General features: G+C 35.9%; 5 protein-coding genes across 5 annotated transcripts; 1 reads left to right on the top strand and 4 right to left on the bottom strand.

Moving 5' to 3' along the window:
* Positions 1 to 3,662: 3,662 nt before the first annotated feature.
* Positions 3,663 to 4,737, top strand: LOC125656863 (uncharacterized). The gene is made up of 2 exons (XM_056145113.1): positions 3,663 to 4,080; positions 4,223 to 4,737. The coding sequence occupies exons 1-2, from the start codon at positions 3,663 to 3,665 to the stop codon at positions 4,735 to 4,737; spliced, it is 933 nt and encodes a 310-aa protein (XP_056001088.1).
* A 14,276-nt stretch (positions 4,738 to 19,013) lies between these two features.
* LOC125658377 (uncharacterized) lies at positions 19,014 to 20,746 on the bottom strand. The gene is made up of 2 exons (XM_056145101.1): positions 20,497 to 20,746; positions 19,014 to 19,616 (listed from the first exon to the last, which is right to left on the bottom strand). Exons 1-2 carry the CDS (start codon positions 20,744 to 20,746, stop codon positions 19,168 to 19,170), a joined length of 699 nt encoding a protein of 232 aa, XP_056001076.1. The 3' UTR covers positions 19,014 to 19,167.
* Positions 20,747 to 28,095: 7,349 nt separating this feature from the next.
* On the bottom strand, positions 28,096 to 32,904 carry LOC125657648 (uncharacterized). The gene is made up of 3 exons (XM_056167024.1): positions 32,647 to 32,904; positions 31,337 to 31,421; positions 28,096 to 30,069 (listed from the first exon to the last, which is right to left on the bottom strand). Exons 1-3 carry the CDS (start codon positions 32,786 to 32,788, stop codon positions 28,923 to 28,925), a joined length of 1,374 nt encoding a protein of 457 aa, XP_056022999.1. The 5' UTR covers positions 32,789 to 32,904; the 3' UTR covers positions 28,096 to 28,922.
* Positions 32,905 to 38,190: 5,286 nt separating this feature from the next.
* Positions 38,191 to 40,391, bottom strand: LOC125673039 (uncharacterized). Its single transcript, XM_056167018.1, has one exon. The coding sequence runs from the start codon at positions 39,570 to 39,572 to the stop codon at positions 38,508 to 38,510; it is 1,065 nt and encodes a 354-aa protein (XP_056022993.1). The 5' UTR covers positions 39,573 to 40,391; the 3' UTR covers positions 38,191 to 38,507.
* An 18,417-nt stretch (positions 40,392 to 58,808) lies between these two features.
* LOC130048425 (uncharacterized) lies at positions 58,809 to 60,494 on the bottom strand. The gene has a single exon (XM_056145094.1). It carries the CDS (start codon positions 60,492 to 60,494, stop codon positions 59,760 to 59,762), a length of 735 nt encoding a protein of 244 aa, XP_056001069.1. The 3' UTR covers positions 58,809 to 59,759.
* Between the last annotated feature and the right edge of the window lie 8,063 nt (positions 60,495 to 68,557).

Here is a 68,557-nt window from a genome sequence, read left to right as displayed (position 1 = left end):
CCCAAAATCTTAGGTCTATAAAACAATCAGTCACTGTAGTTGTTCCAAAAAGTCGAACCGAAACGTACGGGGATCGGTGTTTCAGAACAATAGCTCCAAAACTGTTGAATGCCCTTCCAGAACATGTAAGGGACTCTAGAACACTGTGTGCGTTCAAGAAGTTACTGAAAACACATTTTCTAGGACTAGTTTCTATCATTTCAGTCATTCGTGTAGGTTAGATTCTGTGAAAAACTGTGAAAACTAAAGACTGTGTCTTAATTTTCGAGTACCATTTTGTGATGTTTTATTTTTAAAAAATCAATGTTTTAATGTATTATACCTGAGACATTATATGCTGTGTGTGCGTGTGTATTTAATTATTATTATTATTTTAATACGCCCTGAAACTGATGTTTATTCTTATCTAGCATATTTATAGTATCTTGTGTTTTCATGTTTTATATGTACAATCAGGATAGATACAACTTTTAATGTTTTATTTATTTTCTATGTATTATGTGTATAACATTCTGTTGTAAGGTATATATGCATTGTAAAGCACCTTTGAGCGTACACAGTGTATGAAAAGGGTGCTATATAAATATGGTATTATTATAAATATGGGAAGTTGACGATGGAGAAGCTGAAATCATCCCGTTTGTCATACAGTTGAGTTATCAGTTTGCCGTTAATGTCTACTTTAAATAAAATATCTATGTATGAAGCAGAAGTGGACGACTCTGTGGTGTCCTTTATTTCGATCTCGCAGGTATATATCGAATCGACATATGAATGAAAGTTATTATTGTTAATAGACAAAACGTCATCGAAATGTGGAATTGAAGGCCACAGCGAGAGATGTTTTCTTCTCACGTAAAAGTTATTGAATAAATTCTGCTTCATATGAATATAGAAACAGGTCAGCTAACAAAGGAGCACAATTCATGCCCATGGGTATTCCAACAGACTGTTTAAAGACCTGATCACCAAAGATCACAAAGATATTGTCAATGAGGAACTCTAGCATATTTTTTATTTCAACTTCATAGTACTTGTGTGTGGAATCAGAGTGGTGTTTAACAAAGTAAGTTTTTGAATGATTGATCACTAGATATGAATATTTCCGTTTATATATATATTCTGTTAATCTCGATTTTAAGACTATTTGCTGGTACATATTACTATTTTCAAAGTGTGCAAAGAATAATTGTAAAATTTGAAATTACCAAAATGGGGGTTTACGTATTTAAGAGACCATTTTGCAAAATATCTCTGGTCAACTAATGTAAAATATGTTGGGTTTTTTGGTTAACCTTGGATATAATTCTAAATATGTTTAAAGAAATACTGGCATGTAAACAATTTAGATTTTGAGAATTTTTCAAAATTGCGATATTTTGTAATTTTTTTCTGAAGGATGTGAGCAGATTAAACAGCAATTGTGTATGTTTTCAATGGTCTACATTTTTGCGGTTGTTTTCCTTGCGGCGGAAGTAGATGGCGTTGCGAATATTGCGGTCCATCTGCTATGTTTATGATCATTGAGATTCTCAATTCGATACTTTATGCCTTCATCTTGTTACTGTGTACCCGAATGCCAGAGGTGGACACAAATTCCCAAGAAACGAAAGTGTAAGGAAAAAGTGGCTGATAGCGATTAAACGGGATAAAAAAAAGGGGGGGGGTTATGGGAACCCGGGGCCACTAGTCTCGTGTGCACGAAGCATTTCCTCGAATCGGATTATATTCAAATCACCAGTCTTGGTACTATTCATAGCTTTTGTAACTGAGTTTTGTTGGCGATTTATTAGTACTAACTACGTTTTGATTTTCATTTTATTAAATCTTGCAAATGTATTGAAATACAGCATCTTCAAATGTTGCTCAATCAGCTGTCCATTACGATTACGTAACACATTGTCGTGTTAAAAAACGTAGCTTTATAGACCTAAACGTTGACACTTTGGTCAAAACGATAAATGATGCACTGTTTGGTGTTCAAGTCTTAGATGCTGCTTTTTATATATTTTTTCCCATTGAAAATTTATGAAATTTGTAGAACAGCTGAGAAGTTGCAGAAGAGAAGATCATGATCCATGTATACCAGCAACAGGTTCTCGTTATTGATTTCGACTTAACTGTCATTTAGGGGTATAAAATAAATACATTAAGGTGAATATTATCCAACAGATTTCATTGTATCACTTTTATTTTAAAAAACTTTGTAACAAGGAAGTTTTGAGGAAAGCAAAATTGTAATATTATTTCTATACGAATACTTCACATAATATTATACTATGTACCTGAACAGAAATGTTTCATTACATGCTGTACAGATTCCAAGTTTTGAGTTTCAATCATTAGACTCACAACACTATCAGTAATGTTTAATTTTAATGTTACTTGGAAAAGTGCTAGTAATATACATGCATCTAACTTGGTTCCACAATCAATCTGCAAGTTTTAACATTATTACGAAAGAACTCTGTATCTGGCGGGAATTAAAAATCATTCAAATTTTAGATCTGTAGTTCTACAATCTTCATTAATCGTTTGCATACCATTACCTTCAATACCTATGGACCTGAGAAGATGAAGTTAACTTGAAGGATAACGGGAAGTGTTAATTCAAAATTTTATTCAGCAATAGGTGTGTAAGTATCTTGATTTTGTACATGTGTTTCAAACACGCCAAAAGATTCTACTATTAACATTACATTAATATTTAAATACAGACATATTTACTATTTAAATGATTGTCAACATATTTACTGGTAGATACTTTGGTTTGTGGGTTCGATTTCCACCCAGGGCTTATGAAGACAAGAGTACATGATTTTTAACAAAAAGTTTTGTTGAATTTTTGTTTTGAAAATTAACAAGTTCATTCAATATGCTGCTGTTACTTTGTTTGTCTAAGTATATGTCAAATGAATATTTCTATATACTGAGTATCCAGACGACAAAATTAAAACAGTACATACAATGTCATATTACTTTAAGCATAATCATATTACTTTAAAATTGGCTATATTTAGATCTAAAACTTCATAGTTATTTCGGATTTCAAACATTTCGGTTGAGCATCACTGAAGAGACATTATTTGTCGAAATGCGCATCTGGTGCAACAAAATTGGTACCGTATAAGTTTTACATTATGACCCCTGGGTCGAGGCCTCTGCTGGTGGACTGTTAGTCCCCGAGGGTATCTACAGCCCAGTAGCTAAGTACTCCGTTACTAGCTTGAAAATACGGATGTATATTTAATTGCTGTAATAAAACTTAGAAATTCATTTCAAAATTAAGGATTATCTCCCTCATGCATAGCTCTTATCCTTGGACGAATTTGGCTCCACTTTTTTGGCACGCTGTTTTTGGCTATATTTAGATCTAAAACTTCATAGTTATTTCGGATTTCAAACATTTCGGTTGAGCATCACTGAAGAGACATTATTTGTCGAAATGCGCATCTGGTGCATCAAAATTGGTACCGTATAAGTTTTACATTCTTTCCATACTAAATAAATCATGCACTTTGTAATTTCTGGTTAAGGAGGAAAATGCCCCGTGCCTCCACCAAAGTATATGCTGTATATATTGGAATCTTAATATATTAATGACAATATAAATCTAACATTATTGTATCGTTCAGATTTACATGTAAATTCATAGAAATAGAATGTTCACATTTACACCCACAGGTACTAAACCTCTCAGAAAACAGTTGAAGGAAAATGCTATTCCCAGTGTGTTTTCTTGGAAGCAGAGTGCTGAGAGCTGTCAAGAATCTGGGACCTTAAGATCTGGGGGAGAATATGCCTACAATCAATCCATTGTGACCACTTCTGTTGAGATTTCTCCTGTTAATGAATCCTTCAATGAAATAGTAGTAGAACAGGAATCCCCCTCAATTTCTTTATTGTCAGAGCAAACAGTGGAACCACATCCATTCTTTTCAGTAACAAGATGCACTGCCACCCAGACTCCAACCAGGCCAATGTTTAGTATTGAGAAGTTCACCAATGATAATGCAGGCATCATGTTTTATACAGGTCCTTCTTCCTACCATGATTTCACTTTTGTGTTACAGACTTTAGGTGAAATTGCTTATCACCTTAATTATTTGTATTCTCAAGTGGAAAACATGAGCATTGAGGATCAGTTCTTTTTGACATTAATTAAACTTCGGCAATACCAAAAAAAAAAAATTGAGCTTAGCAGGTTGTTCAGCATTTCCAGTTGCTAACATCTGGATAACATGGGTGAATTTCATGTCCTGTCAGTGGAGGAATATAGATTTGTGGCCAGACAGGGATGTTGTTAGATTCTTCTGTCCCACAGATTTTCGCATCAAATTCCCTTCAACCAGGGTAATCATTGGTGGCACAGAGTGTCCAATCAAGAAGCCAAAACCACCGGTTGCCCAGCAGAGTACGTTTTCCACCTACAAGAACAGAAATACAATTAAAGTTTTGGCTGGTGCTACACCTGGTGGAGTAATGTCCTACCTTTCTCCAGTTTATGGAGGATCTACATCGGATCGTCAGATTGTTGAACGATCCAGGTTGACTACCTTGTGTGATAGAGGGGACAGCATCATGGCAGATAAGGGGTTTAACGTACAGGACATATTTGCACCATATGATGTGACAATTAATATTCCAACTTTTTTCAGAAACAAGAACAGAATATCTGGTAAAACAGTGCAAAGGGGCAGAAAAATATCAAGTAAGGGAGTCACATCGAGAGAATAATTGGATTGGCCAAGACATACAAGATTTTGACACAAACTCTTAACACCACTGAGACAAAACTTACATCAGAGATTATTTTCTGCTACTTTATGTTGTTTAACTTCAGACCATGCATTGTCCCTAATCATGCCTAATCACTTGAAACATGTGACCTATTGCTATTGGTTCTTGTCCGTCACCATCTATCAACAATTGAACAAAGGGGTTTTTTTTTTGGGGGGGGGGATTGTAAATTTCAGAACTCTTGCACCCCTAGGGCCTTAGCTAAAACTAACCAATTTTCAATCATCTTCTCTACAGTTGCACATCTTAAGAAAAACTTAACGCATCGTTAAGTAGATATGTATTAAAAAATTATATAATATTATGTAACGTCTTTCATCAGTATGTACACCTTCTGGGGCATTTGTGTTCTAAGAATACATCTCGTTTTATACTGCTGATGAATATTAAAAATTAGCGTAGACATGCAGAATAGGGAATTATAGATTTTGTAGATCTTGGGACTAGCGATACTTTTAACTTACATGTATCCTCAGGTGACCTATAATACCTATATGTCTTCTGTTAACAGGTACAATGTACCTTTAAAAATATTGAATACTGTGTATATTTTTATGCCATCGAAGATCGGGGGGCATATTGTTTTTGTCCTGTCTGTCATTCTGTAATTCTGTCTGAAACTTTAACCTTGCTAATAACTTTCGAACAGTAAGTGATAGAGCTTTGATATTTCACATGAGTATTTCTTGTGACCAGACCTTTCCGTGGATACCAAAATTTTTGACTCCGTGACCTTGACCTTGGAGTTTGACCTACTTTGTGAAAACTTTAACCTTGCTAATAACTTTTGAACAGTAAGTGATAGAGCTTTGATATTTCACATGAGTATTCCTTATGACAAGACCTTTCCGTTGGTATTGAACCTTTTGATCTTGACATTTGACCTACTTTTAATCTTTTTTTTTTTTACATTGGTCATAACTTCTAAATGGTAAATATTAGAGCTTTAATATTGTACATGAGCATTTCTTTTGACAAGATCTTTCTACTGGTACCAATATATTTGCCCTTGTGACCTTGGCCATCTTCGGAATTGACCATTATCGGGGGGGGGGGGCATTTGTGTTTCACAAACATATCTTCTTTCTATATTGATATAAATGATTTATTCACAGTATTCCTGGCAGTACCTGATATTCTAACAATTTACATACATGTAATAATAATTTACTTCAAGTATGGTTGGAATGACTTGCTGTATAGTGTATATATTTCAGTCAAAGCATCCCTAGCATGGCAGATGTCAAACTAGAAAATCATAGAAGTGAAGATGTGTTTTATTAAAGCTTTTTCACAAACATTTATGTAGAAAATTATCAAAGTTATATAATGGATAATTACAAATGAATACATGTATCATACCCACAGATAGTTGTATGCAAATTATAAATAAACATAAGTTGCTACAAACTTGAAATGATCCCAACCCCATATGTGTAAATACGGATGTATATTTAATTGCTGTTATAAAATTTAGAAATTCATTTCAAAATTAAGGATTATCTCCCTCATGCATAGCTCTTATCCTTGGACAAATTTGGCTCCACTTGTTTGGCACGCTGCTTTTGGCTATATTTAGATCTAAAACTTCATAGTTATTTCGGATTTCAAACATTTCGGTTGAGCATCACTGAAGAGACATTATTTGTCGAAATGTGCATCTGGTGCATCAAAATTGGTACCGTATAAGTTTTACATTATGACCTCTGGGTCGAGGCCTCTGCTGGTGGACTGTTAGTCCCCGAGGGTCTCTACAGCCCAGTAGCTAAGTACTCCGTTACTAGCTTGAAAATACGAATGTATATTTAATTGATGTTATAAAATTTAGAAATTCATTTCAAAATTAAGGATTATCTCCCTCATGCATAACTCTTATCTTTGGACGAATTTGGCTCCACTTGTTTGGCACGCTGTTTTTGGCTATATTTAGATCTAAAACTTCATAGTTATTTCGGATTTCAAACATTTCGGTTGAGCATCACTGAAGAGACATTATTTGTCGAAATGCGCATCTGGTGCATCAAAATTGGTACCGTATAAGTTTTACATTATGACCTCTGGGTCGAGGCCTCTGCTGGTGGACTGTTAGTCCCCGAGGGTCTCTACAGCCCAGTAGCTAAGTACTCCGTTACTAACTTGAAAATACGGATGTATATTTAATTGCTGTTATAAAATTTAGAAATTCATTTCAAAATTAAGGATTATCTCCCTCATGCATAACTCTTATCTTTGGACGAATTTGGCTCCACTTGTTTGGCACGCTGTTTTTGGCTATATTTAGATCTAAAACTTCATAGTTATTTCGGATTTCAAACATTTTGGTTGAGCATCACTGAAGAGACATTATTTGTCGAAATGCGCATCTGGTGCATCAAAATTGGTACCGTATAAGTTTTACATCATTAACAGTCTGGTCTATGATCAGTTAAACTCAAATGGGTGGAAATTTGATGATCACTCAGAATGAGTAATCATAATATTGATGGAAGTAGAACTTTTCTAAGACTGCAGTTTTGAAGTACAATTCATAGAAGAATTCAAGTTTCTTAATCATTTCAGAGATGAAGTTCTCATCTCTCTCAACACAAACAATTTTCATATCTTTAAATGTGTAAACAACAGTCACATACATTTTTCTTGCAGCAAAAGAGCTGACCTTGTACCTGGAAATAATAATCATGGACAGGATCTAATGTAAGCTTTTCATCTATGATCTTCAAATAGGGCAGTTTGTGGGGTTATCATTTGGTTTTTTGACGAAAAGGGACATTTTATTTCAACGCGTTGCTTTGTTTCTTTAATATAGGCATCAGGGGATGCTGCCAAGAATGAATGAGTTTCACTGACAAATGTTCCATAGTGTGTGGTGACTTTGCCAGTGATCTCTTCATACTCAGCCAGAGCTACCGATTCATACTTTTGCCCATGAAGTATTGGTGCAACATGAATCTGTTGTGACATGGTCAAAGATCGGGCCTATTTTTCATGATCAGTTCTAACTGTAGCTTTACATATGCGTCGGAATCTTGAGGAATGCAGCCGTTTACACATTTCAGTCAACTAAAGTTTGTTCTTAGATTGACCAATGGTCTCTCTCTCAAACTCATATATTTCCTCAGAAGAATTTTTTGTTGTTCTTTTAACCACATATCTGAACACTTAACAAAACTGTAGTCATGGTCAAGGTCTACTGCATAGGTGTTTGCTGGAGAGAATAGTTGAGATATGGGTAATTTGTTTATTGTTCAATGATTAATGCAAACATTCCTAAAATCATCATTGTAACCTTTTCTCTTTTTGAACTTGTTTGGACGAGGATCAAAGTTTATGCACGTCTCGTCAGTTAGGATTTCCTTTGCAAATGAAAACTTAAATATAGCAAGCAATACTGCACACACATGTTTACAATGGGCTGTTGGGCCCATGCCAGCTGCACATTCACATTGGGTTTCAATCACACATCCATCTTCATCAATAGACACATCAATTTTATATGACGCATTCCTTTTCATTTGTGCACGGCACTCAATCTTGAAAAAGTACTTATTCTGACAATATGCTAACCTAATGAACTTTATGAATCTATTCTCGTACAAATTTTCCGCCGTTTTGACAATGTCGTTATGCACTTGTTTGAGGTACAACTCAATAGCTGACAACTTTATTTCAATGCATACACTGTCTTCATTTAAATCTTTATATAAAGAATGGTCTGGCAAAGTCATAAGATATTCTTCTCGATCTATGCTTTCAGGTTGTTTTCCAAAGTTGTCATTTTTATTACATGTATATGCTTCTAGTGTTGCAGGGGTGGTGGTTTGTAATGTAGAAATAACCAACTCCTGGCTTAGGGTTCACAATGCAGTCATTTATTGTACGGTAAAACGAATAAGGATGATGACGATGATTACATAATGTTGATTACAAAAATAAATGGCCCTAAAAGACAAAATAGTAACAATGAATATCACAGCAATTTACAATCAATAGAGAGTACATTTCAACCTTAAGAGTTATCTCCCTTAATTCAAATATAGTAAAATATACTTTACTCAAATATTTACAGTTGCATTACAAATAATGTAACACTATGAAATTACATGTTTTAAATATAATAAAAGGTAATATCTTATAATTACCTATCTATGGGACAAGGCCCAATGCATGCAAACATCAAAATGCTGCCTGGATGCTTCTAATCTATTTATAACAAATATATCATTACAGTACTATATACACTATAATAACTATAGATATAATATAAGCATATACTGAGAGGAAATAACTTTAAATTGATATTTACTGTTCTTCATAATATTTAAACTTTCACTCTTCTCTCAAACAGTGACATTAGTTATATATACATATTATGAAGATAAATGTTAATAAAATTAGTACTTACTGTCAGGTCAGGATTTGAAGGTCTAATAATGTCTTTGTCAAAACCAAAATGCCAAATCAGCACTAAGATACCAAAACTGCTTAAAAGCAAGCCACGACCAACCTGACCAAAAACTCTCTAGATTCTAACTGAATAAAACTCAGTTCTATAGCCAATGAAATACCAAGACCTGTGAACCTTTTCACTCACCTATTACACTAAGTAAATAAAGGGGTGGATCTGGGAATTTGACTTAAATCATAAAATGCGCTTTTAATTCATATGCACTATTCATGTTTATTAAAATATGGTATCATATAATATATACAAGGTAAAACACACTGCTACATTCTTCCCCTCCTCTGAAAAATGACGTCCTCGTCATTCTCTGAGAAGAATATACAAGTTATTTACAAAAGCATGTGGACAATGAAATACAGTTCTCTGTCACACAATTCATGAAAATGGAGCATCAAGTCTTCTTCACAATTTCAAGAAGAGTCTTCAAAATCTGATTTCTTTCAAAACCTTGGCAGTGTTCGTCTTGCAGAATGTTTTGAAGAAATTTCGCTTTCTCGGACCAATGCGGGTCAATAGTTCCCTGCTGAAGCCTTACAAAGTTTCCACTTCGTAACCATGCTGGTTCCTTTCTGGGTCTGGTCGATCTGCGTGGAGCAGTAACAGGTGAACTTGTATCCATATCATCTGTATCTGGTTCAGTATCAGCTGCTGGTTCAGTTTCAGATTCTGGATCTTCTGCTTGTGGCGCAGGTTCCATAGCAGTCTCCTCTTCTGCCTGATCTTCAACCTGATGAGCGTCCTCATCTGTTGGGAAATCTGCATTCTCTAGTACGGGTTCTCTCCTTTCAGGTAACACGATATTAGGGGCATCAATGTGATGACGTTGTGTTCCTCTAGGAATCTCCCATAAGACTGCTTCCTCATCTGTATCAAATTGGGTTTCTGCAGTTGACTGAGTGTCACTGTCTTCCCTTTTCCGTTGTCTGGTTCTAGGTTTTGGTGTTGGCTTCCGCATTGGTGGAACTGAATACTCTGGTGTTGCATCCATCTTCGGTTGGAATTCAAAAAGATGTCCAATTGGTAGCAGTAAGTTTCTGTGCAGAATCCTTACTCTTCCAACACCATCCTCCCTCTGTACTTTGTAAACAGGGATATCTTGAATGGGCTGACTAATCACTATGTATGGGTCTTCTTCCCACTTGTCCGACAATTTGTGGCGTCCGTCAAATGCTACCACTTTGACTAGCACTCGGTCTCCTGCTTCTACCACAACTCCTCTAGACTTTAGATCATAATTGTCTTTTTGTCGTTCCTGTGATTTCCGTATAGCGTCTGATGCTAACTGGTAGGATTTCCTCAGTCGCTCTTTTAAGTTGTCTATATACTTGGTAAGAGATTTTGATCTTTCGTTCTGTCTATCTAATCCGAATTCTATGTCTATTGGTAAGTTAGGTTCCCGTCCGAACATAAGGTGATAGGGTGAAAATTTGGTAGTTTCTTGCTTCATGCAGTTGTATGCGTGTACAATGGGAGCTATGTAAGATTTCCAATCTGCTTTTCTTGATTGTTCTAAAGATCCTAACATGTTAATCAAAGTCCTGTTGAAACGTTCGCAAAGTCCATTTCCCATTGGATGATATGGTGTAGTTCTTGATTTTGAAATGCCGAAAAGTTCACATAATTCCTTAATAAGTCGGCTCTCAAAATTTGCACCTTGATCAGAATGAATACGTTTAGGAAGTCCATAGTGTACGATAAAATTGTTGAAAAATGCTTCTGCTGTTGTCTTAGCTGTTGTGTTTCTAGTTGGTACAGCAATGACAAAACGTGTAAAATGATCAGTTATGACGAGTACATTTTCATATCCTCCCTTACTTTTCTCTAGACATAGGAAATCCATGCAGACCAATTCAAGAGGTTGGGTGGTGATGATGTTGTTAAGTTCTGCTTTGTCTTGTGCTGGTGTTTTCCTAAGAATACATCTCCTACATTCTCTAATCCAATTTTCAACATCCTTGTACTGTCCAGGCCAGAAAAATCTATCCCGGAGTAAACCCAACGTTTTCTCTCTCCCAGGATGTCCCATGTTGTTGTGTAAAGATCTCAATACATGACCTACTAAACCTGAAGGTACAACAAGTTGATTGATTGTCTTCTCATCCACCTTCACTTCTCTGTACAGAATGTTGTTGATCAGCTTCAGTTTGTCGAAGTTCCTGAACAAAATGGTGTCTGAGAAAGATCCAGATAACTCGCTCTTCTTTGGCCTGTATCCATCATAAATGCTATGTATCCAGGGCAATAGTTCAGGATCATCATGCTGCGCTTTCTCGATGTCAATCTTCATGATTCCATGAGGATCTTGTAACTGAGCCAATGGTTGTTCTGAGAAGGAAATAGTTTCTATACAAGGTGTTGTTTGGGACTTGTTGATGGTGCTAATTGAGTCTGATGAAATAGTGACCATCTCTGCACTGTTTGGTTCCTCCAATCTGGATAGTGCATCTGCTGCTGCATTGTTCTTGCCTGGTCTGTATTTGATGTCAAAATCATAGGCAGATAACGCTGCAACCCATCTATGGCCTGTTGCGTCTAATTTGGCATTGGAAAGAATGTAGGTCAATGGGTTGTTGTCTGTAATGGCAGTAAACTTTGATCCATACAAATAATCTTTGAATTTCTCAGTGATGGACCATTTCAAAGCTAAAAACTCAAGCTTATGGGCAGGGTAATTTCTCTCTGCTGGTGTAAGTCCTCTGCTAGCATATCCAATGACTCGCTTCATCCCAGCCTGTTCTTGGTAAAGAATGGCTCCAAGTCCTTTGGAACTAGCATCAGTATGGAGTTCAAATGGAATTGTCATGTCTGGGTATCCAAGTATAGGTGGTGATATCAAGTGCTGTCGTAGAACGTCAAAAGCCTCTTGCTGTTCTCTACCCCATCTCCAATTAACTGACGATTGTTGTTTTCCTTTCTTCTTTGACGACTGTGGACTGGGTGTTAAATCTGTCAGTGGTCTGGCAAGTTTGGAGAAATTTCTGACGAATTTCCGGTAGTAACCAATGAATCCTAGGAATTTCCGGACCTCTTCGGGTGTTCTTGGTGTTGGCCAGGACTTCACTTTATCTACTTTCTCTGGATCTGGTTCTATTCCATCAGCGGAAATAATGTGTCCAACGTACTTAACCTTAGTCTGGAAAAATTGGCACTTGGATGGAGACAGTTTCAATCCCGAATTCTGTATTCTCTGTAAAACTCTTTCCAGTCTTTCCAGATGATCCTCAAATGTCCTTGAGAATACAATGATGTCGTCCAGGTAGATGATGCATATGCTAAGGTTAAGATCGGCGAATATGTCTTCCATCAGTCGTTGATAGGTGGCAGGGGCATTGGTTAACCCAAATGGCATTCGCTCATACTCGAAAAATCCGAGTGGTCCTACAGTGAAGGCAGTGCGCTCCTTGTGATTATCTTCTATCTCAATCTGATGATATCCACTCTTCATATCAAGAACCGTGAAATAACGATTGCCATGCGGAGAGTCCAAGATGTCATCAATTCTCGGAAGGGCATACGCATCCTTCACTGTCCTCTGATTCAACTGTCGATAGTCGATACACATCCTGAGCTGACCATTCTTCTTCCTCACTAACACCACGTTACTGGCCCATGGCGACTTTGAACGTCTGATCACACCACTAGTAAGTAGTTGCTGGATATGGTTCCTCACTTCGTCAATCATGCTGAGTGGAATCTTTCTGTGTCGCTGTTTAAATGGCACAGGATTGGTAAGTTCAATCTGATGTTTCACTCGAGCAGTGAGTCCAATATCCTCATCATTTTTCGAGAAGATGTCGTTAAAGGCTCTGATTAACTGGAGTCCTTTCTGGAATTCTGTTGCATTCAAGTTGCTATCATCTATCTTGATCTTCTCCATAATGTCAGTATCCAGAAGTTTCTGTTCCTTTGAACTCCTGTGACTTTCTACTGTGACAGGCTGAAGTTCACACAACAATGATATCTACATATATATACAAGGTAAAACACACTGCTACACTAGCTTAAATTGAAATATGAAATATTCATACGAAACAGTATTCTACTTTGATTAAAAGATTTATCGAAAAATTATTCAGCTTCATAATAACAGAGGGCTCTACATGTAAGTTACAGATTTAACTAAAATGAACAAGATCCACAAGCAACTGAAGTGTGGATAGCATGTATATATTATTATGTTATGACCCCCATATGAAACAAAAATAGACATGATAATTACTTCAAAATAGGTTATTTCCCCTTAAATCACCTTCATTAGCCATTCTGATTAGTCAGTTTTATACTTGTCATAAACTTATGAGTTGGCCACTCTAGGGTACATACATGTAAATACAATTAGCAGTATCATAGCATGATTATTTTGAAAACTTATAACAAGTACAAAAATGTCTGAATCAGAATGACTTATAAGTTATAAACAATAACCAGATTAAACATGTTACATGCTATCCTAAGAGTTTAAGAGGGAGCTGGTTTCTTCAACCACTACGTCCACTTCTACATGTATTTACTTTTACGTTTGTTATTTTGTGACAAGTCTAGGTCCAATTTCTCAACATCTGAAATTCCTGGCAGCAAACACCTCGTAATACGTTACGTTCACAAAGTTAAACTATCTAGTGATACGACTAGTATACTATTTCGAACGAAATCGATCAACTGTTAGCCTACAACTAGTCTTCATAAAACCGATTAATTTTGTCGGCTTTTTTAAGTGAGAGACTTTTACCATAGCAGCTGATCAGTAAATGTGTCAGACATGGTGCTTGAAACATCGAATTCTATAGAAGATATACATAAAAATTACCTTTCAATTAGTTCAGCCTTCATCCCCGAAACTCTTGCCCCCCTCTTACGCAAATTTTCCCTTAGCTGGTGCAGGCTCATTCCTTCATATTTCCCGGTCTTCCTCTATTGTTTATAGTTTGTAACGTTCGTAGCCATTTTTTCTAGGACCTCAATATGCGAAGCGCCCTCTGGAATTCGGGAGAGAGAACTCTAACGGTAGAGTGACAAATGTAGGCCATTGAATATTATATTTAAAAATTCTCTCAATCAATGAATATACATGTATATTGGTTTTTATTAATTATAGCTTAATATGATGTGCTTTGGTGCATATAAATTAATAAAACATGAGATCATGCATCCTTGTGTTAAAATTTGGCTTTTGCATTTGGGGGTATATGCGCTCTGTAGCCTGCAAAGGTATGTCTAATATGGGTTTTTTAGTTAGTTTATGAGTTGTTAAAGTTATTTAAATGAAAAAAAAAATGATTGACAGAAATTTCTAATAGTATTTACCTATTTTCAATAAAATATCTAAGTATGAAGCAGAAGTGGACGATTCTGTGGTGTCTTTTATTTCAAGTTCCCGGGATATATCGAATCGACATAATAATGAAAATCATTGTTAAAAGATTTAACACACTTCTACGTGAAAGGAAAAAAATCTCTTACTGTGGCCTTCCATGCAACATTTAGAATATTGCGCCATACTTGTGAAATTACTTTGAATATTATAATCATTACGTTGTACAGGAACCCGATGACGTCATGGGATTATGCTACATATTGTCGGTTCAGTTTGACATATTTCATTGCATGAGAAGAATACTTCCGGTTTCCCCTCTGTTCGTTTACGCCACAATTACGCACTTTGTATTGGTTTGTCTTCTTTTCTTCCGCGCGAAACCCATGGTTCATGTTCATCTATTTCTATAAACTGGTACCCTGCTGACCTCGCTTCTCTCGTATTAGACTTTGACGTCATAATTACTAGACTAAAACGACTCTACCATTTGGAATCTCTCTAGTGAGACATAAAGATCAACTGACCAATGAAATCGGTTCATTTGGGCTAACCAAAGTACCTCTTACCCGTTGTTTGTGTGTAGCGCCAATTAGCGTGGAACCAGTTTACTATCTCTATAGCGGGTGTTGCTAAAACGCGAAACGGAACAGAAAACGGAAAATAATGTATGTAATAATGTTATGAGGAGGTCAGCATTTTGCAAAAGAAAAGGTTTATCATGAATAGGGGAAGCAGAAATTACAGAGAGAGCGGGAAGTCATCCACAGAATCCACCATTTTATATATACTTCATACTAATGCATATGTATTTTAAAGTTATTAACTTACCATGTAAAATATTAATAAAGGAAAAAAAATAATAAAATCATACTAAAAAATACTTAAATTTTCAAATTTTATATCCAATGAATACCCCCCCCCCCCCCCCCCCCCGAAAATCACATTGTAAAAGATAAAATAATTTTTTCAACAATTTTCGCCAAACAAATTTTAAAGCGAACGATTCCGGTGTGTATGAAAAGTTTGCCTCACTTGGGACGAATTTATGTGAAAGTTCGTATATTTACCGACATCCTGTGGATTAGTGTTGAACTCGAAGAGACACAGCGGGAAAGACAGATTGAAACAGATCCAATCAAAACTAGTTTACGATCCATAGTATAAGGAATTAACAGATATGGAATAGCTAAAAGGCTAACAGACAATTTATACTTGAATGGAATTCAAATTTTACCTCATTATATTACGATACAATTATTTAGTTTAAAAATAAACTGCTAGAAGTATTCCCCATTTAAGATTGGAGTGCTGCGATCACAAAGTCTATGTTAGTCAAAAAATAATATATTAAACACGAGACGTTTAACTTGCTGACCTAATAAGATCATGAATTGTTGTTATATACATACCACACTCCCTGTTGTAAGTTTACACATACACGGTATTATGTGTAAATTTACATGCAAATGTGCGTTAAGGAAGAATTGCCACGGGGGTGGGTGGGTGTCATTTAAAGTACGTGTGTTCTTTCCATTCTTTACCTATAGGTGTCGCTGCTCGCTAACACATTTGTTAATGCCGACATTTCAACATTCTTGTAAACTTTGTAAACTTCGCTTAACAAATTTATGGTGCAGAAGTTTAAGATAAAATTGTTTTACCGCTGGTAAACAAATTCCAAAAATTTTGATTTTAATCATAATAAAGTATTTCTTCCGATATTTTTTTTTGGTGTTATCTTAGCTACATTAATAATTCTAATTCTGTTCCATATTCCGTTCCGCGTTTTAGCAACACTCCAACAGATTCGGCACGCTAGAGCTTGTTCTGCGTATGGTCAGTTTTTAAATCGAGGCAAGTTACTGACAAACAAGTTGATGGTACAGGGGTTTCAAAAGTCTCGATTAAAGTCAGCATTTCGCAAATTCTATGGTCGTTATAACGATCTAGTTCGTCAGTACAACCTATCATTGTGTCGAATGCTGTTTGACATATTTCATACCGATTGTTAGACTGTTCTTGACACACAGATTTTGACTACGGATAACTCCGTTTACCTGATCAGGATATAGGGCTCACGGCGGGTGTGACCGGTCGACAGAGGATGCTTACTCCTCCTAGGCACCTGATCCCACCTCTGGTGTGTCCAGGGGTCCGTGTTTGCTGATTGATGTTTTCCGCCACACTCAACAATTATTAGTTATATGGTGGCGCCCAGTTTTTATTGGTGGAAGAGACAACCCAGACATATTGTAGCTGGGAAGAGACCACCGACCTTCCGAAAGTAAACTGGGAAACTTTCTCACTTAGCGGCGCGAGCGGGATTCGAACCCGTGCCAACAGAGGTGAGAGGCCGAGTGATTTTGAGTGCGATGCTCTAACCACTCGGCCACGGAGGCCCAATTTTCTATTTTGTATTGCTTATGGGAGTTATGAGATTGATCAGTGTTCGTTATCTTCACCTTTCACTGTAAGTGTAAGAAAGAAATAATTACTCAAATGAAATTTTGATAGTGCATTTTCTATAAAATTGGCATGTTAAATTGTTTACAAATCTGACACGTGCTCAGTGCCTCTCTTGCGCTTTTTTCCGAACTGGTGACCATCGAGGTCAATGCACATGGGAGATTACGAGCAGGAATTACTGACAGGGTGACAATGATTTATGAATTGACATTTTTTGCTGATTTGACGAGTTTATTGCTTCAGATTCACCCCGATTCTACTAATTTATATATATTCAATCACAAATATATTAAATATTTGTTCATTCAGTTACAGGATGTATTCCTTTAAATGAAATCTTCAAATAACCCATGTTAACTTTTAAAAGAAACACTATTTTAGCGAATACGATGTAAACCTAATTGTCTGTTGACGAAAGATAAAAGTTCTGAAGTTTTGGATTTTTACAAGACTACACTAACGTCTTTGTGTATTGGTAAAATTCCCATTCACATTATTTTCATGTGGATTTGTAAGATTTCCCATTTTCTATGCTGTTGCACCCAAATGGAAAATTAGTACCCACTGTCTTGTTGTATACGAAAAGGGGTACTTAAAAGTTGGTCAATATTTTGAAACTGCCAGACCACCATAGACTACTTTAAACCGGATCCCGCGAAACCATAGAACGTGCTTGCTTGAAGAAGGTTAGCAATGATGCAAATTTCTCAGTAACTTTGAATATAAAAACAAGTCGATAAAAATCAAACGATATAGCAAGAATTATTAATATATTTATATAAAAAAAAAAACCGCGGAAATATCCGTTTCTGAGATAAACCAGTTCAGGTAGATTTTTTCTCCCGACAAATTGTGTTAACTACCACGTCACCATATGGCCCCAGGCTATTAGTATATATGGTGGTATTTGTAGTCCCCTACCGGTTCCAGAGTGGCAAACTACAGGTCAATGTCGTAACGATTGGTTGACAGGTGTGAACTTAATTTTCATATTGTTACATTTTATATTCATCAGGATCGTGTTTCCAAGGAAAGGCTGTAAAAGTAGGACTATTGACTGAAGACAGTCGACGAAACTCGGTCGAGGGTTGTGTAAATAATCACTTCATAAATTTACCAATTCCACTAGATCAGTGTGTGCCTCCGTGGCGCTCACAATCACACGGCTTCTGGTCGGCGCGGGTTCGATTAATTGAAAATTGTTTAACGTCCCGCTCGATAATATCTCACTCATATGGAGACGTCACCACTGCCGGTGAAGGGCTTCAAAATTTAGGCCTTTGCTCGGCGCTTATGGCCATTGAGCAGGGAGGGTTCTTTATCGTACCACACCTGCTGCGACACGGGACCTCAGTTTTGGCGGTCTCATCCGAAGGACCGCCCTATTTAGTCGTCTCTTACGACAAGCAAGGGGGTACTGGGGACCTATTCTAGCCCGGATCCCCACGGGACGCGCGGGTTCGAATCCCGCTCGCGCCGGTAAGTGAGAAAGTTTTCCAGTTTACTTTCGGAAGGTCGGTGGTCTCTTCCCAAGTACATCGTATCTGGGCTCTCTCTTCCACCAATAAAAACTGGGCGCCACCAAATAACTGAAAAATTGTTGAGTGTGGCGGAAAGCAGCCAAATAATCAATATGCGCGATTAGCCCCCCCCCCCCCTTTTTTTTTTATTTGCAAGAACAGTGACCCAGATTTGATGCTTTACGAACTGCATCGAAACTAGGAAAACGGAACATTGGACGATGACGCGAGTTCCAATTTTCTTGGTTGTTTTTGTGATGATAGTAATTAAACCCAAATTCACTATGCGTCATTTAGGATACATTAAACGTATCGTGGCATTTCACCCGAAACCGGTGACATCTCTACATGTGAGACGTTCTGGAATTAAACATTCAGAATTTCCACATCATTTATAGAATGAAAATAAGATACGCGTTAACTGGTGTTCTAGACTAATTTTTATGGTGAAACGTGGTCCACAACATTTAGACAACTGTACGGGTGTTGTGTACAAACCATGATACAATGTAACTTAGTATTATCTACCTAATATGTACAATTTGCATCATCTACTCCCTAGATTCCATCTATTCACCCATATACTAAATGGTTTTACAGATAAATCAGTTATCATCACTTTTTGGTATCTCTCCTATTTTCCATCCCGTGAATGATGAATACATTTCCATTAAATAATCTCCTTCTTGTCCAAACTTGGCGACCCACACAATGTCGCTTTCCTTCACCTCTGCTATAACAATGGTGGAACAGGACAAATTGGATGACGCATTCTCTCCTTTGTTATTGCAGCTGTTTAGTCTTTTCTGATGACCGTTTATGTTCAGCTCGGTTTCGTACCATTTACCTGGAATGGTGACACTTGTCCAGTGGAAAACATACACACCAGACTCGGGAACTCTAAATATCCCTGTTGTAGGATCATATCCTTCTCCGATGTTGATATCAACGATTTCGTACATGACAACCTCGGACACAGTTTCGTTATCGTCCATGGGATGTCCTAATGCTGCTGAGAAGGCAATGGTTCTCTGAGCAGACAGTTCCCTAAGTTCTACAATGTAATTACTAGTTTTATTAGTAATGAATATAAACATCGATTATTGTAGCAGAGACTAAATGTCTGATAATTGTGCATTCAACAATTTTTCAGTTATATAGTGGCGCCCAGTTTTTGTTGGTGGAAGAGAGAACCCAGATACAATGTAACTGGGAAGAGACCACTGACCTTCCGAAAGTAAACTGGGAAACTTTCTCACTTACCGGCGCAAGCGGGATTCGAACCCGCACCGACCAGAGATGAGAGGCCGTGTGATTATGAGCGCGATGCTCTAACTACTCGGGCACGGAGGTCCCTATTATGTTCAAGGTAAACCATTATGTTCATTGATTGATTGATTGTATATTGTTTTACGTCCCTCTCGAGAATATTTCACTCATATGGAGACGTCACCACTGCCGGTGAAGGGCTGCAAAATTTAGGTCTATGCTCGGCGCTTATGGCCATTGAGCAGGGAGGGATCTTTATCGTGCCACACTTGTTGTGACACGGGACCTCGGTTTTTGCGGTCTCATCCGAAGGACCGCCCCATTTAGTCGCCTTTTACGACAAGCAAGGGGGTACTGAGGATCTATTCTAACCTCGATCCCCACGGGACCATTATGTTCAAGGTAAACCAATAGATTATTCACTGCAAAAGGTTACAAAACAAATTTACTTCTCTTCCGTAATACCGTATCAGCAGATCGCTTAAATTGAACATCACTAACAATTTATTCCATATCGGAGGTAATAGTTACCTTTCCTGGTATTATAAAATCGCTTAAAGTAAATTTCGCTAAATACATATACTAGTACTTATTTTTAGGGGGGGGAATCGCTAAATTTGTGCCTCGCTAAAAATTCTACTTATACGGTAAATTTCCTTACATACCATCTTCCATAAGGTCACCAGATTTGCTATAGCGGCGTTTCAATGCTGCTCCCACTTCTATATTTTCGTTATCGTCAACCAGTGGTGTATCCACGATTTCGTCGTCTTTTCCAGCTGTCTCTTGATGTAAATCATACTTCAATTCGATCTCCTTACATTTGTCTTCCACTCGCTGCATTCGATATTCAAACAACACGGTGGTCAGTATCACGGCACACACAGACAGGGTGATGACAATGTCTTGGTGCATTGTATACCGACGATATGAATACACGAATTCCTCTATGCTAAAAATTAGAAGACGAAAAAAAGGTTCAGCCAAATTTTAAAGAGAGAACTGTGCAAATTCTATAAATATGATCCATCGCAATTTTTAGTAGTTTGTGGAATGTTGGGATTGCGTTCAGAGCGGATCCGGAAGAGCCCAACTGACATTGATGTCAATCCATAGATTGAGATGTTATGCAAAAACGAACCATCACCATCTATATTGCCGCTACGGTAGCCTACACCCCGGTCACAATATAACCTACACCCCGGTCACAACATCGCCTACACCCCGGTCACAACATAGCCTACACCCTGGTCACAACATAGCCTACACCCCGGTCATAACATAGCCTACACTCTGGTCACAACATAGCCTACACCCCGGTCACAACATAGCCTACACTCTGGTCATAACATAGCCTACACCCCGGTCACAACATAGCCTACACCCCGGTCACAATATAGCCTACACCCCGGTCACAACATAGCCTACACCCCGGTCACAACATAGCCTACACTCTGGTCACAACATAGCATACACCCCGGTCACAATATAACCTACACCCCGGTCACAACATAGCCTACACCCCGGTCACAACATAGTCTACACCCCGGTCACAATATAGCCTACACTCTGGTCACAACATAGCCTACACCCCGGTCACAACATAGCCTACACCCCGGTCGCAACATAGTCTACACCCCGGTCGCAACATAGCCTACACCCCGGTCACAATATAGCATACACCCTGGTCACAATATAGCCTACACCCCGGTCACAACATAGCCTACACCCCGGTCACAACATAGCCTACACCCCGGTCACAACATAGCATACACCCTGGTCACAATATAGCCTACACCCCGGTCACAACATAGCCTACACCCTGGTCACAACATAGCATACACCCTGGTCACAACATAGCCTACACTCTGGTCACAACATAGCCTACACCCCGGTCACAACATAGCATACACCCCGGTCACAACATAGCCTACACTCTGGTCACAACATAGCCTACACCCCGGTCACAACATAGCCTACACCCCGGTCACAACATAGCCTACACCCCGGTCACAACATAGCCTACACTCCGCATGTTGGCGTATACTCAGTGTATAACGCGTAGTGATTGTAATTTTAAAACTCTTAAACATAATTGTACTACATCTAAGTGAAGAACTATTTAATCGAAAGCACAGAGAAATTCACTATACATTGCATGTATGTATGGAGAAATTCACTATATACATATATAAATACCCATTCCAGCCCCTACCCAGGGTTGACCTCATGATATGTGCAACCAAATTTCTTAGAAGTGTGTGACCAGCGCGCTAGATTGCTCGACCATCTCAAAAATCTGGCTTTCGGCGGAATTCACGCCACGCTGCCACAGGCTTCATACATGTACACGGTCATTAAGAATGGTAATGGAATAGTCGTGTGACATAGATATTGCAATAAACTCATGAGTAAACATAACCCTAAGTGAAGATCTATAGATAGGTAAGTGTTATTCACAATTATCTCTGTGTCTACAAATATAAATATGCTATACTTACAAAGGTTTTACGTGACCGTTCAAATTATTGCAATCCCAGTTAAACAATTACAACCTATGCAGATTTATTCATGCACTGAAAACATTGATTTGAAATTTAAACATGTCGGTACCGATCTGTACTATTATATGGTACATAAGCGGATTATCTCAATTCTTCCCTCCTCTCCCTGCCATTTAAAGAAAGTTGTACTACGGTAAAAAAAAATAAAAAATAAAGCTGTTACATTTTAAAGGTTTAGAGTCTTGTGATTAATCATTTATTTACAATCGTCGGCAATTTTTTTACGCTACTAAACCTTTGTATTCGTACATCTTGTTTTGAAAAATCGGAAGACTATTAATGAGTTTTACATCGCCATTTTTGAATTGGGTGGTGAAAGTTATTTGATATTCGCTTCAGATAAGATATCCCTCCAAATAAATTAGGTGACCTTTCCTCAAGACGAATTCAATGATACATTGTAAATACCTACATACCATTAGTTTAAACGTTTCGGATTGGATTGGGTAAACCTAGAAGATGCATAATAACATTTTTATACATCCTTCATTAGACGGGACGTATTATGTTATGGCGCTGTCCGTCCGTCCCGAGTCATGTTTTCCGGACTTTTTTTCCGTAACGGATGCATGTACAACTTTGAAATTTGGTCACAATATCTCCTTCAGGAATTGTAAGACCTTAAAGAGTGAGTTTGCATTTCAGCTGGATTGGTCCATCGTTGACCTACTTTAGGGCTATAAGTAGGTCAAACACTTTTCCGGACTTTTTTTCGTTACAGATACACATATTTCCCTGAAATTTACACATAAGCTTCCTTTCAGAGTAATATAAGTTCAGTTTGCATTCCAGCTGGATTGGTCCGTCCATCCGTTACCTACATTAGGATTAAAGTAGGTCAAATAGTTTTCCGGGATTTTTTTCATTATGGATACAGATATTGCCCTGAAATTTAGTAGGAGGGATACAAGTTCAGTTTGCATTTCAACTGGATTGGTCCATCCATTACCTACTTTTAAGCTAAAAATAGGTCAAACTGTTTTCCGGGCTTTTTTTCCCCAGTACGGATACAGATATAGCCCTGATATTTAGTCAAAGGCTTCATCTCAGAGGAATACAAGTTCAGTTTGCATTTCAGCAGGATTGTTCCATCCTTGACCTACTTTTTGGGGAAAATTAGGTCAAACAGTTTTCCGGGCTTTTTTTCATTACGGATACAGATATTGCCCTGATATTTAGTCAAAGGGATACAAGTTCAGTTTGCATTTCAGCAGGATTGGTCCATCCTTGACCTACTTTTGGACTAAAAATAAGTCAGACAGTTTTCCAGGCTTTTTTTCATTACGGATACAGATATTGCCCTGATATTTAGTCAAAGGCTCACTGTACGACGGGCGTATATTGTACCGTTTGCGGTACTCTTGTTAAATTTCGATTTGGGTTTATGGTGGTGTTTTGTATGAATGCTTGTCAAGGGAACTCCTTCTATAGCTAAGGTTTGGGATTCTAGTTTTCTAAGTTTGTAGAATCCGATACAGCAATTGCCATACAAATGAATGCAGATCCAATCGCGCGAGACTATATGTAGTGGCCATATGTGTATATGATATGTTATATGATAATTGAAATCTAATTGTATGCATTGTAAGGATGCATAACATTGGATTGGCTTCAGATGCTGTAGTTGTCTTACATTTTCTGGAGATAATTTTTAAATGACCCCACCCTTTTTTACTTTTCTTGATTATCTTCCCTTGGAAGGGGAGATGACCCTTCATTTGAACTGTTGAAAAAACCTTGAATCCCCTACACACAAGTATACTCTGTCAAGTTTGGTTGAAATAGTTGGTGGATCTAATTTACCAATACAACCCATGGACGTAGGAACCGGGGGGGGGGGGGGGGTGCCCCCCAATATCCCCCCCCCCAAATTTGTATTGTAAAATTCACATATAGTGTAATGTATAATTATTTTTAAGCAGAAAGTTCATTTAATTCAATGAGACTCAGAGTCAGTCAGTGTGACTGTCCTTTTAGCTTAAATAAAAAAAATATTATGAAAAGCACTTAATGCCTTAACATTTCTTAGGGCATCATCCAAAAGGTCGTAATCATGAGGTAATGGTTCGGTTCTCGTTCCAAGCTCCGCATCTGGCGTCAAACCTATGATATGTAGTGACTGTTCCTTTGCCAAGTGCCCGGCACTAGTGTCGTTTAAAGTTGTTGACGACTCATACGAGTGAAAAAATCTCGCAAGGGACGACTGATCAAAAGGTATCTAATATGTGTGACCTTGACTAACTTTCAAGGTCTAATAATTCATTAGATAGCTTGTTCATAGAAACTTCGTCTTGATACAAAAATGTATATGCCCACCTGCCCTAATACCAGTTCAACGTTTGTATATATTTAAAATCTTTTTGTAAAGCTAATATGATGAATTGTTGACTTTTTTATCATCACAGTTTTTATGGTAAAGGTAAACCCGACAATGTGTGAAGTACTATTTATCAGTGACGTAACACACCCAATGTGACGTAGGTTATGACGTGTAACAACTTTTTCAAAGCTTGTAAAGTCTCAGGCTGTCAAGACCTGTTTCATTCTTGGTCCAAGAGTAGACACTTTCGTATCAGTGTAAGATCAACCTTCCGCACAGTTTTAACCTTGATTATATTTCACAATGTATGCCCAGACGGACGAAAGAAAGGCATTTTTCGAAAAAGTGCACGAAGAAGCAAGGAATGCAGGAAAAAAAGGGATGGGGAGCACTAAGTTTTCTTGTTAGACTCAAAGGGCAAATTTTTAAGAAATATCCTCTTCCAACAAGCATACCTAATATCCCAACTTCGAATATTCGAAAAGATGCTGTTTCCTCAGAGCTTTATCCAAATGATGCTCCTTCTGAGCTTATCCCGATTCAGATATATGGTGATTGGAGTTGTTTATTCAGAACTTTCTCTTTTTTTGTATTTGGACACGAGGACAATTTTATGGAAATGAGGGTACGAATTGTGTTTGAACTTGTTTCAAACCTGAAGCGCTACACGAATGAAAACACTTTTGTGACCATGTCCACAAACAAAAGTTCACTTCAATATGTCTTTGAAAGTTCCCTGTCAGAAGAGTGTTTAATTACTGGTGATTTGATTGCTTCGTTACAAAAGGAAACAATAAAAACAACCCAGAACGGTTACTATTCAAGCCTTTTACATATGTTCGTAGCTTCTAACGTTTTGCAGAAACCAATCATGTCGATTTTCCCCGAGGTGCAAAACCCTGGTGTAAACAGACAAGATCATAATCAGCTTATTGTTCCACTTGACCGTGCTGATGCTAAAGAATATCAGGATGCTATCCACATCATGTGGACTCAAACAATTGCTACAAAAATAGATGGTTGGACACCTAATCATTTTGTTGCCTGTATTCACAAGCATGAGGAACCTCTTTCAAAGCGTTCGAGGTTATCCTTTGAGGATTCTGAACCTCATCGCTCATTTGAACCAAAAAAATCAAAAGATAGTCCTTCCCCACTCTTGGAGTCTAACACAAATGAGGAGTCTATTGAAACAGGTAAATTGGGGGAAACTGCAAACAAACAAACAGACAAACATGTTAAGGTTGCTTCCTTTATTGATTCTTCTTCTTCTTCTTCAGAAGATGATATCTCAGAAAAACCAGTTCAAAAGGCCCAGGTTGTACATGAAAAATGGCATACACCAGAGATCGGTCAAACGTTTGAAGAAGAATTCAATTTTGTCACGACCCTATACACGACTTTTTTCAGTTACTTCCCTTAGTAAAATTTCACCCCGAGAGGTGTCGTTTCTAACGTAGCCGCCATTACATCCGTGACGCTGGTTAATCGAACTCCGTAGTAACCATTCACCGGTAACATATACAACTGTAATAATAAGCTCACTTCCACAGTATACTATATGAAACTCATTAGATCTTTTGTTTACGTAAAATATGAATCAACATCAATGTAAAAATGACATGGATCGATTGATTTCGTCCCCAAAAGACGTCAAACACCAAGAATGAAAGGATGATATTCGCGAATGGCCGCAAGTAGAGTACGGCGATATTTACAATTATTTGATTTTGAGTAGAGCTTGTGACGGCGAAGAAATGAAAAATTACAAATCGTTGGACAGTTATAATTATTTTAAGAGCGGTTCCGTTGGGAAAATTCTTCATTTCGCCATCAAAGATAGGGCTGTTCTAAAATCAGAAGTGCGCCCGTCACAAAAAGTAAACTCAGATTTTCACAATGCATGGGTACTCTGTGACATGGTTGGCACGATTTTAACTGGTGGCTGTACATGCATGGCGGGGAACAGTAAAACGTGTAGCCACGTAGGTGCACTTCTCTGGAAAATTGAATATGCTGTGAAACTGGGTCTAACAGGAAAGTCCTGTACCGATGAGCATATGCAATGGAACAAGGGTTCAACGAGAAACCTGGAGCCGGGTGTACTGGAGGAGATGGACTTTAAAAGACCTAAATATGGCAGTGACATTAACAATAATGCTGAAAAACCACAGAACACAAAATCAGTATTTCCAATGTTTGTGTCTCACCAATCTCTAAAATATTTTGTGGAAAATTCTGAACTTAAAGAATTATTTTCTTTAAAAATTCACTTTTAAGTAGATCTGTGCATGCAAAATTAGACACAACTCTATTTGAGCCTTCCTCTGAACCCCATACTGAGCATGTTGGTGATCTATCATGTAAGAAGTGTAGTCAATTTTATAATAAGTACATAAAACTCACTGATGCTCAAATCAAGTCATTATCAATGGCAACTATTTCACAAAGTGAATCAGAATTGTGGCACAACAGTAGAAAACTTAGAATAACTGGCAGTAGTGCGAACAAGGTTCCCATCCCCGACACTACAAACAGTGATAACTTCATTAGAGAACACATATATCCTTCCTTCAAAGGAAACAAATTCACTAAGCATGGCCAGGAAGGTGAAATTCTTGCCAAACAACAATTGCGTTCATCAGGATTGCATATAGAAGATGTAGGTACTATAGTTTCATTTGAAGAGCCCTGGTTAAGTGTTTCCCCAGATGGAATAATAACTGGTGTTGATGGTTCACAGTGTCTTTTAGAAATAAAATGCCCAATACTTAAGGATGACCAGACACTTGACAGTTTATTTACAGTTGGTAGATATGATGTTGTGAAATCCTTGGAAAATGGTACAATGTATGTTAAACATAGTAGTTCAAGGGGGTATTACCTACAAATACAATTAACTTTGCATGTAACATATGCAGTTGTGCAAACTTGTTATATGGACAACTAATGAATACAAGGTCATTGAAGTACAACATGACCAACAGTTTTGTGAATCGGCAATTTCAAGACTACACTTATTTTACTTCAACAAACTTTTACCGAGAGTAGTTGATGACTTTGAATCTGGCAGATTGACGATTAGTAAAAAATATATTAAATTTTCAAATTGAATACATGCATATTGATAAGGATTGTGTTTTTGATAACATGATTGCTGAAATTATACAGTCAAATGTCTTTTCAATCTGTGTTAGTTATTCATTACTGAGCATGTATTAAGTCTTTTTAAACTTAAAATGTTCAATAATAAAAAGGCTACAAGGAGCAGCCTAATGATATTTGAAACAAGTGACCACACACAGTATTTACAGTATTAACTTTAATCATACACAAATATCTTGATAATAAATATGACATTCACTTTAAAGTTACGATAGCTCTCAATCTGAAAGTTTTATTTTGTTGTAAATATGTCCTATTATGATAGTTTTGTATGCAACTTTAACCATAGTCATTGATAAAATCAAAATTAAGTTCAAGATTTCATCAAAATAAGGATTTTGGTTCTATTGAATATAAAGCATTATATATAGAAATCAATATTTGTTCGGGAAGACAATAATGTAATTTTACTTCATTAAAAGCCTATGCAATTTTGCAACAAAAAAATTCTACACCAAAAACTTAGAGCTAGTATTAATATAATGTACAGTATATCATATAAATGATACTGAATTTCCAAACATGGTTGTAATTTACAAAGATTAATCAAATATATGTCCAAAATACATTGGCATTTAAGAGATTTCAAGGCTGTGAAAAAATAAAACATTATGAACTTGTATAGGATTAAACATTCTTTTTGAAGAATTTATCGATGTGTAAACTCCGGACATTTTACTCACAAACTGAATAAAAGTGCGAAGCACTTTTATTTAAATTTGTGAGTAAAATGTCCGGAGTTTACACATCGATAAATTCTTTTAAAAGAATGTTTGATTCTTATAATTCAAATTCATTCACTTTAGTAACAATTGAAAAAATTTGAATAGATTCCCCGCACTATGTTATTTGTTTTCAGGCGTGTATGAATACATCGCGTTTTCGGATTTATTGATGTGTAAACTATCGTTCAGCTTTATGTTTGTCCAATCAAAACAGTTTTAACTTATAACATTGGAATTATTACATAATATCATATTACAATATGTTAATGCATGCATCATTAACATTAGTGAAGCTGACTAGAGTTTTAAAATAACCATCAGTTATCATCTTTATCTTTGATAAGGTCAGATCTCAGATTAACCAATGCAGCACAAACAATCAAGTAGTCACTGAGTTTCTTAACAGAGGTAACAGAAACTACCTGACTAAGTATGCGGAACACTTTTAAACGTCTAATAGTCCGTTCCACATGAATCCGTACAGTGGCAATTCGTCTTGTCTCTGTTACATCCTCTTCTGAAAGTTGGTCTTTACCTTTCGTAAAAGCTGGAATATTAAGTTTCACTTTCAAGGGAAAGAGTAAGTCATCAATGGTAAAACCTCGATCCGCCATAATTTCATCCCCAGGAAGAAGGTAATTTAAAATGCCAGACTCTTCCACAATTGCTCTATCACTAGATCTTCCTCCAAAGCCTTTAGATATAAACATAATCTGTCCATGTGGTGCAATACCAACCAAATACTTTCCTGTGTTGATGGACTTGTAGTGGCTGTATGTTTCTCCTCTTCTCTTCAAGTTTTTTGCTCGTTGGATGAAAGTTTCAGCGCAATCAATTATGACTGTGGTTTTTGGATAGTTCTCACGAAAAGATTTTGGCATGGTGGCTCTAATTGTTTCACGTGGAAGCCAAACAATTAAGTTTTTCAGTTTTGAAGCCATAAAAGAGAGTCTTTGATTGAAAATGGTGCACGCATAAGACTCGGATATTCCAAATCTATTGGCAAGATCTGCAAACAGTAGATTAAGCCTTAATTTCATTAGCACCAACAAAACTTGTTCTGAAACGGGCATGGTAAACTTCAATGGGTCGTCCATATTTTGCATTACACTCACAAATGTTCTGAAAGTGTTTAAAGGCAGTCCTGTGTATAACAAAGCTAAGTAGTCAGATGATATGTCAGCAGTGGTGAGGCGTATATGCAGAGTGCTACAGTTTACTCCTTTGTCCTCGGTCTCACTGGGTCTCGTCTGTGTTCCTGTATCCCTGGCTCCTGAAATGCACGGCCTAGCATATTCATGCTCATGTAGTGTGGGATCTATCCACTGTGTACCTGCAGATCTGCTTTCTGTTATGCTCGTCTGCGTTGAAAAAGATGTCATCGTTGGTTCAGTTTGAATAATGTTGAGAGTTTCAACATCATCTGCAGCAGCAACCACCTTTTGTTGCTTTTCATGTTCACTCCTACAATATAAAGTGTACATTATAACATAAAGTGACAAAAACAAAAAAACCTATCTGTATGTAAATCAATACATGTGGTATTGTAGTGTGTATTAATTTACACTTTCAGAGTTTTTACGGTCTTGATTTCAAGGGTCTGGGCCTTTCCAATTGGGAGAAATAGTGACAATTGCATGAAATTTGGAAAAATGTTCTATGGATCAAAGAAGTAGGGGGAAAACCAAACCAGTGCATTAAATCTAAGGAATAATTGGACTCCCTCTGACTTATATTTAGGTCAAAGTTTACCTCATTTCCTCATTTAAATAAGCAGAGGCCAAAAAAAATGTTTACTTAACAATTTTGAAGCAAAAATTGTAATCTGTGGGCTTTTGATGATTTATGAACAATTAAGTGTAACCTAGTTTGATTTTTTTTCTATTGTTTGGGAATTTTAAAACAAAAATTTGGAGGAATACTTGTTTTTTTAACATTGGAAAGGGGCCTTATTTTGGCCCCCTACAAACCCTGACTTTTCATGAATTGTTTCAGTGTGTTGTATTTATAATTTGGGAATAGTGTCTCATATGTTGCACAAAAATAACACCCCAAAAACACTGAAACAGAGTGAATTATCCATCAAATCCTTCTGATGAACTGATTCAAGAGTGCATCAGGAGTGTTATAGATCTAGTGCATGTACTTATCTTTAAACAAAAGGCCCAAGGGCCACATCGCTCACCCGAGTCACCTTGGCTCATATTTAAAGATTTTCCCTATATGTTCGTATGCAAAATTTTGACCCCCCCCCCCTCTTGTGACCCCATCCTACCCCTTGGGGCCATGATTTTAACAAACTGAAATCTGCATTATGTCAGGAAGCTTTCATGTAAATCTCAGCTCTTCTGGCTCAGTGGTTCTTGAGAAGATTTTTAAATGACCCCACCCTATTTTTGTGATTATTTCCCCTTTGAAAGGGACGAGGCCCTTCATTTGAAAAAACTTGAAAGCTCTTTACCCAAGGATGTTTTGTGGCAAGTTTGGTTGAAATTGGCCCAGCGGTTCTTTAGAAGAAGTCGAAAATGTGAAAAGTTTATGACGATGACAGACAAATTTTGATCAGAAAAGCTCACTTGAGCCTTTGGCTCAGGTAAGCTAATAATATATATATATTTTTCAACCTCTAATATATTTTCATCAATGACAGTTCAAAAATTTGCTTTACTTGACATAAAATTGGCTTATATCTGCTGTATGATCAATTGGAGTAAAAAAAAATAATACATACCCATCTGTTCCCACCATCTCTAATTTCTGTGCAACAAACTTTCTCTTCAGAAGTCGACGGCCAACTTTGACGGGAGTTTTATAACCTACAATTGTACAATGCATTCTTAAAATATAAGTATATAAAAGTTTACACAGATATAGTAACTACAGCTATAATAGAATTACATTCATGATTATTTTTTTTAATAAAAAAAGTAACAGACTTGGAATACATACTTCTTTGTTACACTTTAATTAAGGCCAATTCAACTGAATTAGTAGATTATCATCTGGGGGTCACAAAAAATATGGGATGGGTTGGAGGATTTTATTTTTTTGAAAAAAAAAATCGAGGTGGACCCTTTTTTGAGGGGCTGGTGGGGATAAATTTAATTGGCCTAATGTAAAATACTTAATCTGATTGGCCAAGAAACATTGACAAAACATGTTTCACCTTGAGAGTAAGAAGCATGTGATCCAGGGTAATATTTATCTTGCAACAGGAAACATTACTTGACAGGTGATATTGTAAAAATTATAACATGCGTCAAATTTGAGTGTGTACGGTTCACAGTAGATTTGTAGAAGATGCCATTTGAGCGTTTTGAAAAATTGAAATATGATATTATACATGTAGTTGATTGAAAATTTCATCCCATTGTCAATCTCAGATCAATCTAATTAAAATCAGCTCTTCTCTAACCGTTCCAGTGTAACAGTTAGAGAAGATCTGAGACTGATTTTAATTAGATTGATCTCATATGTGCCTAAATTGACAACAGTCTGATTGACAATGGTTTTCTCAGGGTAAAATGTTACCTTCAAGTTGCTCAACTATATGCAGTATGGCCCTAATTAGAATTACCAACCTTCAGATGTGTTATTTTAACTCAGAATGATTGTAATATTTGTATGATGTTTTAATATTTATACAAACACAACAAGTTAAAATTGTCCTACTAACTCAATGGTCTTAGTATACAACCTTACTATAACAAAGACAAATTTTGAATATAACCCTATCTGTCAAGCTCTTGGTAGTCTTTGAGTTATGATCCAAATTTTGCTTTTTCGAAAATAGTTCAAATTACACATAACCTTTCATAATTGCGGTTAAATTTCTTTCATATTAAAACATAATTAACCAAGTTCTTATGCATGTGTACACACTGAAGAGATATGTGTCAAACTCTAAAAAAAAATTATACTGAAACGTGGTGGGTCATAACATTAACAGGCCTACATGCAGCGGGGTGAATGTGTAGACAGGCCTGGTCTTCTGTACTTTCTATTTTAAAACTATATCATACGGCGAAGTTGTAAACAAACCTAAATTCAGACTGGGCGTTGGGTTTCGTGCTGTTGGTCGCCCGTCAATAAAATGCGTTGAACACACCAACACATTCTTTGGCAAATCGTGTCGATGTACTGCCCGCTGCCATTTCAGTTTCTCCTCTTCTATTTTCGGCATCGTGTGCAGGCTGTATGGCACGACGCAGGGGCAATCTTTGTGAGGAATATCACCATGTTCTTGGCATATAGACTGCTTTCATAAATACAGTTTCTTTCTGTTATTAGTGCAGTTAAAAACCGCACACGATTCTCCACCTCCACCTGTGTACATTTCTAAGGACGCTCACGGTTGTAATGGCCGATTATGGCGGATGCGTCACGTGACCGATAATGTCTGCGCTCAGCAACTGTGACGTAATTGCGGGAAAAAGTTGTGTATATGATACAGATTTGAAGCCAAAGGATCTTCACTGCCAGCTTATAATGTTAAAGATTGAAAACATCACCGAGATCAACAATGAGCCAAATACGAACAAACAATTTGATTTTATTGCATGTTCATAAAAATGAGACTGATGAACTGAAAAAATAGTTGAGGAGTTCGTAAGTGAAAGTCAGACTGGCGATTTTTGGAAAGTTTACCGAGTACTAAATACCTTATGACTCAGAAATGATTGATAACAAAATGATAAAGATATATACCAAAAAAAAAAAATTTTAAAAAATCTTTAACACCAAAAAAAAGAAAAAAACCCAACAAAACTTAAAATTAAAGTTGAGGGGTTTTCTGGAAAACTAATTAGATTCTATGTACATAATTAGATTTATGTAATGACGTACACCTCAATGCTTGCACATATTTATGCAGTTATCTTTTTAGTAATGGTTTTGTCGATATCACTTTTTTGTCGTAAATTACTTTGGTGTGGTGCCCCCCCCCCCCCCCCAAGTGAAATTGGTTCCTACGGGCCTGCAACCTATTATTTGGTCAAATGCTGTCCGACGTGTTTCATACCGAATGTTAGGCCGTTCTTGGCACACTGATTTTGACTACCGATAACTCCGTTTACCTGATTAAGACATAGGTCCCACGGCGGGTGTGACCGGTCGACAGGGGCTGCTTACTCCTCCTAGGCATCTGATATACCACCTCTGGTATATGCAGGGGTGTGATTTTTCCTCATTTCAGAGGAAATCCTCTGATTTGCTTAATGATAAAAAAAATGAAACACTGAATTTGATCTAAATTGGCAGAAAATGATATTTTTTTTAGGTAGGGTGAGGTGTTTTCCTCCCTTTTTTGACCAGCTTTCCTCTGATTTCTGAGGAATTCAGTCACATCCCTGGGTCTGTATTTGCCCAACTTTCTATTTTGTATTGCCTATGAGTTGTGAGATTGATCACTGTTCGTTATCTTCCCTTTTTATAACTTCAACAGTTGTATTAGAATATAAAATTATCTTCACCTTTTATAACATCAACAGTTGTATATTAGAATATAACATTATCTTCACCTTTCATAACATCAACAGTTGTATATTAGAATATAACATTACAGGTTTTGGTTATGTAAAGTTTGTTGTAAAAGTCCAACTCGAGTCAAAATATTGTGTATCCTATTTAAACAGTCTCTTCAATGAACTAGCGTTTTAAAGTGTGTAAGCAGTTTCACTACACTCGAATTCTCGTATAGTACTAGTGTGATGTGTAACTGTTGATGTTGACTAGCCTTGAATTACGTAGTTATTGCCTATACAACATGTCTAAAATACTTTCTGTTTATTTCGGAAGACATTTAAGATTGTATAAAGTCGATGTTTCACATGTTTACCTTTCATTGTTCTATGTTATTCATTATACCCGTCATTTTGCCAGTCTTCTTTAACGTAATTTGTTTTCTGCAATTTCATTGGCTAAGAGGCTTATTCCTGGTTTATCAGATTGAACGATTATATTTAGTATCATTGTGAGCCCTGTATAAGGAGCTAAGGTCAAGAACTTAAGTTTGTGCTTCACAAGAACTTCGTGTTCGCTTCTTTTCTTCTACATAGAGTAGGGTTTTCAATTAAACAATGAAATGCTTTCTTTGTTTCATCGGGTGATGAATGTAACTAGCATATCATTTTTTTTCTGCAACGATTGCTACCTTCATCACCCGATGAAACAACAAAGACATTTTATTGTTTATATTTATATATGATTTGAAAATATGAACTAGAATTAAAATCTAAGATATTTTATGGTTGATCCCTTTGTTTCGTTAAATGAAACAGCCAATGCACCCTTTGACTTTGATGACACTCCATATTTGGTAATGATTTTTGCAGACAGGTGGTATTAAAAAACCGGATCGAACTAGTTTTCAGCAAATATGTATTTAATGCATGATGAAAGCAATTTCAAAAGAAATATAAGTACCTTCATGACCTCTATATGACCTTGACCTTTAGGTCAAAATTAAAGGTTTTTTTTTACAATGGATTCGTGTCCAGGCCATAACTTCTTTGTTCTTTGACATAGGCATACCATATTTGACACATGAGTGTATCACCATCAGACGATGCGTCTGGTACTTTCATGACCTCTATATGACCTTGAACTTTGACCTCAAGGTCAAAATTGATTATAAGGTTTTGACATAGTCATACCATAAAACATGGGTATATCACCATGAGACTATGTGTCAAGTACATTTATGACCTTGACCTTTGATCTCAAGGTCAAAATTATAGGTTTATACCATGGATTTGTGTTCGGACTATATCTTCCATTTTCTTCTACAAAGACATACCATATTTTTACACTCAGGAAAGAGGTAATTTATACCTATTAACAACACTCTTTGGGAGATTGGAGTAAGCGGGGGTATTCTTAGTGAGCATTGCTCACAGTTCCTCTTGTTAGACCAGTCCTATATAACTTTAAGGTACATGTATATGGAAGCCCGCTAGCGTTATAACACTATATATTTTAATAGTGCATGGAAGCTTGTTCTTGTCATAACTTTAGATTTTTAAGTCACCTGAGTAAACTCAGGTGACCTATTGCAATCGGTTGTCGTCCGTCGTCGGGCTTTAACAATTGAACATTTTTAACTTCTTGATAATTACCAGTCCAATTCTTTTCAAATTTGGTATGACGTATCTTTGGGGCAAGGGGGGCGTAAATTGCGAATTTCCAGTCTCCAGCACCCCTGGGGCCTTAGGGGCGGGGCGAAAACTGCCCAAAATTGACCAATTTACAAAAATCCTCTCATGAACCGCACATGTGTAAGAAAAACTAAGTGCATGGTGATGGAGAGCAGGAAGACCTCTACCAAAATCGTAAATTTCATGATCCCCGGGGTAGGGGTTCTGACCCCAGGGCGGGGTCAAACTTGGTATATAGTGTTTATGTGTAAAACATTTAAATAACATCTTCTTTGGTGCTGTTGCTACTATATTAAAACTAAATAGATACTGTATTTAGAAGGAGCAGGTAGTCCTTTACCAAAAGTGTAAATTTGATGATCCCAGTGGTAGGGGTTTTGGTATCAGGGTGGAGTCAAAATGGTCAGTTATTAAATGTGTGAACATTTTTGTACTTCTTTTTGATAACTATCATTCCAATTTTTTTATATTTGGTATGAAGCATCTTTAGAACATGGGTGACATAAATTGTAAATTTCAGGATTCCTGGGGCTTTAGGGGCGGGACAAAAACTGCCCAAAATTTACAAATTTTCAACAACAAAAAATCTTCTCAAGAACCCCACACGGGTACGAAAAACTAAATGTATGGTGATGGAGAGCAGGAAGGCTTCTACCAAAATTATAAATTTCATGATCCCCGGGGTAGTGGTTCTGATCCCAGGGTGTGTTAAACTTGTTATATAGTGTTTATGTGTAAGTTTGCTGATACTGTATAAAATCTAAATGCATACTTAGGAATAGCAGAAAAGGATGTACAAAAAATGGTGAATTGCAATCAGAACCCATGGTTATGACTTTAGGATGAGTCCAAATTAGTCATATCGTTTGATGTTTTAATGTTAATACACCTATTATTTAAAGCCTTTCATCAGTGTATGTACTTTTGAAGGCAGTGACGTTGTAAGAACACATCTTATTTTATACTGTTGCTGAACATTAGAATTTAGTTTAGATATTCCGAACAGGAATTTTTTTCTAGATTTCATTACCCATGGAAGTAATGATACTTTTTCACTAGTATTCAGGTGACCGATAAGGTCTGTGGGCCACCGGTTTATCATTTCAATACTTATTTATTTCTCATAATTCTGTGTATTTGTTTTGGGCACATTTTACATTCCACTCTGGTTATACTCGTCCATTTTCAATGGAAAACTTATCATTTGTTATCAGCTACTCTAAAACAATATTTACTTTGATATGATTTTGTAAACTTTACAGGTATTTTCATTTCAAACAACGTATTGAAAATCAGCTTGGAATCACAAACGAACCTGGGTACTACACGGAAACTGTCTGCCATGATTTATGTAGTATAATACGTTCTGGTCCCAAGTACTATTGACAGTGAGTTCTTTTAATCAAGACGATAAACTTGTACTATGGGATAACTAGACTAATTTCTGTCCCAGCATATACTGCTCTCCGTTACAGTTGTCTCTCTAAAAGACAGTCACAAAATACAATCGTGCTGAAGTACAGGAATCAACAATGCAAAATAAGTTAATTTTGAATGCACAAATTTGGATTCATAAAAGGGAAACATGGTCCTGACATTTTTGGCTAAAATCGAGTTCCTATTTACTTTCATATTCTAAATCGAGGCAGGCTACTGACAAAAAAGTTGATGGTACAGGGGTTTCAACGGTCTCGATTGAAGTCAGCATTTCGCAAATTCTATGGTCGTTATAACGATCTAGTTCGTCAATACAACCTATCATTGGGTCAAATGCTGTCTGACGTGTTTCATACCGATTGTTAAGCCGTTCTTGGCACACTGATTTTGACTACGGATAACTCCGTTTACCTGATCAGGATATAGGGCTCACGGCGGGTGTGACCGGTCATCAGGGGATGCTTACTCCTCCTAGGCACCTGATCCCACCCCTGGTGTGTCCAGGGGTCCGTGTTTGACCAACTATCTATTTTGTATTGCTTATAGGAGTTATGAGATTGATCACTGTTCGTTATCTACTGAAATTCTTTCACCAAAGCAGACAAAGTGGCAAAAATGCACTTCCAAGATGATATTGTACACTTTAAAATTCCATACACTGATATAAAATATTTCATAAAACTATATGTAAATTCTCTTTGGCAAATCTATTGGGATTTCTGTGACACAGGTAAACTTTATTCTATTCAAAACAAAGTAAACAATTCGTGTAACATCGTAATGAAACGCCAGGACGAAGTGATTATTTCAAGAATATGCATTGGACATTCAAAATTGACCTATTCTTACCTACTAAACAGAGAACTTCAGCCTGAATGTATATCTTGTGACTGTCCATTAACTATCCAATCACATTCTTTTAGAAGGCAGTGATTTTACGCCCATACGGAATACACTTTTTGGTAATGTGCAATCAATGCATGAACTTTTTACAAATATTGACATTCATTTTATTATACTATATTTACAAGAATGCGATGTTTACAGAAAAATTTGAATACTTTTATAATATAACTGTGCATATACATGTACACGAAATGATATGTTTTACTTGTTCATGTATTTTTAACTTTTATATCGTCAGATGGCACATTAAAGGATGCCCTGTGTCAAAGATCACAACCCCCTTGGCACGCAAAAAATCGTTTCCCTGGTTTACGAAAAAGAGTAGGCTCACTGGGGGCCGCCCGGGAAACTCAAACACTCACCAAATATATTTCAATTAGTGAATCAATTAGGTTCTTTTTTCATTCATATTAACCCAGTCAACTGATTACGAAAGCGTGTATACCGGTGAGGCAAACAAGTAACATTGTCATCGGATACAAACCAGTGTTCAAAATTTTTAGCACGAATTATTTTGTTATCAACTCCAATGATAAAATTAAAATTCAGTATGAAAGCGTCTCTTAATGTTCGTGTATCCGGGTTCCAATACCACTTTCCGTCAATAAATCTATCTAGTGGTAAAAAGTATATCATAATATTTTTATAATGTTCCTTGATCATATCATGCAGAACCATTTGGTCGTTATCTCTCTCTCTAACGAGATCTTCATTTCTCAAACAAGAAAACATGTTCTTCAAGTCAATGAGTCGACGAATCAATTCCCGCCAAAATTGTTTCATACGTTTGCTTGCTCTCATGTAGTAAAATCCGATCGCTGCCTCGAAAGATTTATCATAGGTCGGTATAATGGCTAAATCGTACGGCTCTGTATCAATCAGAAATGGTAAAGGATTTTGTAACCACACTGCGTCCAGTTCAAACAGAAATACGGGTATATTTTCCTGTATCATCCAGTTCACAACTATGGTTCTGTAAATGCCAATCCGCATAAATCCGGCTGAACAATATTTCTGCTTCTCATTGATTAGTTTAAAGTTGCTCAGGCAAACAACATTCAATTTTGGATAAAGAGTACGAATTTCATTCTTTATATTTTGCTCAGTTACTATAACTAAAATCTGAGATTGCCTGACCATGCTTTTCGTATGGCACATCCAATTGGCAAGAAATGGCTGAAATGCTGTATTCATAAACGTGAGCATAACTAAACCTTCAACTTGTGCGATTTCCTTTGCTACACGCACAATAGCCCTTTTATCATTGATGTCCAATGCGTCATCAGATGTGGATTCTTTAAATGAACACTGTAAAAGCTCTATTTTTTCATTACATGCTGCCCTAGGTGCGGCCAAAGGTGTCATCATTTGTGCCGTCGAAGGCGTTGTCATGGGTGTGGTCGAAGGTGCCGTCCCGGCGGGTGAGAAAGAGAGTTGAAGTAAACTATAGAGCAATATCCCGACAGCCATCAATTTAAACACTCTCTTTACTCTATGGCTCCGACAATCACGAACCCCAACAACCTGGAAAAAAACTCACTACATTTAAACACTCTCTTTACTCTATGGCTCCGACAATCACGAACCCCAACAACCTGGGAAAAAAACCCACTACATTTAAACACTCTCTTTACTCTATGGCTCCGACAATCACAAACCCCAACAACCTGGAAAAAAACCCACTACATTTAAACACTCTCTTTACTCTATGGCTCCGACAATCACGAACCCCAACAACCTGGAAAAAAACCCACTACATTTAAACACTCTCTTTACTCTATGGCTCCGACAATCACGAACCCCAACAACCTGGAAAAAAAACCCTTTACATTTAAACACTCTCTTTACTCTATGGCTCCGACAATCACGAACCCCAACAACCTGAAAAAAAACCCACTACATTTAAACACTCTCTTTACTCTATGGCTCCGACAATCACAAACCCCAACAACCTGGAAAAAACCCACTACATTTAAACACTCTCTTTACTCTATGGCTCCGACAATCACAAACCCCAACAACCTGGAAAAAAACCCACTACATTTAAACACTCTCTTTACTCTATGGCTCCGACAATCACGAACCCCAACAACCTGGAAAAAAACCCACTACATTTAAACACTCTCTTTACTCTATGGCTCCGACAATCACGAACCCCAACAACCTGGAAAAAACCCACTACATTTGTATTGTTCTCAACAAGAAGTTATCATCGTCAGCAAGTTTTATAACAATTTCAAGTTGATTTTGAAAAATGTCTGTACCAAATAATGTTTCGAAAACAATGTATAATGCAGAAGTTTCCAAAACAATGTATAATTTAGAAATTGAAAATTAAGGTTCTTCGATGAAGATCATGATAATTATATCAATTACATAAATAAACCACTAAAAGAAAGTTAAGAGATTGATCACCGTTCGATACCTTCAATTTTCATAAACTGATATTAATGGCTAACTAACAATGCAACTTCAGGACAAACGGGATGATTTCAGTTCCCCGTCGTTAACTGCCATATCTATGTACATGTAGCAATATTCCATAATTACCTGCATACCGGGATTATATTATATCATATCATATCATATTATATTATATTATATTATATATATATATATATATATATATATATATATATATATATATGAACGATTCAATTTAAAAAAGCATTGCATTTCTGTAAAGGAATGTCTTTTAAAAATGCATAAATTACTATAGGATTAAACATTCGTTTTGAAGAATTTATCGATGTGTAAACTCCGGACATTTTATTCACAAACTGAATAAAAGTGCGAAGCACTTTTATGTCAAGTTTGTGAGTAAAATGTCCGGAGTTTACACATCAATAAATTCTTCAAAAAGAATGTTTGATTCTTATAATTCTAATTCATTAACTTTATTAACAATTGCAAAAATTTGAATATTTTCCCCGCACTATGTTATTTGTTTTCAGGCGTGTATGAATACATCGCGTTTTCGGATTTATTGATGTATAAACTCTTGTTCAGCTTTATTTTTGTCCAATCAAAACAATTGTAATAAATAACATTAGAATTATTAAAACATAATTTACTAAAAGATAAGAATAATTCACATGGCCCTATTATCCACGAGGAGAGAAGGAATTAAGTACATGTAAGTAAGAACACTTCAACTCAAAAAGCTTCTCTGGATGTAAATTTTTATTTCACTATAAAAATGCAAGCATTGCTATGCTATAAAAACATAAGAACAGTTCAATGTAAGTAGCTTTTCTGGGAGTAAAAAGGTCAGTGATTGAAGATTGCTTCTCCTTTTCAACAACAATGCTAGAGATGTGTTCTTGAATTTGAAAGACATTATTGAATATTTCACAATAACCGTTGCGCACAACAAAGGATTTAAGCTTTTCAACAAACTCTAATGCTTCCTTGTTAGTGACACATCTATCTATCACATCACTCTCTTCCTCCTCATCATCATCGGTGTCATCATTGTTCTGGTCATCAATTTCACTTAGAAGTTCAGAAGCTGGTTTAGACCAGTTGATGTCGTCAGAACAAGTAGAAACACCACTGTCAATCTCCTGCTATTTCCTTAACTCACAATCGAACAGTTCCTTAGATAACTTTATAACTGTGAGAGGAATGTCATCCTTGTCACCATCAGTAATATCAGCATTCTCAGGATCAGTTTGTAGGGATGAACTGTTTCAAAAGCCAGTCTTTAGAAAACACTCTTAAAATTGAACATGTATAAATGGCATTATCAAACCGTCATAGTAAATAAGAAAGATTAGTCAGTTTCAATTTTATTAAAACAGCTTATTCCATGCATATTGGAAGACACGAATTGCTATAAAAACAAGACGGGTGGTACTAACCTGTCGCTTTCTGAATTTGAGCGTCAGTGTTTGTATAATCCCCTGGTCCATTGGCTGGGGGGGGGGGGGGTGTTTGGTGGGAAAAACTTCACGGTTACGTTACTGAGTGTTGATTGCGGGTGGGAGGGGGCATTATCCACAAAAAGTAAAATTTTCCTATTTTGGCGTTTCATTTTTATACCCCCCTTCAAAAAAGAGAGGCATATTGGTTTGCACCTGTCGGTCGGTCGGTAGACCATATGTTGTCCGCTCAATATCTTAAGAACTATTCACTTGATGATAATGATATTTCATATGTGGGTTGGTTATGAGTAGAAGAGGGCCCCTATTGTTTTCAGATCAAAGGTCAAGGGTCAATCTACTCTGGACATTGGAATATAATGTCCGCTCAATATCTTGAGAACCCTTTGGTTGACAGACATCAAACTTGGCACACTGGTACATCCTAAGGAGTAGATGACCCCTATTGATTTTGAGGTCATATACTCAAGGGTCCAACTGGGCATAGAAATATACTGACCATTCAATGTCTAGAGAACCCTTTGCTTGACAGACATTAAAATTGGTACACCAGTACATCTTCAAAAAAAGATGACCCTATTGATTTTGAGGTCACATGGTCAAGGGTCAAACTGGACATAGGAATATACTGTCCGTTCAATATCTTGAGAACCCTTTGCTTGACAGACATCAAATTTGGTACACAGGTACATCTTCAGGAGAAGATGACCCCTATTGATTTTGAGGTCACATGTTGAAAGGTCAAGGGTCAAACTGGACATTGGAATGCACTGTCCTCTCAATATCTTGAGAACCCTTTTCTTGACAGACATCAAACTTGGTACACTGGTACATCTTCAGGAGAAGATGATCCCTATTGATTTTGTGATCACATGTTTAAAGGTCAACCTGGACATTGGAATATACTGTCCACTCAATATCTTGAGAACCCTTTTCTTGACAGACATCAAACTTAGTACACTGGTATATATTCAGAAGACGATGACTCCTATTGATTTTGAGGTCAGATGGTCTAGGGTCAAACTGAAAATAGTAATATACTGTCCATTCAATATCTTGATAACCCTTTTGCTAGACAGACATCAAACTTAATACACTGGTACATCTTCAGGAGAAGATGACCCATATTGATTTTGAGGCCAAAGGTCAATAGTTGAACTGGACATAATAATATATCGTCTCCTATATTTTAAGAATTATTTGCTTGATTGACACCAAACCTGGTACACTGGTGCAGCATAAGGAGTAGATGACCCCTATTGATTTTTAGGTCACATGGTCAATCCACTCTTGACATAGGAAGATATTGTCTGCTCAGTATTTTGAATTGATGATACTACTATCAATTAAATGAGGTGTGTGTGTATAACCCTTTTCAATTTTGCACCATTGGGGGGCATATGTGTTTTACAAACATCTCTTGTTTGAATTAAAAAATTTCATCCACTCTTCGTAAATGGCGCTTGTCATCCATGCTTTTTTGTTAAAGCGGTACATTACAGGTAACGTTTTTGGAAACAATTTACATCGGGGCTTTCTACATTTGCCGATGACGAGAAGTTGTATTTTTTCACCAGTCATGCTGGAGCAAAGAGCGATGATTATCCTTTCTTTAGATCTTTTTCCAAAGGTACAATCCTGACCATTCATGTGAAACATTTTTCTAGTTGTGTCTTTAAAGAATAAGCCAGACTCATCCATGTTGAAAATGTCCTTGCTGGAAAATCCTTCACATAAGGTAGGCAATTTTTGTTTCCAGTTGTGTACCGTGGTCACATCTCCCCGCTCTGCTAATTATTGCTAACACAATATCGTTTCTCTTAAGAAAACTTTCCAAACCAGACATTAGAAGCTTTAAAAGTTTCGTTCTCGAAATCGTTGGCAAATTAAAGCTTGTTCTTTTAAGAGCCACCCCGTCACATTCACCCGTCGAGCGATGGTCTCTTTGAACCACTCATATCTCCTCATTACCGATAAGGTATCGATGTCTCTTACTGTTTGTGGGAATATTGTTTTCATAATCGTTCAATTTCAGTCTTCCTTTTCGGTAAATTCTGAATTGGATTTTACCGACACCGAGATCATTAGCAATTTCATAGGTGGGTTCCACAGCATCTAAACGTTTAATCGCGTCAATTTGTTGTTGCAATGATAAAACAGTCCGCTTAGGAGAAACCATTCTTCACATGAACGCGATTAAAATACAAGTAAAAATGAATAATGTCAGTGTCGAGATTTTTGAATATTGAAATTTACTCACTTTCGAATCATTAATGCCCTAAGGCAATAATGACCAACCGAAAATTAAAAAAAAATCAAATAGGCCTATTTAGGGAATAATTTGTATTTTATTTCTAGCTGAAATTAATAAAAAGCAAACACGTTTGTTTATTTAAAACAAACGTGTAAGTGTTGTTGTTTTCTCATTTTAATATCAATTTATTTCTTAATCGGTGTACGTGTTTATATTCATTTATACACGTAACCAAGTGTTATGAAAGATAACTCTCGAACAAAGCATGCGTTATGAACGATAACTCGGGAGAGACGTACGAAATCGAAAGTAGAAAGGTGGAAATCAGACAATCATTTAATAAAAATAAAAATACGTGAACAAATACTCATTGGTTGTGAAATTCATTTACGTTGGTCGCGTCAGACAGGTGGTCGTTTAATACAGGTACAATATATAGGGAAACACTTAAGGGGGGGGGGGGGGGTCCAGTTAAGTGCACACCTGGAAACGTGTGGTAAAAAACGATTTAACATTTTCCCATTTTATAAACTCAGATGTGCCAGTGCTATTCAGAGACGGGAAAAAGAAAAACATTTTATTGGTATTCTAAAGCCAAAACTTAATAGTCTTTTATAATACTTCTCATTACCAGCTCGTTGGAGTTATCGCGCTTTGATGACTCTTGTGCGTCATTGGTGAGAAATTGCACAAATCTCGCGAGCAAGTGCGAGATTACTGGGACATAAACGGAACGAAACGTACATAGCACCCCCACCCCCTTTTTTAAGAGTTAAAATACATGGTCTTCATAGTCTGACAGAATAACTTTAAAAACATATTAATCACATTAATTGCAAGAAAATTTCTTGTGTTGGATATGCATATAGGTTTTTCCCCTCACAGTTCTTGCAATTGATGCTTTATATCGGCACGGTCAGATTTGGCAAATTTAGTAGCTTCTCTCCCTCATATAGTTTAATAAGATCGTCTGTTTTCTTTTAAAAATAATTAATTCCTAAATTTGACTTAAGAATTTTAATCAGTGTTGTGGTTTGCAGTCGGTTATAATATGTATTCGATACCATAATTCATATTACGTATGCCTAAGTAATGTATTTACATTATGTTGTCCCGGTAGCACGACTTTACGCGCCTTTAATTTGAAGAGTTCCACTAATGGAAATGATAAGTATTGCCTATGATTTTCCCGTACTTTTTCCAGATCATTGTTGTACATTATCCATGACGTCACAATATAGACATTTAACGTTCCGCTTACTTTGACGTCATAATAACTGTTACTATGATACTGCTATGTATACATTTTTGTAAAGCTTCTGAAGATGTAATGAAAGCGCTAAAGCTTTACAGAGGATTTCTGTGTTTTCTTTTCATATTTTTTAAATATTAGTATCCGATTACTGAGACTCTATTTCAATTTTGGATATATATATATATATATATATCTAACGATGACTAAGTACACATGATCCACATTTAATTATTTAGCGCTTTCGTCGTGTAGTTCGGCTCTTCAGAGTGTAACAAGTTTTACAAAAAGAGTACAATTTACTTGTTATGACATTGTAGTTAAGACATCGTTATTGTGACGTCACGAAGGCAGCATATTTTATAAATTGTCGCAAGTTAGAGTCAATAAGGCGCCAAAAATAAAACAATGACTTGAAATATAACATCCAAGTTATAATAAATGATTTACATTCAATTTAGGTTTGAATAACCTATATAGGACAGATCGGAACCAAACTAGCCGACCGTGTGAGAGTCCACAAACAACAAATACGGGACCCGTCCGTCAGGAATACACCTAAACTGGTACCCTGTTGACCTCGCTTCTCTATGGGTACAACTGGTAAGCGTCAATTTTTTACGGCCAGGATTCGGGCTGTATCGTTATTTCACGCATATAACGAGAGTTCCTTTCAAAACAACAACGACGCTAACTTTGACGTAACAGTCGACTACACTACGTTACGAATACAGTGAAGTAGGCCTATGCAGCGCGAAACTTCGTAAAGTAGCGCAGTAGACCTTGACGTCATAACTAGACTACAATGACTCTACCATTCGGAATCTCTCTAGTGAGACATAAAAATCAACTGACCAATGAAATCGACTCATTTGGATTAGCCAAAGTACCTCTTACTCATTGTTTGTGTGTAGCACCAATCAGCAGGGGACCAGTTTAGAATACACCCTGCAGTGAACATTTCGATTTGTGCGCCAATGGAAACTTTAATATTTCCGTTTTGTAAAGTTTTAGAAAATAATGAACACTTACGGAGAGCAAAAGAGGACTATTTTGTAAAGTTATTAAAACCTATATTGAATGTAAATCAATTATTATAACTTGGATGTTATATATTTCAATCATTGTTTTATTTTTGGCGCCTTATTGACTTTAACTTGCGCCAATTTAGTTTAGTGCAATTTTAATATATATATTATGAGATTGATCACGTTTGGTTATCTTCACCTTTCATGGTAACGTTGAAAAGTAAACGTTCATTTTGACGTCGGGTACAATCGGATCACGCGCTCGTCCTTTTCCGTAGTCAGTAAGAAGACTCGGACGTGGATCAGCGCAAGGATTGCATCGAATCTATGCATTTCTTCGCTGGAAGCGCGCCTGTCGATGAGGTTAAAAGGCTAAAACTGAATTCCTGTATAATGTGTTATTTAGATTTTCACCAGATTCAGTTTTGGTATCATTAACATCTTATTCACTGTAATACATAAACATATAAGTGGAAATTGATAATGGTACAGTACCTTAGATGTATTATCTTAATGCATTTGAAAGCTTGTGTTCCATATTCAAACTCCCCGTCGAGGCCTCATTACGTCACCTACGAATAGACCTCTCCTATGTGACGCAGCACAATATACAGATCTGTATATTGTGAGTCCGCGATTATCACGCAGGCAAATAACACTAAAGAAGTGTAGTTCGCAGTTAAAAGTTTGAAGATATTGATATTAATAGCATTAATATAAAATTATGGATTTTATTTTAAACATAAAATTATCAAAAGATCATTAAAAAGTACGGAGACTCTGTTCAAATTATTGTGTAAAGTAGTGAACTTGATGTTTACGTTCTTGTTTTGAAAGTTGTTTACGTTTGACGTCATGTTTTTTCGTCATTCTATAGTGACGTCACAGTATACGCGGCCTTAGAAATCGCTATCCCATAATGCCTAAGTGGAAGAGTTTGGTTTGTGAGCAAACGAACTCTGGTGGAAGTTTGTTCCATATTGTAACGTACGACTGTGACGTCATAGTTATATTTGTATATACATGGCAACAGCTTGATGGCGTCGATCCACATACGAGATTAATTTGAGGTTATGGAAATAGCCGAGTACACTGATGCAGTTAAGACTGGGTCGGGCAGCGGTGTTGACGATGTAAGGTCATAATCATGCACTTGTTGCAGCAACACGTATACAACAATTTTGATGTACATAGAATAAATGCATCTAAAGCTATTTACGATTAATTTTAGGTTTTAAAAGTATGAAATAATCTTCTTTTGCTAAACAAAGATTTTCATTGTTATTCGGAAGTTCATTAAAGGGAATAAAATAATTTTCCATTACCGCATTCGGAAAAATGTTCACAGCATGGCGTATTACGGAGACTGATCCTTGATTTGCTGCTTTTGGACACGAGTCCGCACATTTTAATTAATTTACTAGTCTGTTCAAAGTAAAATTCTTTCCAAGTCGGGCAAAAACGTTATTATGACGTAACAATCAACGTTTACTTTTCAACGTTACCATGTAGCTATAAAACATTCAAGACAAAATACCTGAAGAGTCGTAAGGCGAAAGTACTAGCCAATCGGAACTCCTCGAATGTCTCGCGCACTCGACATAGATCTCGGTAGCTGCAATAATGTAGCCCTCTCTGATTTTTTTTTTTTTTTTTTTTTTTTTTTTTTTTTAGGGAGAGGGCTACAACTCCTTAGGATCTCCGTAATGGTGCAAATGCGGGAGTGATTCACTCCCGCAACATTTGCGCTCATTCTAAACATTTCCTGACTTTCTTTACGTAAATAAAATGATATTCTATGTTTCTTAGTCAATATATAAATTTACAACCTGCAACTTTAGATTTGTGAGGCTCTATTCTACCGTTTTCAACAATTTCGATAAATTCCAATTTTTCGATTCATATTTGTGCGCCATGTTTGATGTACTGAAGTTTCAACTTCCGGTTGTCAAGTCATTTGCATATGCCATATAAGGTAGTATTTACATCAATGGACAAGTATGGAGGCGAAAGCTATTTCGTCGGTATTGAAAAGGTTTGAATTTAATATCAAGTTAAAAACCGAAGAGCAGAGTGTAAATTCTTTCTGCAACAATATGATTTTCCTTTCTTTGTCGAAGTGGCTCGAGTAACTACATTTTTGCGCTGATTGTCAATGTTTAGGCTTTTCATTAGATCCACCTACGAGATCTCGCGAAAACAAGCATGGCGGAGCAGACGAAGAATTTTGCATGCTGTACATTATATTTAATGAAAAACACCTTTATTAGACAAGCCCGAGCACAAAGTTGGTACTCTTTTTTGGTGTAAACAACATTTGGGACTAATACACAGAGTTTATTGTCGGTTATTCATAAAATTATTTTGCACCATTACGGAGATCCTATGGAATTGTAGCCCTATCCCGAAAACGTCAGAATAAAAAAAAATTGGATAGGGCTACATTATTGCAGCTAAGATCTCGGATGTAATACGATGGCATCCATGAGCGAATTTGATGCATTGCTGTGACGTCACAATTGACAATGCATCAAATTCGCTCATGGATGCCATCGTATTACATCCGAGATCTATGTCGAGTGCGCGAGACATTCGAGGAGTTCCGATTGAAGTACTAGCAGGAACTGGGGTCCTACTAAATAGAGTACATTAGAGTACGCTGATAAAATTTCATAATTGAATTGTTTATTTGTATGTATACCAATTTTAAAATAAACATGATTATAAAATGATATTGCTAAATTTATCAAAAATATTTGGGTTTTTTAGTGATATTTTGACAAAAAAATTGAAGATTTATGGCATCACGATCCCGACTATTACTATTTTGTTTGAAGAAAGAATTGAGCGATGTGACATTACATCAGTAATTAATTTTACGTATGATTGATAGTTATTCGGACTTCATGATCTTTTATTTTTTTGCCCCCTCCCCCTTTGGGTTGTTTTGGGGGCTTCTTTATACCTTTTTAAACCTCCATTTACAATTCATCAATTTATTTCTTATTTTGTTTCTTTGTCCGCTGGCCAATTATTGATTCAAATCAATTAAATAATTGCTGGCCTTTAAAAAAACACATCCAGTGTTGATTTAAAACAACAGCGACAATCATCAAAGAACTTATCTTCATAGATGTAATCATTTCATTTTTATGTAAATCTAAATACCACTGAATGATTTGTTTTCATGAAATTCACTGTTCAGTTGACAAAAAAGACTTAATACTTTAAAAATAAGATAAAGGCATAATCTTGGAAAATTAAATGTAATACGCTGGTACTTTATGTAAATATGTAGTTGAGTTTCATTGGTATCAAACGGTAAACGGTAATTCAAAATATTTTCTAAATATAATGAAAACAAAGACAATATATATACTTATAAGGTTAAACTAATGTAAGAACACCTACATGTACAACCAGTAGTTTAATTGCATTAGATTATGACATTTTACCAGCGTACTCAAGCGTACTCTGTTTAGTAGGACCGCAGGGACTGATCGTTGATTATTACTACAATGTATGTGGTCATTTTGGATTGAATATAGGTCACGGTAGCTCAGTGGTTAAGTAAACCAAACAACCAAAAATGTAAGAAATACACAATTTTCGATAATCTTGTTAATAAATTTTGAATAACTATTCGATATCAAGATCATCGAATATCCATCAAAATTTTCTCATATAAATATCAAGATTATAGAATATAGGCCTACATCAAACTTTTCACATTTAAATATCAAGATTATCGAATATAAATAAAGATTTTCATGTATCAATAACAAGATTTTAGCATATAAATCTTGATTTATATAATATTAAGTGTTTGACAATTAGGTTATTTGAATATGTGTGAAAAAGGAAACTTGACTGGTAACCTAATATACCCACGTCAAGAGGCGTTTATTGAAGCTGCAAGCTTTCCGTTTGCATGGAGATTTAATGAATATTTGAAGGTGTGTCATGATATTAGATGGAAATATGTTAGGAATTTTCTATATTAAAATTTTGAGGCGTTGATGCAAACAAATCAATCAAGTGAAGAAAGTTGTACTGTTAATCGAAGGGTGTTTTTATACCTACATATTGTTTAGATATCTTTTATCTAATGCCGGGTGTTTGGCGAGGTGTCTGACAGCCAGGAATAGAATATTGACAGAGAATTAAGATTCTCTCTGAATTTCAGATATACAGATGTTGCAATATGTAACCGACCTAGTTTTAAAAATTACATAAAGCACAGAGGAAATCACAATCTCAACAGGATTCTCTCCAGATTCAGAGAGAGAAAGATATATATATATATATATATATAGATAGATAGATATGTTGGGATTGACCTAAAAAGATAAATTTTCAGTGATTTGAGAGCTGTGGTACTTACCCCCATGATGTAAGATTTCACCCAATAAGTACGCGAAAAATAACCCATCGTTATTCTTCTGCATCGTTACTTGCACTAACATTTTTACTTCCTTAATGTAAAGTCTTTTTATTTACATCTGAATTTTTGTATATCTATAACAATGTTCAGGGGGGGTATATAGGAATCACTCTGTCTGTCTGTCCGTCCGTCCGTATGTGCAGATTCATGTCCGGGCCATAACTTCTTTGTTCTTTGACTTAGGCATACCATATTTGGCACACAGGTGGATCACCATGAGTCGATGTGTCGAGTACCTTCATGACCTCTATATGACCTTGACCCTTGTCCTCAAGGTCAAAATTAAAGTTTTTTTTTACAATGGATTCGTGTCCGGGCCATAACTTCTTTGTTCTTTGACATAGGCATACCATATTTGACACATGAGTGTATCACCATGAGACGATGTGTCATGTACATTCATGACCTTGACCTTTGATCCCAAGGTCAAAATTATAGGTTTATGCCATGGATTTGCGTTCGGACTATATCTTCCATTTTCTTCTACAAAGGCATACCATATTTTTACACTCAGGAAAGAGCTAATGTATACCTAATAACAACACTCTTTGAGAGATTGGGGTAATGCATGTATAGTATCTAAATGAACCGTGTATTATACTGTTAATATACTGTTGAACATCCTAATAATAATAGTCATTTTGGGACTGTATAATTTCATAAGACACGAATGAAATGTATCTATGAAAATTGTATTTTGTAGACATTTAAAAATATATTCAGTACCACTTTCCACATTACACTGTCTTCTTTTTTATACGTATTTCTCACCGATCTTCGTCATTAATGCGGTATGGAGCACGGTAACAGCCATGTTGAATGGCCATATCTTGAAAACGCCCCAACATAAATTTGTCAAACAACCTTCATTTATCTTTATTTTATACACACTTTCAAAATATCATAGGGTAGAAAAAAACCTTGAGGGGGGGGGGGGGTAAAGTGTTACCGGTCCATGGTCTATTAGTACACTGTCAGTGTATTTAACAGAGTTAGTACTTATAGATTTAGCCCAGTGTGCATATTTAGACCAGTCCTATATAACTTTGAGGTATATGGAAGCCCGCTAGTTTTATATCACTGTATAGTTTGATATTGCATGGACGCTTGTTCGTGTCATAACTTTAGTTTTGTTATCATTTCAGTACTTATTAATTTCTCATAATTCTGTGCATTTATTTTGCGCACATTTTACATTCCACTCTCGTTATACTCATTCATTCTCAATGGAAAACTTATTTGTTATTAACTACTCTAAAACAATATTTACTTTGGTATGATAAATTTGTAAACTTTACAGGTATTTTCATTTCAAACAACGTGTTGAAAATCACCTGGGAATCACAACCGAGCCTGGGTACTACACGGAAACTGTCTGTCATAATTTATGTAGTATAATAAGTTCTGGTCCCAAGTACTATTGACAGTGAGTTCTTTTAATCAAGACGATAAACTTGTACTATGGGAGAACTAGACTAATTTCTGTCCCAGCATACACTGCTTCCCGTTACAGTTGTCTCTCTAAAAGACAGTCACAAAATACAATCGTGCTGAAGTACAGGAATCAACAATGCAAAATAAGTTAATTTTGAATGCACAAATTTGGATTCTTGACAGCGAAACTTGGTCCTGACGTTTTTGGCTAAAATCGAGTTCCTATTTACTTTGATATTCTAGTGTATTCTAGTGAAGTTGTTCTTTCACCAAAGCAGACATAGTGGCAAAAATGATATTGTACACTTTAAAAGTCCCTACATCGATATAAAATATTTCATAAAACTATATGCAAGTTCTCTTTGGCAAATCTATTGGGATTTCTGTGACTCAGGTAAACTTTATTCTATTCAAAACAGTAAACAAACGTGTAACATCGTAATGAAACGCCAGGACGAAGTGATTATTTCGAGAATGTGCGTTGGACATTCAAAATTGACCCATTATTACCTATTAAACAGAGAACTTCAGCCTGAATGTATATCTTGTGACTGTTCATTAACGATATATAACATTCTTTTAGAATGCAGTGATTTTACGCCCATACGAAAAAGACTTTTTGATAATGTGCAATCAATGCAAGAACTTTTCACAAATATTGAAAATCATTTCATTATACAATATTTACAAGAATGCGATTTTTACAGAAAAATTTGAATACTTTTATAATACAACTGTGCATATACATGTACACGAAATGATATGTTTTACTTGTTCATGTATTTTTTAACTTTTATGTCGTCAGATGGCACATTAAAGGGTGCCCTGTGTCAAAGAGTCAAAGATCACAACCCCCTATTGTAGCGATTGTGAGCGTATCTTAGGATCTGATTTTAATTAAATTGATCGAAACGTAGTGCAGTGGGTTATGACGTCATAGCTAACTCGGACGTGGATCGGCGCAAGAATTGCATCAAATCGATGTATTTCTTCTCCGGAATCGCGCTTGTAAATGAAGTTAAAAGGTCAGAACTGAATCCCTGTATAATGTGCTATTTAGATTTTCACCACAGATTCAGTTTTAGTAACATTAACGTCTTATTCACTCTAATTCATAACATATAAGCAGAAATTGATAGTGGTAGAATACCTTAGATATGTATATCATTTAATAACTTTTAAAGTGATGACTTATAAACGATGCTGATTGGTTGAAAAATTCGTTTGATTTCTCTATCAAAATTTCGTTCAGAGTTCATCTGCACTAAACACGCGGGACTACTTTTCTCTGGACTGCGTCTTCTCCGTTCTAATTTTAGTGCTATTTATAGAACGGGATTTTCCACACAAGCATTATATATAACGAAATGCATTTGTTTGATTTTTGTTTTTCATTGCTATCAAAAATTAGCACAACTAAAGATATGAATAAAATACAAATTAATTTAAAGAAACAACATACATAGGCGATGACGTGGCAGAATAGTCAACTTGATGACGTAGACCACTTACTGGTAGAAGTAGACAGATTATACGAGTTCCCGGTATGAATCGTCTGCTTTACGAGATCGAAAACATGACGGAACAAGTGGTGACTTCTGATCTGGTAAATATCAACGAAATTGAACCGTGTTATATGGGGCTCAGTCAACGAGTGTGTTTTGAACTTTTTCCTCGATATTGAAATTGAGCCGAATTGCATTCCACCGTTCCAACGACACAACCAGTGTTCAACGTCTCCTCCAACACGATGCAGCATAAATCCAGTCACCACTTGTTATCTTCCTTCATATTTAATTCAGCTTTTAACCATTGCACCTTTAATTTGGCGTATAATCCATTTAAATCTGCACAGTAACTGTTCCTGACCTGAACGCACAGCCATGCCGTTTTGTTGTTGTTTTCATTCTTGCCTATATGTATTCCTACGCGCCATTTCAGAAACGTTAATTCAAGCATTTTGATGGGAGAAACTATTTGTTTTTCTATCTTAAAAACATTATTAAATGATAAGAAATAAAACTTATAATTCTTTGTTTGATGCATGTATCAAACGAAACATTGGACGGAAAACTTTTTCATCAATGCGCTAGAAGTTTCATTTCTTAAATCTTAGACGCATTTAAAGCTTTCGTTCCATATAGTAACATACAACTGTGACCTCAGATACATTTGTATACACATGGCAACAGACTCTGATGGTGTCGATCAACATATGAGGTTAATTTGCGGTTACGGAAATAGCCGAGTACACTGATGTAGTTACGATTGCGTCGGATAGCGGTGTTGACGATATAACTTCATAAGCATGCACTTCTTGCGCCAAAACGTATACAATAATATTGATGTGCATAGAATAAATGCATCTAAAGCTATTTCTAAATGAAGATTTTCATTGTTATTTGGAAGTTTATTAAAGGGAAGAAAATAAATTTTCCATTTCTGCATACAACAAACTTTTCACATATAAATATCAAGATTATTGAATATGCATCAAAATTTTCGCATATAAATATCAAGATTTTCGAATATAAATTAAAATTTTCCCATACGAATATCAAGATCACCGAATATAAATAAAGGTTATCACATATGAATAACAAGATTTCCGCACATAAACCGAGATTTGTATAATATTACAATGTTTTACACGCCTTATTTATTTGACAATTAGGTTATTTGAATATGTGTGAAAAGGGAAACTGACTGGTAACCTAATATACCCACGTCAAGAGGCGTTTATTGAAGCTGCAAGTTTTCCGTTTGCATGGGGATTTAATGAATATTTGTGTGTCGTGATATTAGATGAAAATATGTTAGGAATTTTCTATATTAAAATTTTGAGGCGTTGATGCAAAAAACTACGGCGACATCAATCAAGTGAAGAAAGTTGTACTGTTAATCGAAGGGTGTTTTTATAAGGGCTGGGACTGTAACTATATATATATATATCCTACTTTTCACCCAGAGAGCTACAGTTCTATCCAAGTTCATGTATTTTATCCTCGGTTTGAGAGGATCGTACAAGTTTTAGTTGTTCTACGCATCATTTGAGATTTCTATTTTTACGCATTATTTGAGAAGTCTTCTTTATGTGGGGACGTCAGCAGCTGAAAACCAGACTTGAGGTCACAAAGTTTAGGCATGACACAAAGGGCTGTGATAGTGAGGATTCGTCATTGTACCCATGCTTACCTTCATATTGTTTAGATATATTTAAGGCCTAATGCCGGGTGTTTAGCGAGGTGTCGAATAGAGATACAGAATTAAGATTCTCTCTGAATTTCAGATATACAGATGTTGCAATATGTAAATGACCTAGTTTTAAAAATTACATAAAGCACAGAGAAAATCATAATCTCAACACGATTCTCTCCAGATTCACAGCTCAGGATTGTACATGAGAGAGTTATATGTAAGTTGAGTTGATCTGAAGAAATAAATGTTCACTGATTCAAAATAAGTCTTACTTACCCCCATAATGTACATACATTTTGTATATGTAAGTTTTAACTCGACCGGTAGGAGAAATATAAGCCAGCGTTATTCTTCTGCATTGTTACTTACATAATACATTTTTACTTCCTTAAAGTAAAATCTTTTTATTTTCATCAGAATTTTTGTATTTCTATAGCGATGCAAGTCATCTGTTAAATATACCAGATTTTTAAAGAATTATTAGTGTCACTTAAGAATTTTAAAAAAGTATATGTAACACAAAGAAGTAGGTACAGTTTCTACAGTCATCTGGCCCAAAATATTGATGATTTCACTTGGAGCTCAAATCCTGGCATTCAATTAAGGAATAGTTTAGCAAACCCAAAATTCACTCAGTTTGATCAGCAAAATGATTTGTGTCATATGACGAGAGCTTGAAGTTGGCATAAAATTGCAAAAATGCCATTTTCAATGGAAATATCCACAAATTCAGGTGATTTTCCTTTTAGGAAACATACAGCGCATGCGTCGAGCAAATTCATATTGAAGCATGTTTTTCATCTCAAAATAATACACAATATATATCATTTTCATTTTGCTCGACAAATGTGCACATCTTTTCCTGAGCAATAATTTGTATGACATTTGACAGTTTTCAGGCTTATTTTGAGAAAAAGGCGGGAAATGCCTTATTCATGATGTCATAATGCTATCCATTTAAAACTATAATTCTGATTTTGTTGACATAGTATACCTGGCATTTATTTTACTTTCTTAAAACGCTGATTAAGGTTAATTCCAGACACATTTTATAGAGAGAATTTTTTTGGGCCTTTTTATGTATACAACCGTACCTTGTTCTTAGCCCTGTAACAAATGATCACGATTCTTACAGTACCGCGTTATGTCTATAAAACATTTTATCTCAGAAAAGTGTAACAAAATAAAATAATTGTTTGAAGTTAATTATAATAGATATGACGATATTATGGGCACGGTTGTTTTGAATTACATGTAATTACAAATACAAATCAAATATCAACATGAGTAATGGGTCGCCAATCAAAGAGCATGCCCCAATAACAAATGCATATACAACACAAATACAAAAGTGTTGCTAAAAAGTTCATCAACCATCACAGTTCAAATATCAAAGTTCACTGACTTCACAAACGCAAAGTTTACATGGCATTGTTGAGGATAAAGTTCATTACCAGAAAGCAGTGACCCAGGAAGTTGCAGAGATCAAACCTTAATATTCACGAAAATGCCGCTTATACGCCGCAGGTTCATCACTATAGTAATTTATTTATTTATAGTGACATGTGTCTATTCACAAACTTTATGTTAACAGGCAGTTTAGAAATAAATCAAACACTCGACTCATCGGGCCTAAATACCAAACTTATACAGTACATAAAGAAAAGAAGAAAAAGCAGCACAGCGTTAAGAAATAATGGGAAGGATGCATGAAAATATACATATTAGAAATATACTTGTTGTAAGTATATATCTTTGTACCAAGATCAGTAGTCTTTTATATTTTAGTCATATTTCGGTGACAAACTGATAGAGATGCATGGAACGGATTTTAAAATTTTGAGACCCTGTGGCGGCCCGCAATGAACCAGCTATTTTCGAAAACCATATACATTTTACGTGCCATGGGGTTGTGATCTTGATATGGAACAGTCATTTAACGTCCTCATCGACGGACTACAAATTTGAAAATCATAACACCAACAGTTGTATATTAAAAGATAATAGTTGAGGTTTTATATATGAATCTCATTGGTTATGGTTATGTAAATTTGTAACATATTACTTTTATAAAAGTCCAACTCCAGTAAAAAATCCTGTGTGACCTATTCAAACAGTTCTTCAATGAACTAGTGTTTTAAAATATATTTTATGTGTAAGCACAGTTTCACTACATTCGAATTCTCGTACATGTAGTGCTAGTGTGATGTGTAACAATTTTGATGTTGACTAGCCTTAAATTACGTACATGTAGTTATTGCATATACAACATGTTTTGTATGTCTAAAATACCGTATAGCGGGTTTTTTTCCGCGGGGTTAAATATTGGCTTATTTTAGCGATTAGATAGCTTTCCGACAAAATTTTACGCGCCAAATATGCACCTAATTGGGACTTCAGTATTTGAAATAGAGACAATTCTTCCCTGTCCGCTAAAAATTTATTCCGCTAAAATTATTAGCATACCTTTGAGCCATCAAATCGCCAAATTTTAGACCCGGGGAATAAACCCGCTGTGGGGTAGTTTCTATTTCTTTCGTAAGGCAATTATAATGGCCTAGTTTGCCAATACAACCTCTCATTGGGTCAGATGCTGTCTGACGTGCTTAATGCCGATTGTTATGCCGTTCTTAATTTTGACTACGGATTACTCCGTATACCTGGTCAAAATATAGGCCTCAAGGCGGATGTGACCGGTCGAGAGGGGATAGTTACTCCTCTTAGGCACCTGGTCCAACCTCTGCTATGTCCAACGGTCTGTGTTTGTCCTAGTCTTTACTTTAATTTGTATTCCTTTTCGGAGTTATGATATTATTTTCACCTTGCATTGTGTAAAATCAATATTTCGATGTTGCCAGTCTTCTCTAACGTAATTTGTTTTCTGCAATTTCATTGGCTAAGAGGCTTAATCCTGGCTTATGAGATTGAGCATTTATATTTAGCACCTCATTGGTGCATCAGGAGATTTAGTCACTCTCCTTCCCCGACTCGAGGAAGAGGAGATGGTTCCATCCATCCCCTTCTGGAGGACCCAACCATCCCCGGATCTTCAAGAAGACCCGTCCCCGTGTCCAGGGGATCCGAGGGTCGACCACCATCGTCGCCTCGCAGCAACAAACCTAGTGTAGCAGGGCCCCTACTGGGTAGTCTGCGCTCTAAATCTACACCTTCGACGATTTAGTCACTTTGCTAGGGTCAAGAACTGAGGTTCTTGCTTTACAAGAACTTCGTGTTCGCTTCTGTTCTTCTACATAGAGTAGGGTTTTCAATATGCAGTACATAAACATAATGTAGTGTTCGGGAAAGAGTTTTAGTTGTTAGATTTTACCTTATAACATGTAGATACCTTAGTATAGTCGATATACTATGGTTCAGGGTAGAATTAGATATTCCTTAACTTAGTAGTAACAGAGTTATATATTTAGGCCAGTGTGTATATCTATATTAGTCCTATATTACTTTGTGGTGTCCTATATTACTTTGTGGTGTCCTATATTACTTTGTGGTATATGGTTAATTGATTGTATCTTCCTTAACGTCTCGCTCGACAATTTTTCACTCATATGGAGACGTAATGTATATGGAAGCCCGCTGGTGTTATAAAACTGTATATTTTAATAGTGTATGGAAGCTTGTTAGCGTCATAACTTTAGATTTTTTTAATTATTTGTTTTATCATTTCAATACTTATCCATTTTTGATAATTCTGTTCAATTATTATGAGTACCCTTTGGTTACGTTCATTTTCAATGGAAAACTTATTATTTGTTATTAACTACCCTAAAGCCATATTTACTTGTGTTACAAAAAAATTGTAAATTGAGATGTATTTTCATTTCAAACAAAGTGTTCAACATACTGTAAAGGTAAATATTTACGCGTGGGGGAAATGCGATCATGTAATAAGCGCGTGAATTTTCCGTAAGCATATAGTTACAAATGTTGAATATAATATAAATGATATTCAGTTACTACGTATTTAAATGACAGTCACAAAAACACTTTCAGGTTGAAGTTCAGGATTCAACAAAAAGATGAAGATAAACAAGAGTTGGAATGGCTATTTTGGATTCTTGAAAGATAACCCTAATCCTGACGTTATAGGCTAAAATCCAGTTTCTTTTTTAAATCAATATTTCAGTAAAGTTCTGATTCTTTTTCATTCACATTAATCCACTCAACTGATTACGAAAACGTGTATACCTGTGAGGCAAACAAGTAACATTGTCATCGGATACAAACCAGTGTTCAAAATTTTTAGCACGAATTATTTTGTTATCAACTCCAATGATAAAATTAAAATTCAATATGAAGGCGTCTCTTAATGTTCGTGTATCCGGGTTCCAATACCACTTTCCGTCAATAAATCTATCTAGTGGTAAAAAGTATATCATAATATTTTTATAATGTTCCTTGATCATATCATGCAGAACCATTTGGTCGTTATCTCTCTCTCTAACGAGATCTTCATTTCTCAAACAAGAAAACATGTTCTTCAAGTCAATGAGTCGACGAATCAATTCCCGCCAAAATTGTTTCATACGTTTGCTTGCTCTCATGTAGTAAAATCCGATCGCTGCCTCGAAGGATTTATCATAGGTCGGTATAATGGCTAAATCGTACGGCTCTGTATCAATCAGAAATGGTAAAGGATTTTGTAACCACATTGCGTCCAGTTCAAACAGAAATACGGGTATATTTTCCTGAATTATCCAGTTCACAACTATGGTTCTGTAAATGCCAATCCGCATAAATCCGGCAGAACAGTATTTCTGCTTCTCATTGAGTTGTTTTAAGTTGCTCAAGCAAACAACATTCAATTTTGGATAAAGAGTACGAATTTCATTCTTTATATTTAGCTCAGTTACTATAACTAAAATCTGAGATTGCCTGACCATGCTTTTCGTATGGCACATCCAATACTTCCTATTACCAGCCCATCAGAGTTATCGCGCTTTGATGACTCTTGCATGTCAAGAAAACAAGTCTCGCGAGCAAGTGCGAGATTACCGGGACATAAGCAAAACGTTGATACCCCCCCCCCCTTTTATATATATATATATATATATATATATATATATATATATATATATATATATATATATATGGTAAAATAGCCATTAGTCAAGTTACATTTTAAAAAATCTAACACTAATATATAAGACTAATGTGTTTTTGAACGCCATCACATCTGTTTCAAAAATCGATGTTTTATATCCGATTTCCATCGACATATGTAATTTTTGAAATAGCTTAGATGAAGTTCAGAAACATAGCAGTTGTGTTAATTAGTGTTATAAACATCTCAAAATTAAAACAAAATTGCAGTTTGACAGATGGGTAATTTATTTTCTAATATTAGAAAAGGAGGGGGGTGGGTTGTTACATGTAAAACTTATACTGTACCAATTTATACCTACAAAGTTCATGCCATATGAACCTGCACTAATTGTATGATAAAATATCTTCATAGTCTGAGAGAATAACTTTAAAAGCATATGAATCCCCATTATTTGCAAGAAGATTTCGTTATGTTGGATGTGCATAGGTAAAACCTTTACAGTTCTTCTTGCAGTTGATGTTTTATATCGGTCAAATTTAGCAAATTCAGTACCTATGCTCCCTCACATAGTTTAATAAGTTTGTCTTTTTTCTTGTTAAAATAATTAATTTTTTTTTAACTTTAGAATTTTGATCAGTGTTGTGTTTTGCAGTTGATTATAATTCGTATTCAATGCCATATTTGTTTACGTTGTCCCGGTAGCACGACTTTACGCGCCTTTAATTTGAAGAGTTCCACTAATGGAAATCAAAAGTATTGACAAGAAATGGTTGAAATGCTGTATTCATAAACGTGAGCATAACTAAACCTTCAATTTGTGCGATTTCCTTTCCTACACGCACAACAGCCCTTTTATCATTGATGTCTAATGCGTCATCAGATGTGGATTCTTTAAATGAACACTGTAAAAGCTCTATTTTTTCATTGCATGCTGTCCTAGGTGCGGTCAAGGGTGTCGTGGGTGCGTTTGAAGATGTTGTGATGGGTGTGGTCGAAGGTGTCATCATTTGTGCCGTCGAAGGCGTTGTCATGGGTGTGGTCGAAGGTGCCGTCCCGGCGGGTGAGAAAGTCGAGAAGAAAATAAACAACAAGCAAACAAGTAAACAAAGCACTGTTTTGACAGGATGCCGTTTAACAATGTTTAGTTTTCTCCACGGAATACGTTGACAAACCTGAAAAAAAAACCACTACATTTATATTGTTGTCAGCTTTTAAAGAAGTTATCATTTCGTTGGCAATTTTTATAACAATTTCAAGTTGATTTTTTAAAATTCTCTGTACATAATAATGTTTTGAAAACTGTATGATTTAGAAGTTTTCAAAACACTGTATAATTATAATAAATCATCATAAAGATCGAAAAATATTCGATGATCAGAGGGAAGATCATAATTATATCAATTGCATAAATAAACAACTCCCTATTTTGTATTCCTTAAAGAAGTTATGAGATTGATCACTGTTCGATACCTTCAATTTTCATAAATAGATTTTAATGGCTAACTAACAATTCAACTTCAGGACAAACGGGATGATTTCAGCGTCTATGTGTGTGTCATACATGTGGTGTATATTGTAACGTGTAGCGGTCACCAAGCCAAGTGCTGAACACGCTCGCCGTTGCTTAACTTGCGTGATCAAGAGAGAGACTCTACCACATCACTAGAAAAGCTAGCTCTCTAACGAGGTAGTATAAGATCCCTCTTATACTGACCGCTACAATATTGCAAGTGAGATAACGCATTAACTTTATCACACACCCATTTGATATTGCACTTCCGATCCGACCTACTTTTGACACTGCTTGAATGACATGTTTTCTATGTTTATGCATATCTATGCTTGAAATAAAGAGTACAACTTGTTATTTTGTATTTATTTAGAAACCCTGGAACCCCTAAAAAGAAGAGAGAACTTGTGCGATTGCGTTCAAACTGTATTGACTTGTGTCCATGTGTTCTTATAAATGGTTTTAAAAAATGCATGTTCAATAATATGTAAAACACACAAATTGGTTTTATCTTTTCCTAATTCCGAGAAATTGTTTCTCATTGAATTAAGGCGTCCCCATACAAAAATAATGCATAGCAGATGCCACCACTCATATTTACTTTAACAAGGATCCGTGTTTACCCTACTCTCAATTGTGTAATCATTATAAGATTGTTCATTATCTTCACTTTTTCATGAACAATTATGAGACTTCCTATATCTATAAGAGACCAAGTGCTCCGATAAAGGGAAAGAACAAGAGCCACGAATACCCAAATATGGCCCTGTAATTTTGAGTAAAATAAAGTCTCTTCATTCCAAAATTCCATCATGGTATGAAATAGCTTAGATCTTCTTCTTTAGAAATCCAGTGTGTTTTTTCCGCGAAAATTCACGCATATAGAAATTATAACATGTAGAACCCATAACAGTTGTGTTATTTTTGTAAAAGTTGATAATATCCAACAATATGCACCAAAACTTTGTATAACCCCCAAGCGTCGATCCAATAAATATTAATGAATTGTAAATTAGTATATTACATACTGCATAGAAGTTAAGAGTTTTTTTGGATCGAGGCCTGGGGGATAAGTGAATTTTTACTTTTTATGTTCTAAAAATAACCGGAATTTCACATTCCATGCACGAAATCCGAATAATTTTCCAAACTATAGGTTTAGTACAAATCGTAATATTTAAATATTATAGTTGGGGATTGTTCAGGGGGGTATATAGGAATCACTCTGTCTGTCTGTCCGTCCGTCCGTATGTGCAGATTCATGTCCGGGCCATAACTTCTTTGTTCTTTGACTTAGGCATACCATATTTGGCACACAGGTGGATCACCATGAGTCGATGTGTCGAGTACCTTCATGACCTCTATATGACCTTGACCCTTGTCCTCAAGGTCAAAATTAAAGGGTTTTTTTTTTACAATGGATTCGTGTCCGGGCCATAACTTCTTTGTTCTTTGACATAGGCATACCATATTTGACACATGAGTGTATCACCATGAGACGATGTGTCATGTACATTCATGACCTTGACCTTTGATCCCAAGGTCAAAATTATAGGTTTATGCCATGGATTTGCGTTCGGACTATATCTTCCATTTTCTTCTACAAAGGCATACCATATTTTTACACTCAGGAAAGAGCTAATGTATACCTAATAACAACACTCTTTGGGAGATTGGGGTAATGCATGTATAGTATCTAAATGAACCGTGTATTATACTGTTAATATACTGTTGAACATCCTAATAATAATAGTCATTTTGGGACTGTATAATTTCATAAGACACGAATGAAATGTATCTATGAAAATTGTATTTTGTAGACATTTAAAAATATATTCAGTACCACTTTCCACATTACACTGTCTTCTTTTTTATACGTATTTCTCACTGATCTTCGTTGTTCCATGTTGAATGGCCATATCTTGAAAACGCCCCAACATAAATTTGTCAAACAACCTTCATTTATCTTTATTTTATACACACTTTCAAAATATCATAGGGTAGGAAAAAAACCTTGAGGGGGGGGAGTGTTACTGGCCCATGGTCTATTAGTACACTGTCAGTGTATTTAACAGAGTTAGTACTTATAGATTTAGCCCAGTGTGCATATTTAGACCAGTCCTATATAACTTTGAGGTATATGGAAGCCCGCTAGTTTTATATCACTGTATAGTTTGATAGTGCATGGACGCTTGTTCGTGTCATAACTTTAGTTTTGTTATCATTTCAGTACTTATTAATTTCTCATAATTCTGTGCATTTATTTTGCGCACATTTTACATTCCACTCTCGTTATACTCATTCATTCTCAATGGAAAACTTATTTGTTATTAACTACTCTAAAACAATATTTACTTTGGTATGATAAATTTGTAAACTTTACAGGTATTTTTATTTCAAACAACGTGTTGAAAATCACCTGGGAATCACAACCGAGCCTGGGTACTACACGGAAACTGTCTGTCATAATCTATGTAGTATAATAAGTTCTGGTCCCAAGTACTATTGACAGTGAGTTCTTTTAATCAAGACGATAAACTTGTACTATGGGAGAACTAGACTAATTTCTGTCCCAGCATACACTGCTTCCCGTTACAGTTGTCTCTCTAAAAGACAGTCACAAAATACAATCGTGCTGAAGTACAGGAATCAACAATGCAAAATAAGTTAATTTTGAATGCACAAATTTGGATTCTTGACAGCGAAACTTGGTCCTGACGTTTTTGGCTAAAATCGAGTTCCTATTTACTTTGATATTCTAGTGTATTCTAGTGAAGTTGTTCTTTCACCAAAGCAGACATAGTGGCAAAGATGATATTGTACACTTTAAAACTCCCTACATCGATATAAAATATTTCATAAAACTATATGCAAGTTCTCTTTGGCAAATCTATTGGGATTTCTGTGACTCAGGTAAACTTTATTCTATTCAAAACAGTAAACAAACCGTGTAACATCGTAATGAAACGCCAGGACGAAGTGATTATTTCGAGAATGTGCGTTGGACATTCAAAATTGACCCATTATTACCTATTAAACAGAGAACTTCAGCCTGAATGTATATCTTGTGACTGTTCATTAACGATATATAACATTCTTTTAGAATGCAGTGATTTTACGCCCATACGAAAAAGACTTTTTGATTATGTGCAATCAATGCAAGAACTTTTCACAAATATTGAAAATCATTTCATTATACAATATTTACAAGAATGCGATTTTTACAGAAAAATTTGAATACTTTTATAATACAACTGTGCATATACATGTCCACGAAATGATATGCTTTACTTGTTCATGTATTGTTTAACTTTTATGTCGTCAGATGGCACATTAAAGGGTGTCCTGTGCCAAAGAGTCAAAGATCACAACCCCCTATTGTAGCGATTGTGAGCGTATCTTAGGATCTGATTTTAATTAAATTGATCGAAACGTAGTGCAGTAGGTTATGACGTCATAGCTAACTCGGACGTGGATCGGCGCAAGAATTGCATCAAATCGATGTATTTCTTCTCCGGAATCGCGCTTGTGAATGAAGTTAAAAGGTCAGAACTGAATCCCTGTATAATGTGCTATTTAGATTTTCACCAAAGATTCAGTTTTAGTAACATTAACGTCTTATTCACTCTAATTCATAACATATAAGCAGAAATTGATAGTGGTAGAATACCTTAGATATGTATATCATTTAATAACTTTTAAAGTGATGACTTATAAACGATGCTGATTGGTTGAAAAATTCGTTTGATTTTTCTGTCAAAATTTCGTTCAGAGTTCATCTGCACTAAACACGCGGGACTACTTTTCTCTGGAGTGCGTCTTCTCCGTTCTAATTTTAGTGCTATTTATAGAACGGGATTTTCCACACAAGCATTATATATAACGAAATGCATTTGTTTGATTTTTGTTTTTCATTGCTATCAAAAATAAGCACAACTAAAGATATGAATAAAATACAAATTAATTTAAAGAAACAACATACATAGGCGATGACGTGGCAGAATAGTCAACTTGATGACGTAGACCACTTACTGGTAGAAGTAGACAGATTATACGAGTTCCCGGTATGAATCGTCTGCTTTACGAGATCGAAAACATGACGGAACAAGTGGTGACTTCTGATCTGGTAAATATCAACGAAATTGAACCGTGTTATATGGGGCTCAGTCAACGAGTGTGTTTTGAACTTTTTCCTCGATATTGAAATTGAGCCGAATTGCATTCCACCGTTCCAAAGACACAACCAGTGTTCAACGTCTCCTCCAACACGATGCAGCATAAATCCAGTCACCACTTGTTATCTTCCTTTATATTTAATTCAGCTTTTAACCATTGCACCTTTAATTTGGCGTATAATCCATTTAAATCTGCACAGTAACTGTTCCTGACCTGAACGCACAGCCATGCCGTTTTGTTGTTGTTTTCATTCTTGCCTATATGTATTCCTACGCGCCATTTCAGAAACGTTAATTCAAGCATTTTGATGGGAGAAACTATTTGTTTTTCTATCTTAAAAACATTATTAAATGATAAGAAATAAAACTTATAATTCTTTGTTTGATGCATGTATCAAACGAAACATTGGACGGAAAACTTTTTCATCAATGCGCTAGAAGTTTCATTTCTTAAAACTTAGACGCATTTAAAGCTTTCGTTCCATATAGTAACATACAACTGTGACCTCAGATACATTTGTATACACATGGCAACAGACTCTGATGGTGTCGATCAACATATGAGGTTAATTTGCGGTTACGGAAATAGCCGAGTACACTGATGTAGTTACGATTGCGTCGGATAGCGGTGTTGACGATATAACTTCATAAGCATGCACTTCTTGCGCCAAAACGTATACAATAATATTGATGTGCATAGAATAAATGCATCTAAAGCTATTTCTAAATGAAGATTTTCATTGTTATTTGGAAGTTTATTAAAGGGAAGAAAATAAATTTTCCATTTCTGCATACAACAAACTTTTCACATATAAATATCAAGATTATTGAATATGCATCAAAATTTTCGCATATAAATATCAAGATTTTCGAATATAAATTAAAATTTTCCCATACGAATATCAAGATCACCGAATATAAATAAAGGTTATCACATATGAATAACAAGATTTCCGCACATAAACCGAGATTTGTATAATATTACAATGTTTTACACGCCTTATTTATTTGACAATTAGGTTATTTGAATATGTGTGAAAAGGGAAACTGACTGGTAACCTAATATACCCACGTCAAGAGGCGTTTATTGAAGCTGCAAGTTTTCCGTTTGCATGGGGATTTAATGAATATTTGTGTGTCGTGATATTAGATGAAAATATGTTAGGAATTTTCTATATTAAAATTTTGAGGCGTTGATGCAAAAAACTACGGCGACATCAATCAAGTGAAGAAAGTTGTACTGTTAATCGAAGGGTGTTTTTATAAGGGCTGGGACTGTAACTATATATATATATATCCTACTTTTCACCCAGAGAGCTACAGTTCTATCCAAGTTCATGTATTTTATCCTCGGTTTGAGAGGATCGTACAAGTTTTAGTTGTTCTACGCATCATTTGAGATTTCTATTTTTACGCATTATTTGAGAAGTCTTCTTTATGTGGGGACGTCAGCAGCTGAAAACCAGACTTGAGGTCACAAAGTTTAGGCATGACACAAAGGGCTGTAATAGTGAGGATTCGTCATTGTACCAATGCTTACCTACATATTGTTTAGATATATTTAAGGCCTAATGCCGGGTGTTTAGCGAGGTGTCGAATAGAGATACAGAATTAAGATTCTCTCTGAATTTCAGATATACAGATGTTGCAATATGTAAATGACCTAGTTTTAAAAATTACATAAAGCACAGAGAAAATCATAATCTCAACACGATTCTCTCCAGATTCACAGCTCAGGATTGTACATGAGAGAGTTATATGTAAGTTGAGTTGATCTGAAGAAATAAATGTTCACTGATTCAAAATAAGTCTTACTTACCCCCATAATGTACATACTTTTTGTATATGTAAGTTTTAACTCGACCGGTAGGAGAAATATAAGCCAGCGTTATTCTTCTGCATTGTTACTTACATAATACATTTTTACTTCCTTAAAGTAAAATCTTTTTATTTTCATCAGAATTTTTGTATTTCTATAGCGATGCAAGTCATCTGTTAAAGATACCAGATTTTTAAAAAATTATTAGTGTCACTTAAGAATTTTAAAAAAGTATATGTAACACAAATTAGCCCTGTAACAAATGATCACGATTCTTACAGTACCGCGTTATGTCTATAAAACATTTTATCTCAGAAAAGTGTAACAAAATAAAATAATTGTTTGAAGTTAATTATAATAGATATGACGATATTATGGGCACGGTTGTTTTGAAT

The sequence above is a fragment of the Ostrea edulis genome, chromosome 1 (genome assembly GCF_947568905.1).
Source record: "Ostrea edulis chromosome 1, xbOstEdul1.1, whole genome shotgun sequence".
Taxonomy (NCBI): Eukaryota; Metazoa; Mollusca; class Bivalvia; order Ostreida; family Ostreidae; genus Ostrea; species Ostrea edulis.
Note: the sequence above shows the minus strand (reverse complement) of the source record. Positions and strands in the feature narration are given on the sequence as shown.

What these genes read in the sequence shown, in the direction of transcription:
- LOC125656863 (XM_056145113.1), top strand. Translation starts at nt 3,663, where the DNA reads ATGTTCACATTTACACCCACAGGTACTAAACCTCTCAGAAAACAGTTG. An exon ending in TTTTGTGTTACAGACTTTAG is followed by an intron (nt 4,081 to 4,222) that starts GTGAAATTGCTT and finishes CAGCATTTCCAG; the next exon opens with TTGCTAACATCTGGATAACA.
- LOC125658377 (XM_056145101.1), bottom strand. Translation starts at nt 20,746, where the DNA reads ATGCACCAAGACATTGTCATCACCCTGTCTGTGTGTGCCGTGATACTG. An exon ending in TGGTGACCTTATGGAAGATG is followed by an intron (nt 19,617 to 20,496) that starts GTATGTAAGGAA and finishes ATTACATTGTAG; the next exon opens with AACTTAGGGAACTGTCTGCT.
- LOC125657648 (XM_056167024.1), bottom strand. Translation starts at nt 32,788, where the DNA reads ATGCCGAAAATAGAAGAGGAGAAACTGAAATGGCAGCGGGCAGTACAT. An exon ending in AACGCCCAGTCTGAATTTAG is followed by an intron (nt 31,422 to 32,646) that starts GTTTGTTTACAA and finishes GTACAATTGTAG; the next exon opens with GTTATAAAACTCCCGTCAAA. An exon ending in GAGATGGTGGGAACAGATGG is followed by an intron (nt 30,070 to 31,336) that starts GTATGTATTATT and finishes TTTATATTGTAG; the next exon opens with GAGTGAACATGAAAAGCAAC.
- LOC125673039 (XM_056167018.1), bottom strand. Translation starts at nt 39,572, where the DNA reads ATGGCTGTCGGGATATTGCTCTATAGTTTACTTCAACTCTCTTTCTCA.
- LOC130048425 (XM_056145094.1), bottom strand. Translation starts at nt 60,494, where the DNA reads ATGGTCAGGCAATCTCAGATTTTAGTTATAGTAACTGAGCTAAATATA.